The following is a 61,694-nucleotide window of genomic DNA, read 5'->3' on the forward strand; positions in this document are numbered from 1 at the left end:
CATTGGTGCTATTATATAGCAAACCAATTGAAGAATACAAAGAGACACACTCAATGTGGGACTTCTACACTCTTAACACTCCCCCTCAAGCTGTAGCATATAGATCATATGCTACAAGCTTGATACATAAATAATACTCCCATTAGGAACCAAAAACAACAATGCTACATCAACGTGGAAGATGCCGGAATGATCATCGGCAAAGACAATTGTGCTGGAATGACCATCAGCAACATGGACAGTGCTCCCCCTCAAGAGGAACTTCTAAAGAGTACCGGAATTATCATCGGCAAAGGCAATTGTGCTGGAATGACCATCAGCAACATGGACAGTGCTCCCCTCCAAGAGGAACTTCGGTGTCGGAATTAACATCAACGGAGACAACATCAGCAACTTGGACCCCTCAAGATGGATGATGAATAGTATAAATACTCCATCTTGGGAAGAAAGAAGATTAAAGAAAAACAAAGCTTCGCGGAATCGGAAAAGTCGCCGGAGACGGCGGTGGGTCGTCGAAAAAGTCGTTGGAGACGGTGGTGGATCGCCGAAAAAGTCGCTGGAAGTCATCGGAAAAGTCACCGGAAAAGTCGCCGGAGACGGCTATCAACGGTGGTCGGTCAACGACAACGGTGGTCAACCCAACAACTTCCCAAGGATCATTCTTTTCTGATGTGACAGATCAGTCTAAGCTGCAGTCACAGAGCATACTAAAAAAAACCCGAAAAAGAAATAGCAACGGGAATCCCTCAAGGAGGGTGATATCTCTCTATAACCATATCGAAATTATGGAAAATAGAATTAAGTTAAACGGATTAAGATTCCTCTTGTTAGGCTCTAGATACCATGTTGAATATCATAGATACAAGAGGAAATGATAGTAATCCTTGTTGTATTAAACTACACAACATTGGTGCTATTATATAGCAAACCAATTGAAGAATACAAAGAGACACACTCAATGTGGGACTTCTACACTCTTAACAGGGATAAATGTGATGTTGATGTTGGTGATGTTAACGTTGTTTAATTATTTACTTTGATTTAGAAGATAAAAATCACGAACTTATACCAAAAGAACCGGATTCATAAGTTGAAAATAGGATACAAGACTCCAAAAGCATTTAAAATTGTTCACTCTTTACTTTTAGGTTGGGGTTTTGTACTATTCTGATCGGGTAAATTATGCAGTGAAGGATGCCAATATGTTAGTCTTTGTGACTCCACATCAATTTATGGAAGGAATATGCAAAAGGCTTTCTGGGAAAATAAGGGCAGATGCTGAGGCTATTTCTCTTGTCAAAGGGATGGAGGTCAAAATGGAAGGCCCATGCATGATTTCTAGTCTCATCTCCCAGTTACTGGGAATCAATTGTTGTGTTTTAATGGGAGCCAACATAGCAAATGAGGTAGTTAGAACTTAGAAGATATTATTACTATTATTATTATTATTATTATGATGATGATGTTTATGTTTATGTTTATGTATATTTGGTTGTTCTAATTAGTACTGTTTGTACAGATAGCTGTAGAGAAGTTTAGTGAAGCAACTGTTGGATACAGGCATAATAGAGAAGTTTCTGAGAGATGGGTTCAGTTATTTTATACTCCCTATTTCATTGTGACAGCTGTGAGTGCATCACATTTTTTAATAAATGAGTAGCAAAATGTTGAAAAAATTATTACAAGTAATTCTGAATGAAACTCAGGAATTTGCTTAAAGTAATCAGTAATAATGAAATATTGTCAGGACAGAATCATTTGATCATTAGTTTTTTTAAATTTGTAGAACTTTGAGATATTTTACTTTGTGGTTATGATTTTTGAATTCTATAATAAATAGGTTCAGGATGTTGAAGGAGTTGAACTCTGTGGAACTCTGAAAAATATTGTGGCCTTAGCAGCAGGTTTGTTGTACTGTATCTGCAATTTGTTCTCTCCCTTTTTTTCAAATTTTGTGAAGGTTCAAGGAATGACACATAAATGGGACAGGTTTTGTTGATGGCCTGGAGATGGGAAATAATACGAAAGTAAGTTTAAAGGATTTTATGATCAAAAGATTTATATTTATATATGCCAAGTTATTCTTACATGGTGTAAATATAAGAAGTCTTACACTTATTATCTATTTGTATCTAATGGTTCATATAAGAGCAGGATTGAGAGTATAACTTGCAGGAAAAATGATCCTTACTTGGTATATATATATATATAAGAAAGTGTGTGTCATTTTAAAGTATGTAAAGTTATGTTATTTTAAGAGAGAGAAAGAGATAAATAAAGGGGGGGAGTGGACAAAAAAATAAAATAAAGATGTGGGTCTCATTTCTCTGTGAGAGTGAAATGACATAGGTTGTATCATTTAAAAGGACAAACACTTTTTCCTAAATATATATATATATATATAGTATCTTATTTTTTGTTCTCTAAATATGTGTAGGCTGCAATCATGAGACTTGGTCTTAGAGAGATGAAAGCATTTTCAAAGTTGTTGTTTCCATCAGTTAAGGACAGCACCTTTTTTGAGAGTTGTGGTGTAGCTGACCTTATCACAACATGCTGTAAGGAAGCTAATTAATTTCACCCCAATTTTTATTGCTTATCTTTGTTTCATTAAAACCATATTATCTGTGGCAGTGGGTGGAAGAAACAGGAAAGTTGCTGAGGCTTATGCAAAGAATGGGGGAAAGAGGTTGCTTTGTATTTCTTTCTCTCTGGTCCATATTTCTAGGGTGACAAAAGGAAAATGGTTGATTTAGTTATATCTGATTTTAGTTCTTTTATGCAGGTCTTTTGATGAGCTTGAAGCAGAGATGCTTCAAGGCCAGAAATTACAGGTACATTCATGAAACTTAATATAGCAAACAATATAATATTTACTCTGGAAAATAGTACTAGATAATCTTGCACACATTATATAGTGATAACTTGTTAAATATAAGTGCAGCAAAGTGAAAAAATGGAAAACACCATGCTTATTTGTGCATAGATTATGAGCTTCATAATATCTTTATCCATAACTCAAGACTAAAAAAACAATCAAACCCAGTTTGAAATTTCATATTCATGGAAATTTCTTCCAACCACAAATTAAAGCATAAAATTCTTTTTACTAAAAAGAATCATTACCAATTGATCAAAGAATCATACCAAGTAGTGTGGTTTTTGTGTTCTTGATTTTGATGTCCTTTATATTCTAACTTTCTTGCAATAAGGGTGTCTCAACTGCGAGTGAGGTTTATGAGGTTCTAAGCCATCGTGGGTGGCTAGAGTTGTTTCCTCTCTTCTCAACAGTGCATGAGATAAGCACTGGTCTCCTTCCACCATCAGCCATAGTTGAATACAGTGAGAAGCTACCCAGATCGTTCTAACTCAAGGCCCTGGGAGATACTATTTGTTGTTTAAGATATATTACTTACAGTGACAGTTCCAAAATCTTATGCCAACAAGGAGCTTGTTTCCATGGTTAAGGTTCTTTGAAGGCTTAAAAAAGTTTTATATGATGTTCTTATCTAGTTATATTATTTCCCCTGCAAGCAATACATGAATCATACTTACATAGTTACTTACAATAAAGAAGTCATTCAAATTTCTCTATTTTTCCATTTTCCAGAAGCTATTAACTGAACTATTTATTTTCAATCCCCAATTCAGATAAGGAAAATGCTTTAGGATTTAACACTTCAGGTTGTACATATTGTAGGACTATTGCTTCACTTTTTGCTCTCTCTTTTATTCCCCTTTTTTGTGACTGAACTACACAGCATGGTAACCTATCTTCCTTCTATAAATTTCTCCCTTTCTATTCCTAATGGGATTTTTATGCTGCACATCCAAATATTAGTAAGCATAAGATAATGACCACATTATTTGTCTACATCACCTGTTGTATTCTTTCAATATCTGCATAGAATTGAGATAAAATGAGGTAGCCTTTGCACAGTATATGGGTCCTGCACAAAGACCAATCCAAAAATGTGTGTAATCACAGTTATATACATACAGACACATGATATATCTCCTGGGAGGGTTATTTGCAAGTTATCTTAGTATGCAAATGTAGCCGTTAGCTATTGTAAGTTGTAACCATACTAAAGAATTATCAAGTGCAATGTTGATTGAAGAGTTTGAAGTATTTAATTGATGACAATTACCCTTGAAACTACGTTTGATTGGACATGTTTGGGAGGAGGGTGAGGGAAATGATATGGCATAATGGGACATTATTGCAATTCTATGTTGATGAGCAATCAATTCCAATTTTACCACTCTTCAAATCATTTTATTTAGGGAAATTATACTTTGCATAAGATTACTCTCTCATTTTACACTCACATCAAAAGACGTGCATCTCTTTTCTTTTCTTTTTCTTTTTTTTAAAATTGGTGGGCTCCACTTAGAGCCTGTTTGGATCCTCTTATTTTTAAGCTAGAAGCTACTTATAAGCTAAAGCTAAAAAAAAAGAGCTTAAAAAAATAAGCTAAAAGCTGTTTGGAAATTACATAAAAGTTTTAGCTTAAAAATTACTTAAAATCACATATTTCAAGAAAATTATCTTTCTCTCTATCTTTATCACTCTTCATTTAAAAAAAAAGCACACAATTCAAGAAAAATAGATAAGAGCTTAAAAAAAAGCTCCTCCTAGGAGCTTTTAGTTTTCAGCTTTTTTCTTCATTATAAAAAAAAGAGCTTTTCGTTATAAGAGCTTTTCCCAAAACCTGTTTGGCCTAGCTTATGCTTATAAGTAGCTTCTAGCTTAAAAATAAGAGGATCCAAACAGGCACTTAATTTATCTCACAATATGAGATAACTTCTCTCCTACAACGTAGAAAAGTAAAACCTTTTATTTATGTAAATTGTTTATCTCATTTAACGCGAGATAAACTTATTTTTCTACACTCACATATAAAGGAGAGAGGAGAGAGAATAGAAGAAAGAAAAAAAGTATAAAAATATCACTTCTCGTATTTGGAGCCCCTAAATCCGCCTCTGGTTCACTCCACCGTAATGTTAAAGAAAAAGAAAGCCGACTAAATTTCACAGAAAAATGAATGATTACATAAAATAACTTGTAATAAAGAAAAATAAGCATGCATAGATGTTCCATTACAGTATTGCATGCATTTACTAAAATAATCATCACGAAATTCCTTCTCTTGTATTTTCCCAATCAAAACATAACAAAAAGAAGCTCAAATAACGCACAAGAATGGAGCCATAGTCATTGAAATTCACCTTTGATGGTGCCTAGAAACCAAAGGCCAATGAAAAAAAAGGAAGAAAGCAGACAAAGCTCCACAATGAAGCCCAAAATCCCTTAGGAGGTTCCATTGCTCACCAAACCCAGATCTTTGAAAACCACCGCTACAAACTCTTGTTGCTTTCAGCCCCACAGTCACTGCCCTCAAGTAGTAAAAATCCAAACTTTATCCCCTTTAACCTTCGTTGAGAAAAGATAAAGATTGAAAACTATATACCCAGAAGCTGAAAACCAGTTTTTCTGCAAGCACAACTAGTTAACTTAACACAAAAACTCAAATTGCTCTTCATTCAGCACCTAACAACAGCTGGGTCAATCTTAAACCCCATTTTCTTCCCTTTTTTTTCAAAAAAAAAAAAAAGATTGAATTGGAGACTCCGAATAGTTGAAATTCTGGAAAAAGGATACTGTTGGATTTACATAAGTGGTAACAAAAGTTCAACACAATAAAATTTACAAGTGCATATTAACATAAGATCTAACTTCTCTAACAAGTTGAAGTATAAAGATATGTTTGATTTGTATTTTTTAATAATAAAGAAGATATTTGTTTTTGAAAATGCAGTAAGTTCATATGGTGCACTTTCTAGATAGAAAACTTGGACATTTTATGAGTCTATATTTTACTGTCATTGTGGTGGCTTAGTTACCACATTTCTTGTATAACTAGCTATAGTGCTATTTGAAATGACATGGATAAGACAACCTCCCTTCTAGCTAGTTTAAGGGGACTGAAAAGGAAAAGGAAATGGGATGGAAGATAGGAACTCAATGTTTGACATAATCAGAAAAGTTTGTTGTTCTGGTCCTATATCTCCTTTACTTTTGATAACACTGGTTAGACAGTTATGATCTACATAATTTGATTTTTCCAAGTCCAATGCAACCTCAACAACATTCACCAATGCAACCTCATTGCATCTTAACAACATTTTTCATTTGATAACAAACTCAAACTCATTGCATCAGTCCAACATATGGTCTTTCTGGCAGTAACATGTTAACAAACTCAAACACAAGAGCTGGACAGTATAACCAACAACAGTATTGAAGTATAACATATAAAAATCAGCACAATGGCTGCAGATAACCAACAGCAGCAGAAGCATGATTACAGAAACTCAATGTTAACAAATTGCTTATGGTCTTTCTGGCAGTAACATGTTAACAAAATTTTTCAACTCAGATTGAAATAAGTAATACATATCAGATCGAAATCAGTACAATAACCAACAACAAAATATATTTCAACTCAATATGCGAGCCAAACCAACAGTTCCCGTTTAAAAATTATAATTAAATGACTTGTCCTCATTTCTGAGTTACTAAAAAAAAGGGCTTGTAATACAAAAAATGACCTGTAATACATCAAGTCCTAGTTACACTGTATAATGACCCTAAATGGTAAATCTTAATTAGAGATTTAATTTAAGGATTTAAATGCCATAATTAGATTTAGTGAGTGATTCCGAGTATTTTGACTGTAATCATGACTATGTTATGAACAGTGCGTTCTGCCGGAGAATTTACAGTTTTGTGAATTAACCGGTAGAGCTTAAAAATAGCAAAATAATTTTAGAGACATAATTTGATAATTCTGACGACAAATATGAGTTCAGAACGAAAAATTGTATAGTCTGGCACTTTCCGTGAAAATCTCGTGAATAGTGTTTCTACCGGGTATTTTGTACTGCTGTTTAAGCAACCGGTAGAGTCCAGAAATAAATACTTGATGAAATAAGAATAAGAAAGTCCAATATATGCCAAGCAAGTCAATATAAGCCCAAGAAAATAATAAGTTTATAAGTTCTAAGTTCAGAAGTGAGCGAAGTACAGTTAGTGATTCACAGTGCATTTCGTCAAAAACGGTGCAGAAACCATACTGTGAATTATGAATATTGTTTTGTAACAAATAAAAATTAATGTAAATGATTTTAGAAAAATAAAAATATGTTCGTAGCTTTAAGTTAGTTCCGGGTCAATTTAAGTTAAAATACGCGATAGAAAAATATCTGTTAAAAAAGGCCACATGTGCTAGCCTTATAAGTGACTTAGTCTCATTATCCCAAATCAGTTTCTCTCTCCTCTCACCCTCTCAAAACCGAGCTGCACCATTGGAGAAGGGGGGTAGGGTTTTGAATTTCTTCTCCTTGATTCTCCATCATTTCTACTCCAAATTCAAAGACCCACCACATGAAATTGCTTGTAAAACACCCAATGAACCCATTCCAACCATCAATTTGAGGTTTTGTTGAGTGTGTGAAGAGTTATCCTCTCCTTCAAATTCGTGCACTATTCATCAAGAGGGCAAAAATGAAGTTTTTGGTGGAGATCCTTTTGGTAAAGGACTTCTAGGCTTTGGGGTAGTTGTTGGAGGTAACAAACCTCTATTCTCATGATGTTGTCTTGATTATTTTAAGTTACAAATTGATAGATATGTTTTGATGGGAGAGTATTATGAGTTAAAAATTGATTTGTTGATGAATCCTTGGTACCTTGGATGTAAGTAATGAAAAGGAGCATTTTAATGCATGTTAAAAGTAGAGAAAAATCATATGTTTTCCCTCCTTATGTTCGGCCTTGATAGGGTAATAAGAGTTATTGTGCAAATTATAATTGATGTATTTGAGAGGGGTTTTATGTGTGCAAGTAGGTGAAAATTATGATGGATTGTTGTTGGTTAGGAAGGATAGTGTTAGTAAGCATCAACTTGTGATAAAAAAAATTGAAAAGCCCTTGTGCACCTTTCCCCTAGGTTTCGGCCTTCATGGGTTATGTAGGGTTCATCATGCAAAATTTTATTATATGTTTGAAAAGGTAAAATATGTTGGAATGTAGTGTAAATGGATGAATTGGTGGAAATGCCAAAGTTGGAAAAAAATCCTACAAATACTTGCTCTATGTTTCGAACTATAGGATGTTTAGGGGTGTATATATATTGGTTACATTTTATTCTAATAAAATGTGTTGCATTTTAATATACCAATGGATGAGCTAAGAAGTGAAATGCTTTGACAAATGGTTGAAAAATACCTTGAGTCCCTAAGGATATGCCCGCGACTTTTAAAGAAAAATAGCATGATTTATGTGAAAAATTCTTAAGTAAATGCTTGATTAAATTTAAGAACGCCAACGGGTGTATAGAGGTCTAGACTTGTGTATTGGCATAGAATTGGCAAAAATATAAAGAAAGGAAAATAAGCGATAAAATGTATGCTTATGAAATAATCATGGTATTGCATCATTTTATTGATGCATTGTAAATTATTCTCTAGGTGTGCCTAGGGATTAAGAAGGATCGGAAATCTCTTGAAGCGATAAAAGTAACTTGTTCCCCAAGTAAGCGTATTGGTAAAGCTTCAAGAGGTAAGCTCTATGTTTAAGGAGTCTTTTCCTGCTTGAGTGCTCCACCATGGTTAGTGAACTATGGTTGGACTGTATGACTGTTATTTAGATGCTTTGTATAGATGCATTCATATAGAGTTATTTGATAACATGATATGTTTTGCTCTGATATGACTTCTGTAATATGATTTCTGTAACAATCTCTGGCCATTGATTGTATAATACCCGGATGTCCGCTTTGGGGTCCTCCCTCGGGAACACGTGCGTTGATTTCCGCTTGGGGTCCTCCCTTGGGAATGACGGCGCACATCTCTGATATGATATGGATATATGCTCTGTTCTGTTATGATATCTGTTATATGTTGTATTTGTATACTCTGTATCTGACTTTCATGCAGGAGTGAGCCAGGGATATGGAGAATTCTCTACAAACCTGGAGCTTATTGAGATTTGTAATCTCACCCCTCTTTGGGGACATATTTTCAGGTGCCCAGATTCCCGGTGAGTCCTCACTAGGCAGGGACACGACACGTGGCTGAGGCAGTTGACAGATCGGATTTTGAGTGGCTGTAGGCTACTACCTTTTGGAGTGTTTGATGTCTTTTAGTATTTCCGCATTCGATGGATCACGATATTGATCCTTTATTTTGTATATGGCCTGTATATGTTTTGTACATGTCTGTCACTTGGATGCATGTACATTTGGGTATTCAGGCACGTTATATGATGATGTATTATTCAGTTTATGATTTCGTATTGGATTGCATGTTGATTAGGATAGTGGCACGGAGCCATATTTTGCATGCGCCCATGGATGGGTATCTGATGGTATCTGCATGACTGGTACTTCTGGATTACTATGCTGTATAAACTGTTTATCAGGAAATGCTTCTGAGTGGGATTGGAAAATCCCCAGTTGTCCGATTTATAGAGGAAACTCTGCCCGATTTTCGTTTACCCCGAGTAAGAATTAAAGTAGAAAAAGAAAAAGTTAACTCGTATTTTCGTAAGTTAAGTCTTCTGCTGTTTTCTGTTTTATCATATGTATGTTAATTGAACCGGCTCGAGACGGGGATGTTACACACTGACTAAGATTGCCAACACTAAAGTTCTCCAAAAAAAAAGGCTAATTACATTTACATATAATCAGTTGGCAATACAAAAATATATAAAAACCACTTTGCATAAACTCCAACTACTTATTTTCGTGCAGCTAGGCTTGGTGGCATAAAATTAAGTGTGGACATGAAGGTCATAAATCTATTCCGTGTGCCACTGTTAGCTGCATTGATAGTCTCATTGGAGACAACTTCAGTTGTTTATGGTGGGATTGACGGAGCTGGACTTCTACCTCTAACATTAAATTCAGCTGGCTGAGAGTAGCCTTCAGCTGCAGGGCCTCCTTTGCTGCCACCTCTAACATTAAATTCAACATACATTACACAATCATTGTGAGGGGGGACCACAGACAACGAATTTTATTGGGATAATAAACAAAGTCTCAGAACACATAACTTCTTTGAAGGAATTAAAATGCTAAGCGTCTTCTCGTATTACCACCAGAAAACACCCCGATTCCAAGTACTAGCAAGTGGAGACGCGATCTCGATGCAGAAAGCACCCCAAGTCACAAGGTTCACCAGTAATGTTGCTCACGAGTAAGGTTGGGGTTTTTCGCTAGTAAGCAAAGTCAAAGGAGTGTGTCACAAGATGAATGCAAGGTTGTTGATGAGTAAGGCTGGGGTTCAAACCCCAAACGATGTTGTCTGCTTGTAATACACAAAACAATGTTGTATTCTTTCCAAGGTGGATTGTGACTCAACAACTTGACGTTCCATATGTGCAGCGTTACAAACGACGTTGGACGCCCACTAACGGAAAGACTAATGAGGACCTGATTTTAAAATAACAAGGACCATGAATGCCCTGTTTTTTACTTAGGGACTAATGAGGGCATCGTGAAATTTGCTGAGGACCGAAAAAAGTATTTACTCTTAAAAATAATTCTAAATTCAGGAAAAATTAATTTAGACCATAGCCAAAAAAAAATATATGGCTTTCAAATTCAAGAAATAAGAAAGAACTATTCCATATATTCTAAATTTGCAATGGTAACAATAATATTGAAGCAAAATAGGGGACTCTAAAATAAGAAAACATAATCATAAAAGATAAGAAAATAAGGAAACTAATCTTAAGACATCGATATTCTAAAGTACATCAAGATATAATTTTAATATTACACGATATCAATTAAATATTGTAGATATTCTAACATCCTCACATGGAGTGAATACTGTTGGAGCTTTGAAGCTAAAAATAATAAATGTAAATAACTAGTATATAACTTATGCAAGCCTTGGCTTTCCATCCATCCTAAGGGCCTAAATCAGCATTTCATAAGTAATCTCATTGGGAGAAATGGAAACCACTCACATGCTGACTACTCAAGCCACACCATGCAGAACCACTAATTCTTGCATTATATGACATTATTGTTAGTTAAATTCCTAATTTTACCATCTCCAGAATGATGGTTTCAACTCTATCAACCCCACCCAGAGCATATGGTCCCACACATGGAGGACCACATCATAGAGTTTTCCGTTTTGAAGAGCACTCAATAAGACCCCATAGGGAATCAAAGGATGTTGTTTTACCATTTTCCATCATTCTCTTAAATATTTGCATTGTTGCGGTAGTTAAAGAAGCCTTAGAGTAGGCCACAACAACAACATTCAAATCCTTGCTTCCAGGTTTTACGCCTTTTTCTTCCATCCGTTTAGCAACCTGACAACCCATCTTAACGTTCCTCTTTTCTTGGCTGCACTAAGAAAAGATTTGAAGTGAGACACTGTTAGTTCATATTGCAAGTTATTTGGATTTGGCTTTGGCTTTTTGTCCAATAAATCTTCATATATCTCCAAAGCTTCCTACCACTTCTAGAGCTTCCCCATTAACCAAATTACATGGTTACAGAGAGACAAATATTTATTATCACATTATGTTAATTAGCATCATATCTGTCAGCTACTATAAATAGCATTATATAAAATGCTTTTAGAAGAAAAGAAAAAAAAGAATGAAAAGCAATACTTACATCAGCAATCAGCAGACTCATTACCTTGTTTAAGATGTGTTTGTCGAGTTTAAAAGTAGCACCACCTAGACAACCAAGCAAACAACTTAGAAAGATGTTGGTAGGATTAAAGTGACAAACAGGGGAAAAAAATATTTTTAACTTCAGAAAAGATGCTGAACTAAAATTAATAAAAGGTAGAACAGTCCAAAAAATTAATATGATTGAAAGAATTGTCAAGTCCACCACAGAGACCTGGAAAAATGAAAAAGTATTGAAAGGAAGGTGCAATTTTATAAGGAATGTCAAGTTTAAAATAGAGAACAAGATTTCCATATAGTTCTCAAACAGATGGTCAGCATATTTGCCTCTACCAGCATTGTTGTCAATACTTACTCATTATAGTTACAAAATATGCTTTTGCCCAAATGACTCAACAAATAAGTCAATAGCATAACATAATTAAAAAATATAATTGAATCCTAACTACCTTGTTCTGCTAGATAACAATCTCGACTTTTTCCCTCCTCTTGGAATATATAACCTTCATCCAACAAATCAGAAAATCTTTAGCAAAGATATTCATTTTCATGTCCTAGCACGAGGGCAATCGCCAATCGTACATGTACAGCCACTTCAGGGATATAATAAACTATATCATAATCTCATTCTGTTACTTTTAGTCCCTCTTTTTGTTAACACGGAGGAGACTGTTTGGCTGGGGGGCTTGACAATGCCCTTCCTTTCACTAAATACTGCCAGGTATCATTTCTCCAATCCCTCATATGACACCAAGGGGGATTACTTGACAAAAATATGCTATTCAAGGAACCGATCTTTCAGCTACCAGTAATCTTTACAAGAACGGCAACCTTCTTTGAAATGATGGAAACGAATAGTATCTCGAAGAATTATTTCTCTCTTCTCCACCTTGGAGATGAGCTTCATTGTTGTATGGCAATCAGAGCAAACTCTCAAATTCTTCATCACCCTCACTGGTGCTGATTTTGGTAAAGAAATAATTCCAAAAGTTACAACTAACTTTTCACTATGGTGGTTCGTGCTTATGGTGCTGCTGAGTTCAGCTTCAGAGATGCCCAAAGGAAGCTTGTCATTATCGAAGCTAATGTTCTTTATTTTCGCCAACATTTCTTCCAACCGTGAATAAATCAATTGACTCATTGGATGAGAACAATCGTCCACCAAAAATGTATGAACCTTATTTCCTACCTCAACCCAACTTATACCAGGTTACTTTTTAACTCCTAGGTCCCTCGGTCTTGCATGAGCTTCCTAACCTCTAAAGCAGGCTTCTCTTTCCCCGCATCATTGTAGATGTTGTAAAGAAGCACATAAGATGCAGCTGCATGAGGTTCAAGCTCTATTACTCTGTCAGTAACACGTTTTCCCATGTCAGTGTCCTTATGAAGCCTGCAAGCAAACTGGGTCATCCTCAAGACCTGAATCAAAAATAAAGCTCTGGGCATCCTCTAGCCTTCCCGCACGCCCTAAGAGATCAACAATGCAAGCACTGTGCTTTACATTAGCTGCTATGCCATAATCTTTCTTCATGATTTCAAAGTATCCTAATCCTTCTTCAACGAGACCTCCATGGGCTACAAGCAGTTAGGACCCCAAGTAATGTGATCTGGTTGGGTTCAATTCCAGAAACAGTCATCAATTCAAAAAGTCTTAGAGCTTCCTTAGGAAAACCATGTTGTGCGTAGCTACAAATCATTACAGACCAGGATACCACATCAGGGTTCTCTGTCTCTTGAAAGGTCCGCTGAGCGGAATCTATGTCTCCAGACTTTGCATACATGCAAATCTGCGAGTTTTGAATAATTGTAAAGCTTGCAATACCATATTTTAATGCATAACCCCGGATCTGCTCTCCAAGTCTTGCTGCAGCCATATCAGCACAAGCACCCATCACACTTGATATAATGAACTCATCTGGTTTCCTTCCATAAGCCAAAAAATGATGGAACAAAGACAATGCATTTTCGAACTTTCCATTTTGAACATAACCTGCAATCATGGACGTCCATGAGACAACATATAATTTAGGAGTTGAATTAAAGCACCTTAGCCCATCTTCCACTAAACCCAAAAAGGAGTACAAGTCCACTAATGACGACTTTTCAGTCTTGTATATGAGGAATATGTTAGAATCAAATCTAACCAGGACAACTTTTCCAAAAAGCTCCTCCCTAGGAAATTCTCTAAGATTTTGTATATGAGGAATATCATTCAACTCTCCTCCATTGCTAACCTAAATCTAACAGCAAAACCATAATCTTTAGAGCCACAATGAAATATACAGCCAGTAACACATTCTTTCAAGTAAGATTACAACAACCATTATTTGATATACAGCCAATAACATATATTCTAACTGGTTATACTATATGATATTAATGGTCTCTGATTTTATCTCATTGATATTTGACTTTAAGAATTTAAGACAAAAAGAATCACAACACTCAAACAACACATAACGGAAAACTTGATATCCAAACAACCAAAGCATATGTATTTCTACATTAGTGCCAATAACCATTAGGCACAACTTTTTTTTTGAAATAGTATATTAGAGATATAAAATCATTCTTGGGCATGCACCTAACAACCTACAGTTTTAGAACAGCTGGTCCTTCATGTGGTATCAAAACCTTCGCGACCAAGTGATTAGGACTCAAGAGTTCATTCCTAGCTCCTTTGTTGTTAATAATTAAAGTGAGTTTCAGCACAAGTAATGTACTTTGTCCACACTTTGAGTCCAAACTCCAAAGGGCTTTTGCATAAGGGGTCATCTGAATTTTACTGGCTCCAGAAGCATACTTATTGTATTAAATTTCAAAAAATGTAAAATCAAGTTCAAGCACATATTATAAGGAACTGAATTTTACAATGGTGAATTATCAAAACATAAGACTGTAGCACAAAAGGGACATAGACAACATAGTATGTTAGAGGAGTAATCTTTACCCTTGCATTTTTGCAAAGAGATTGTTTCCCATACTCGAACTAGTAACCTTCTGGTTACAAGGAGTAATCTTCCCGCTGCTCCAAGGCTCGCCCTCCAACTTTTGTGTTTCTATGATTTCAAAATTACTAAAGATGAAACAAACAAAAGAAAAAGAGAGTACATACTATTTACGCAACCTAGCACATTGGCTTGCATAAATTATGTGAACCAAGTCAGGCTTAGATTGTCATGTAATCAGGCTAAGATTGCCATGTAAAGATCTTCGCATGGACTACAATATCACTATAAGATTGGAATTTCAGTTGGCAATCCACCCCGGCACATAATCTTAAACCATAGACACTCATTATGAGGTAATCTATCCATCCCTTCGCATTTTTGTGAAATTACTTTATCACAAAAGCTTATTCTTAAGCTGTGAATTAGCAGTAACTAGATAGTTATATTGTACCTAATGTTAGCTGTATGGTCAATTTGAAAATAAAGATAATTCATAATTATCAATATCATTATCATTATTTTGTACCACTAAGAAATGGTCCAAAATGCAGCATTTTTGTTCTTTTTACAAATAGCTAGTGGATAGAAAGATTTAACATGCAGATATTCCATGACGCATCGATGCATTGTATGAGTATACAATACTATTTTTCAAAATAAAGGTGAATAATCCCCGTTATTGTATCACTCTTCCAATTGGCAAGAAGTCTTCCCTATGTAATTCCTCTAACCACAAATTAAGGTGAACCTTTACATATATTGTCTGAGCAAGAGAATAAATAGAAGGTTCAGAAATATCCTCGGTTAAACTCAGATAAACAGATGGCATGACAACATTGGCCACCATATCTGCATACCAGAAATGAAATCTAAATGACTTCTGCTAATAGTTGGGCTGATACATAATTACATATTAGTAAATATATCAAACAAGTAAATCTGGAAAACACCTTATCTCAGTCACATTAACAGGTGGAACTGATTAAGTTTACAATGCACTGCAATACTGTCAAATAAAAGTTGAATTCCTCAACAAACTGTCACTCTGCCTTTAGGACCTCATATATGGCATAATTGTTATTAGGAGGTTAGGCCTTTATCATTTTACAAAAGGCTATTGATTAAATAGAATTTTATTCATAGTATACAAGTATAACTATACAAGAATCTATATATATATATATATAGTTAGCTAGAAGCTTCTTATTTTCTGGATCTCCAATGCTGCAGAATTTTATTGCAATTACAACCAAACCAATGAACAGAACTTATTAACGTGTACACAACTAGAAAAAATATTTTGAGGACTAATATGGTAACATTTTACTCTATAAGAAACTAATTTGGTGACAAAACTTTTTGTAGGACTGGTGTGGCGACACTCTAATCTTCGGAGGACCAAATTGAGGGTCTACTCTAATTTTAAAAGACAATCAAAACTCTGCCTTTTTCTTCAACAGGGCAAGACTTACTTTGTCAATTCTCCTTCAGGATTTGCTTGCGTTTATCACTAATCCTGAGAGGGACTTGATTTATTTTCCCTTAATATTGTTGGAAATGTAATATAAAACCATTCAAGTACTTTCACCTAATATTTTAAACTTTTGGGAGAGTTGGTTTATGACATGGTATTAAGATCTCTATGAACAAGTGGCCTAGAATTCAGTCATTTCTGCCCCTATTCTTCTGATAAACAAGTTGAATTTCAGCCTAAGGTTGTGCATTATTCATGTTCAAGCCTAAATGGTTCTTGGATGAGGGAGTATGTTAGATATGTAATATAAACCATTTATATGCTTTTGCCTAACAACTTAAATTTTTGGGAGAGTTGATTCATGACAAACATAAACTAAAACTGATAAACCCTACTGAAACACTTTACAAATTTAAATTCACAACTATTATATAAAAAATTCTGAGCAACACCTTAAGATGCACAGGCAATACAAGGAGAATGTGATGAACAGCCAATGGTTATCACCAGTGGGAAATGATGATACATATATTAGTACAAACAGATGCATTTAACTTGTCTAGAAATCAAATCTCATTTTTCTTGTTTTCCTTAAAACAATCCAATAATTGAATCAAAGGAATCAATGATTAATCTCATAACATAGCTTTAGCTTACAATTGATGAAGACAATCATTCAATTTTTTAGCTTGTTCGCGACAATGCCAAACAACTGACAGTGTTCTCCCCGAAGCACATTGAGCATATTTTGCTGTGAATTGATCACACTCTTTTAGTGCCTTCTGCTTCATTTTGCTGCGTAAAGCTGCAAAATTGATGAAACACCACCACATTAATCTCACTATAAAAAAAAATTAAATTTTTTTTTGCTTGATCTTAATTTTAACACCATTTGGGATTCATATAAGAAACACCGATTTGAACTTAATAATAATAATAAATCTTATTATTATTTTTATAGAAAAGTTTCAAATAATCCTTACGGTTTTAATTTGAATCACTTATCCCCTTTTTTTTTTTAAACAAAAAAATACTTATTTTTATCCATCCAAACCCATTTCGTTATAAATTTAATTAATTTATCTATTTTACCTTTCTCAGAAAAACAAAATCGAGGACAAAAAGAGAAACAAAAAATGAGATGAAAACTTAAAATGTTTACATAAAAGACTAAAAGTAAAAAAAAAATATATATATATATATAAGAAGAAAAAAAACCAAATATGTTGGAATAAAAAAAGAAAATAAATTGAGAAAAAAAAATCAAATATATTATAAACTTAAAACGAAACTAAAAATAAAAAAAAATAAAAAAAGTTTAAATAAAAAAAAATAAAATAAACCGAAGACAAAAAAAGAAATAAAAAACTTAATAACACTTCAAAGCTACAACTAAAATTAAAAAGTGTATCTGTGAATCTGTCCACTTCACTTCACTTGGGAAACAAAGATAGCATTCTCTTCTTAGTGTCAGATACAATTTTCATCTATGAAAAAATTGGGCGGGATGAAATTTAATAACACTCACTCTTTCTTTCATTCCTCTCTCTTGTCTTCTATTCTCCACGAAAGAAAAACCCTAGTTCCTAGCCCCCTTTTCTTCTCTTCTCAGTTCTCACCCTTCAATCAAATCACAAAAATGTTTACCTTTTCGTTATCATCCCTTCCTTCTGAACGATTCATTGAATCTGACTTGAATGTTTTCTTCAAGCTTTCTTTCTTTCTTTCTTACCTTTGGCCGATGCTCTGCTCAGCTCAACTCACAATAGCAATACTGTTGAAGATCGATCTTGTTCAACAAGCTAAGCTGCCAACTACATACAAGCAGCAGCTCAACTCAAAAAGGGTGTTGAGCTGATGGATGAAGGTATTTTTATCACTACTCTCTTTCGCCTCCTCTGCTCTTATTTCATTTCATTGGTTCTACCATTTCAAAATAGTTTTATTGCGTTTTTTTGTTTTTGTTTCAGCGACCAACACACTCAACAGAGGCATTTCTGAGCTAGTCCTCTTGATGGCACCCGACACTGAGATATTCTTCTCAATAATACTTGCTGCTGAGTGCTGAGGAAATAAAGGTAACTTCCCATACTCCATACCTTTATTTTTTCTTAAATCCTCATTAATAAATTTGTACTCTATGGTTCATTGTATCTGCTGGACTCTCTTGTGTTTGTAGTGTTAAGTTTTTTGTAGCTTCATTAATCTTTGAAGCTCAGTTTCAGTTCACTCAGTGTATTATTACTTTGCCCCTGCTTTTAAAAAGTATATAAGAGGAGCTTAATTAATAGTTGTTTAAGTTTAGTGTGTGATTAATTTAAAGAGAAGAAAATAAAATAAATAAATGAATTTGAAAAATTTCTTAATAAGATGAAAGTTTAATTGCTCTGTTTGTTTGTGTTACTTTATTTGGGGAATAGGAGAGATGCTAGACTACTGTTCTGTTGATCAGAGATCAGATCCTCCTCAGAGCACCTAATGTTGTGATTTGGTTCCTTGCTTCTCTCCTGTCCTCCTGAGCTTTTCCACTTCCCCTACCTTTCTATCTCTTAACCTACGTGTCTCTCTCTTTCACCTTTCTCAAAAACTTGGCTTCTTATGGAATTTTGAAGCTTTTTTTCTTTCCAAAAATGATTAAGTTATTAATAAAGATTGAAAGATGAAGAATATTAATATATTTTTTTAAAATTCTAAACATATTAAATAGTATATCATTTTTTTTTAATTTTAAACAATTATAGTTCAGTTCATCGAACCACCATCACCACCTACCCCATTACACAGAACCCTCTGTTACATTATTTTATTGAAAGCTAGCTTATTCTTTCTTGCCCCTTGGGGTAATGCGCTCCTCAGAAGTCAGAGCAGCCGATGGGAAAGACAAGACCTGATCATTAATTGCTGCGCTCTGTCCATTCTCTCTCATTTTACATTTTCTTTGGACTCTCATTTCACCTCCATAGATCCATTGTGGTCCGTGCTTAAATTGAGAAAAATATATAAACTTAAATTGAGAAATAAATTTGAGGTCCGTGCTTTTGCACTGACAACATCCTAAGCTGAAGCTAGGACTTCAATGTGTTGAGTTGCTGTATTCAGTATTAGTGTCACTTTAATTGATGGCCTTTGTTTGTTACCTGCAAAGTGCTGACAAAAGAAGAAACTATAATTAATGAGAATATTAATAAGATTTTTTTACTCATGAATAATATTACTCGTACATATATGTTTTCATTGTTTAATTTTAACTTTCACTGGCATCTAGCTTAAACGTAAAAAATGTAATTTAATTGGGCGGGATTTAATTTAATTACACTCACTCATTCCTCTCTTTCTTCTCCCTCTCTCTCTTCTCCACCAAAGAAAAACCCTAAGCCCCCTCTTCTCTTCTCTTCTCTTCTCACCCTTCAATCAAATCACAAAAATGGTTGGTTACTTTTTCTTTTCGTTATCTTCTCTTCCTTCTAAACAAACGATTCATTGAATCTGACTTGAATGAATGTTCTTCTTCAAGTTTTCTTTCTTTCTTTCAATCAAATCACAAAAATGGTGGTTACCTTTGGTCGATGCTCAGCTCAACTCACAATAACAATACTGTTGAAGATCTTGTTCAACAAGATAAGCTACCAACTACAAGCAGCAGCTCAACTCACAGGAAAGGAACTTTCTTTCGCCTCTGCTTTCATTTCATTTCATTGGTTCTTCCATTTATTTTAAGTGTGTTATTGCGTTTTCTTTCTTTCTTTCTTTTTTTGTTTCAGCGACCATAAAACATGTATTTCTTTTTGTATTTGTAGCTCAGCTCAAAAAAGACACTGAACAGAGGCATTTCTGAGCTAGTCCTCTTGATGGCCCCCGACACTGAGCCTCTTGAGTTGAGATTCTTCTCAATAATCTTCCTTTACTTGCTGCTGAATGTTGAGGATAAGGTAATTTCCCCTCCATACCATGCCATACCTTTATTTTTTCTTAAATCCTCATTATTAATACGGTACGTGTCATGTATGTATATTTGTTTGTGCTCTGTGATGGTTCATTCATTGTATCTGTCTGTATTATTACTTTTGTTTGTAGTGTTAAGTTTCTTATATATAACTGAATGAATCTTAGAAGCTCTGTTTCGGTTCACTCAGTATTATTACTTTTTGCCTCTGCTTTTAAAAACATGCATGTATATAAGAGGAGGTTAATTAATAGTTGTTTAAGTTTAATGTGTGATTAATTTAAAGAGAAGAAAATAAATAAATAAATGAATTTGAAAAATTTCTTAATAAGATTGAAGTTTAATTGCGCTGTTTGTGTTACTTTATTTGGGGAATAGGAGAGATGCTAGACTACTGTTCTGTTGATCAGAGAGAGATCAGAGTCAGAGTCAGATCCTCAGAGCACCTAATTTGTGATTTGACAAGAGAGCTTTATTTGGTTCCTTGCATCTCTCCTGAGCTTTTCCACTTCCTACCTTTCTATCTCTTAACCTACGTGTCTCTCTCTTTCACCTTTCTCAAAAACTTGGCTTCTTATGGAATTTTGAATCTTTTTTCTTTCCAAAAATGATAGTGTGATATTATCAAATTATTAATAAAGATTGAAGATGAAGAATATTATTATTTTTTTTTTAAATTCTAAACATATTAAATAGTATATCATTTTTTTTTAATTTTAAACAATTGTAGTTAAAATCCCTGCTGCTATGACTCCATTGATTATTATATTAAAACTATCTAGCTGTGCTGTGTAGCCCTGTATCATTCATTCACCTATTCTGTAGTTTATAATCTCTGGTGTCATGCATAGTCTTTCGCTTTTTCCCTACAGAGAGAGTCCCTTGCTCCTGATATCGATGTATTCTCTTGTTTATAAGGATGGTAGTATGAGATTAAAGTTTATTTGGGGAATAGGAGAGAGATACTACTGTTCTGTTGATCAGAGATCAGAGCCATTAATTGCTTTTGTCAGTCCTCATTTCACCTAATGTGAAAGTTGTGATTTGACAAGAGAGCTTGCTTTTATTTTTTTGCGTCCACCCTTCTCTCTTGAGCTTTTCCGCTTCCTACCTTTCTAATCTCTACGTGTCTCTCTCTTTCACCTTTCTCAAAATCTTATTGCTGCGATCTGTCCATTCTCTCTCACTTTACATTATCTTTGGACTCTCATTTCACTTCCATAGATCCATTGTCTTCAGTTCACCGAAACCGCCACCACCTACCCCATTATATTACAGATCTGAACCACTCTCTTCTTTGCATGTGCACCCAACAAACAACTAGTGTTTTTTTACATGATAATGATGAGGCGTTTCAAAATAGTGTTCATGTTATTGTTTTCTCAAAACATTTCCAGAGAAAATAGTAAACGCTATTTTCTCTGGAAATGTTTTAAGGAGGTAATAATGGAGCGGAGCAGAACCAAATATACCAAGGTCCTGCCAGTGTTCTGTGGTGTAGATCCCTCAGAAGTATTTCATCAAACAACTGAAGTAGTCACCTCTCTGGTAAGTAAGTACCTCTTCTTCATTCTGTATTATGTTGTGATTGTGGGGACACAACCAATAGAACTCTAAGATTGTCTTCTCTCAATCTTCTTTGCATTTCTGTTTTTTTTTGGGGGGGGGGAGGGGTAAATAATGTTCATTGCATTTTAATCCTTGTTTAAGCGTCTGTTGAATTTTTTCTAAATGGTGGTATCAATAACCAAAGTTTCTTTGAAGTCTTCTAGATTAAGGTCTTTGTAAATGCTTCTTCTCAAGCTTTCTTCTGTTACTCTTGTTTAAAAGATGTTAGCATGTAGTAAATCCAATTTTTTAATAAATATTATTATGATTATATTTATTTTAATGTGAATCGCTGGTTTTTTTATTAAATTAATCAAAGTAATTAGTCAAACTATAATGAATTATATATATATATATATATTGTGATCAATTTTTTCTCAACCCAATCATGTCTCATATTTTTAATAATTAAAATGAATTTTATTTCCTTATAATAGAATATATATTTCTCAGCTGTCCATCCACATATATTTTTTAATATGTATATACATTAGCTAATATAAATTAGTAAATATAATAAATTTTAAGAGTAGCTAAATCAGAACTTCAGAGGGACGGAAATAACTTACGAGTTAAGAGTTAAGAAAATACAACGGTCATCATAGTTTTGCCGCCAAAAAATATAAATTAAAGGGTTTATTTCTCTCTTTTCACTCCTTCTTAAGGTTTTCTTAGGGTTTCTTTCTCTGTTTTCACTCCTTAAAGTTTTCTTGGTTTCTTTGGGTTTCCTAGTTTCTTTCTCTTGTTCTTGCTTGTTTCTTTCTCTTGTTCTTGGAATTGGTGAATATGGGAGATGGGATGCAAGTAGATGATTACCCAACCAGTCTGTATTGTTTGGCAACACTCCTACAAAGGTGTCAATACCTAGGTATGTTACTTCTGCCCTTTCTTTTCTTCTCTTTTCTTTTCTTTTTTTCAAGAAAATGTTTGATTATGTGCTGATATTTCTTGCTTGAAAAGGTTGAGTACGTGGGTTTCTTGCTGATATTCGACTGTGTTCTTTTTTCTTTTCTTGAAATTACAGTATGTTTCTTTTTTTTTCTTGAAAATAGAAGATTGAGGGTGTGGCTTGTCAACAGTTGCTTGTCAATACCATATGAAATATATGTTTCTTTCTTTCTTTTTCTTTATTATTCTGGCAATATTGAGGGTGTGGCATTTCCATTATGTTCTTGCTTTTCTTTTCTTTTGATTTCGTTTCTTTTTTTTTCTTGATAACTGTGGATGTTCGATTGTATGCTTTTGTTTCTGTCTGCCCAGACATCATATTCTTGCTGATATTTCTTGCTGATATTCGACTGTGTTCTTTTTTCTTTTCTTTTTTCTTTTCTTGAAAATACAATATGTTTCTTTTTTTTTCTTGAAAATAGAAGATTGAGGGTGTGGCTTGTCAACAGTTGCTTGTCAATACCATATGAAATATATGTTTCTTTCTTTCTTTTTCTTTATTATTCTGGCAATATTGAGGGTGTGGCTTTTCCATTATGTTCATGCTTTTCTTTTCTTTTGATTTCGTTTTTCTTTTCTTGAAAATACAATATGTTTCTTTCTTTTTCTTGAAAATAGAAGATTGAGGGTGTGGCTTGTCAACAGTTGCTTGTCAATACCATATGAAATATATGTTTCTTTCTTTCTTTTTCTTTATTATTCTGGCAATATTGAGGGTGTGGCTTTTCCATTATTTTCTTGCTTTTCTTTTCTTTTGATTTCGTTTCTTTTTTTTTCTTGATAACTGTGGATGTTCGATTGTATGCTTTTGTTTCAGTCTGCCCAGACATCATATTACTGGACTATTAACTGGTTTTTTTTTAATTTTGTAAATTTGATTTTGTCTAGTTGAGTTTGTTAATTTTTCAGTAGGTGTTTTATTTAACAAAACTAACATTGGATATATTTAGATATGTGGGTTTTCTATTTTATTTATTTTTTAAATATTTATGGTTTCGATTGGAATGATAACATGTTGGTTTTTCATCATGTTGAAGATGATGAAAAAGCTGAGAAGATGGAAGAAGATGAGGATGAAGCTGAGAAGATGGAAGAGGATGAAGATGAGGATGAAGCTGAGATGATGGAAGAAGATGATGATGAATATGGGAGACGGGATGCAATGGGAGATGGGATGCAAGTAGAAGAGGATGAAGATGAGGATGAAGCTGAGAAGATGGAAGAGGATGAAGATGAGGATGAATATGGGAGATGGGATGCAATGGGAGATGGGATGCAAGTGGAAGAGGATGAAGATGAGGATGAAGCTGAGATGATGGAAGAAGATGAGGATGAATATGGGAGATGGGATGCAATGGGAGATGGGATGCAAGAAGAAGAGGATGAAGCTGAGAAGATGGAAGAGGATGAAGATGAGGATGAAGCTGAGATGATGGAAGAAGATGAGGATGAATATGGGAGATGGGATGCAATGGGAGATGGATGCAAGTAGAAGAGGATGAAGCTGAGAAGATGGAAGAGGATGAAGATGAGGATGAAGCTGAGAAGATGGAAAAAGATGAGGATGAATATGGGAGATGGGATGCAAGTAGATGATGACCTAACCAGCCTGTATTGTTTGGTAACACTCCTACAAAGGTGTCAATACCTAGGTATGGTACTTCTGCCCTTTCTTTTCTTTTCTTTTCTTTTCTTTTCTTTTCTTTTCTTTTTTTCTTGAAAATGTTTGATTATGTGCTGATATTGCAAAAGTATATGTCTGCTGTATTTTTCCAATTGCTGTATTTTTTTGTTCAACATTATTTTGAAAGCTTTCTCAAATACTCTTCCTAATCTGAAGTGCACTGGAGTAGATGTCATGGCATTATTGTTAATGAAGTCTGACACATTTGTATGTTCTTTTGATTGCAGAGGCTGTGCCTAGAAAAATTCTTCAAATGATGAAGGCTGAGAAGCATCTTACTAGGGCACATGTGGCCAGCCATCTGCAGGTATTTTTTTCTTTTCCTTTCTCCTTAAATTTCATAAAACCAAATCTTTTCATTCATAGAACTTTATTTGTTTTTGCAATTGCTGCAGAAATATAGACTCCGTCTGAAAAGAATCAGCTCTAAGGCAACCCAGCAAGTTAATAATGTCAGTCCTTTTAGATCCTCTTCACCTGGTGGGATGATTAATAAATTGGACACTCTTGCTGCTCTGAATGTGCCAGAGATGCCTTCTTCGGAAACTCTTCAATTGGGTCATGCACAGAACATAAACAACTCAACCAATGGTCAACTTCAATTCCAAGCAGCCATAGTTTATGGGGTTGGCCATTTCCAAGCAGCAAGGAGTTACAAATAGTCCTAGGCAAACAAGTAGTATTGTGCCATTTCAGGGGTTGGCTGACCAAAGCCAGGATGGCAGTTATGCTTTCAGCTCAATAGACTCAATCTTAAATGAAGACTTGGACTTGGACTTTGATCCTCATGATCCTACTCAAAGGACTGACTTGGATTATTTGTTGTCTATGTAATTGATAACACCAATTATTTGTTGTCTATGTATTGTATTGTGTAGTTGTAAATGGGTTTCAAATTCAATTCTGTTTGTAACTGCCTGTATTTTACAGCACAATGATTAGTCTGATCAACATCAACACTTTTTGTGAATGATTGAACAAGGGTTATTTGAAAAGAATGATGAGTCTAATGTGGATGGAAAATTTAGCTTTCTAAATTTTTTGTGAATGATAACGAAGTGTCAATTACTAGCATAATTGTCCATATATTATTCAATATGTTATTGTTTGTGAATACCTTTTCCTAAAGTTCAAGAAAACTTGGGGGTAGAAACTGAAGGACCAAACAACAAAAAAAGGTCCATCCTAACACTATGTAACTTCAAGCGTGTGAGAGTTCCATATTGTTCCCATGTTCTGATGATATTCACTCACATAAAGATAGAGATCAAGGCAGAGGGGAATAAGAACTCGTTATATAACAAAGATGAACACAAACTGGCACCGAAGTGCAAAGAGAGCATCAGAAACTGTCATTATATAACGAGAATAATGCAACCCTTGTTCTTTTTTTTTTTTTCATACATGACTTTTTTTTTAGTGTTATTATATTTTTGTTGGTGATAGGATATGAAAAAGAGTATTTATTCTACCTAATTGGTAAAAATATATATGAAGTAAGAATATGACAATATATCATACGTGGACTTGTATAGAGATGACACTAGCTCATTACCATTTTTCGAAACAGAAATGTCTTAATAATGATATATATATATATATATATATATATATATATATATATATATATATATATATATATGGAAAGTAGAGAAAATGTATATGGAAAGTGGAGAAAATGTTAAGCCCTATATATATATATATATATATATATATATATATATATATATATATATATATATATATATATATTGAAAGTGGTGAAAATTTTTGCTCGCTTATAGATCTAGATTATTGAACAATTGTTGTTTCAAATACTTGGCTTGTTTGATAGAAAGAGAGGAAATTTATTTATTTAATCATAAGCATTTCTTCAAAATTATAAGGTTGTCTATTTGTTTTTTTAGTCACTTTTTTTTTAATTTTAAAGGGAAAATGTTTATTATTTTAAAGGACATAATTTTATATTATTTTAAATAAAATTATGTCATTTTAATATATATTTAATGATTTTTAATATTTTCTTTCCTCCGTATAAATAAGGGCATAGAGACCTAAAATAAAAGTTATATAATTTAAAATGACAATTAATTGTTTTAAAAAAGTGACAATCAATTTTTCCAATTTTAAATTTGTGTAAATTTTATAAAAAGATATATTCTCAAAATCACTAGCATTGGTAAAAGTGTTTTCTAATCACACTTTATGGTTTTTATGGAGATAAAAAATCAAATCAAATCTAAAATAATATTTATTATAAAACATGATACGCTAAATAACCTATTTTGTTCAAACTCACCATTTAGATATGGGAAAATTCCTGTACATACATTTTGTATTATAATTATGCACTAAATTAATCAGAATTCATTATAATATTTTAAATTTTGGATCCTTTCTTTAGTAATGGTTAAACAAAGGAATACTAGCATTTTTTTTGTTAACACATTATTGATATTGCCCTTGTAAAAGTTGTGTTTTAACTTTGAGTAATTTATTGTCTTTATTTTTTTTTGGATATATCAGCCAATTTTATTCAAAAAGACAGTTCTATATATCCTCGAAACAGAAGACCTTGTTCCAAATTTTGTCGCCTTAAAAGCAAGAATCTAAATCGGTTTTTATAGAAATACAACGAGTAAATTGATGCAATTCATTAGTCACATCGAAAAATCGTTACATTTTTCGTAACGAGGGAAAACCTATCGCTTAATTCAAACCCAAGAAATTGCTTCGCTGAAAACATTTTAATATTGATATCCAATTACAAAGTTCATTGGTAACGAATTAGTATATATGAGCCATTTTTTTTATAACATGAAATTATATAAGCATAAGCAAAAATTGAAGTTAAAAACAAACACTATTAATCCATAAAAGGATGAAAATGTCTAATACAACATAATAGAAATGAATACTACCATGCAAATAATAATCCAAGCTCATTCTATGACCTTAACAAAAGCAATAAAAAGAAGAAGAATAGTCTTTACAAAGAACAAAATGCACTATTCCTAACACACCCAAATTTAACATCATAAGAAGTACTCAAATTACATAGGAAGCAACACATGCAAAAAACAAACTGAAGGAAGAGGATTTGAGACACCCCAATTGGCAAAACAGGATCATGGTACCCAGAAGACTTTGCATGCTGAGAAAGAGACTTATCTGGAACCATCACCCTCACAATCATCTTCTGTCATTATTAAGCATTTCAATGGACAGAAAATGAGACCTGAAGTAATGGTGCAGTTTGAGTGAGTAAGTTTGACAGTCACTCTCCTCATGCAGAAACATTCACTTTAGTCTTTTCTAGTATGGTAAGCACAACAAATACAGCAGCTATTACATATTCTGTAGTGGAAAAGTAAACAAGCATTTTAATATGTCAAAGTTGGCTCAAAACTACTATATACTTCTTTCTCATTCATACAGTTTTTCTTTTTCTAAGTTTCAAAATCTTGTTTTTACATAAATCTTATATGTTGTGCGTAATGAACAAATATACGAGATTGATCACTAACAAAACATTCGAAATCTAATTGTTTTCCCTTATTAATAAAATCCAATCATGGAAGCATCATTGAACGCATATTAGATTGTCATTAATTAAAATGAGTAAATCTTCAACAAATATATTTCAAAATGGAACAAATGTGAGGAACACAAAAGTTCACTCCAGTGGCGGATGCAAGAATTTTATTGAGAGGGGGCGAAATATAAAAATGCATCTTCATAAATAAAAGTACTTCAAATACAATACAGATCTAATATGCAAAAAATTGAAAGAAATCTATTACAGAAATTAAGTTCACTTCACTTGACTCTTACTCTACGTGTTTTCATATTGTTAAATCCATCTACAATAAAAACAGATCCAGAAAATGTTTAAATAAATTATAGATTAATAAAAAAATTAAAAAAATGTATGTTGCAATGCATCGTACCTAGAAGATGCTTGGACAAGCTGTTGAATCCAGTAAAATTATTCAAATATAATCATCAAGATATATTATAGAACAATACTCCAGCAAGCTAACAAACATTGAAAAGTAAACACTTCTAGATCTCTGAGTCCAAAAAATAAAAAAATACAGACTAAAAAAATACACTAACATATCAGTAAATGAAGCATTTGAAATATTATAAGTCCCCAATAAATATGTTGTTATGCTCTATTATATTTCACCTTGAGTTTTGATTTTTTTTAATTTATTGGCCATGTTTTGAATTTTTTTTAATTTATTTGTCCAACACAATTTATTCTTTCAATTTGAAAAGTAATCCTTAATGAAATATTAAAGCATTAAAAAATATTAACGCACCGAATGTCGGTATAAAAAAAATGTTAATCAATGGAAGATAATGAGTCGAAACAAAACATTCAAAATATGGGAATGATATGAACGAATTTCGAAACAAAACAATCAAATAATAGCATATTTGTTAATTTCATATAAAAAAAATAGAGATAGTGAGAGTGAGAAGATTTGTTAAAATTGATAAAGAGAGAGGGGTTCTTTCATGGGGATGCAGAGGGAGCCATGATTGAGTGTAGTGTGATATCTTACAGTGTCATGGAGAATAATTTTATATTATACAATTTTTAAAACAAATAATTTAATAATATTACTAAAATTTTATTATATATATATATATATATATATATATATATAGGGAGGATATTCTTACTACCAAAATTTTATACTACTAACTTACTACCTATCTAATCACCATTGAATCAAAGAGATAAAAAGTTTTTGAAAAATGAAAAAATGTTGATCCAAATGTTGATATTTTACTGTGTATCATTGTTGTCTGAAAATTAGTTGGAAGAAACAGGGATTATATGCAATGTTATATCTTATCATCTCAGCTTGTTTATGCTACCTTAATTATACGTTCATTTTTGTAATTTAGAATTGAAGTTCTCTTTTCAATTCGTTTTTGTTTAGTCAATTCAGTATCCTGATTATAGATTCATTTCTTTGATTTCCGTGTTCGATTTACCTTCACCTTTTCGTTCGTGATTTAATTTTAGGTACTATTTATTTTTTACGCAAAATATATACTAACTTGCTGCATATAATTGTTTTTTCGATGTAATTTTAAATAAGAGAAAATTATCATTTATCGCTTGTCTTTTGTGGCATAACATAAAAATTGGTGATTTGCTTGAACAATTTAAGCCTCTGATTGTTTAAGTTTAGAAAATAATTTGCACTTAAAAGTGATCTCAAAAGGATTGCTTTCTTGAGTAACGTAACGTAATGAACTTTATACGGCATGCATGTATTTCTATCACCTTCCTCAATGGTTGGATGACAAAGGAAAGAAGCTAAACGAAAATTGCTAATGAAATCAACATGGCTAGATAAAATAAAGGCAAGAATGGCGAATCTCACACCATTGAAAAGAAGCCGAAAGCAATTTTGTTGGTTATTACTCCTAAAGTAGCAAATACATAATTAATGTAACGAATTTATGTTAAAGTGAGGAATGACAAAATGGCAATGGTTTTCCTAGTTTCTCCTGTTGCATAAGAAGTTATTCCTCTCTTGCAGACCCATTAAATATGTGGGACTCACTGCATTAAAGAGAAAAAAAATGGATGGGACGTTTTTATGAGTTTGTAATATGGGAATAGTTTATCCCAAGAAACTAATTCTCATTCAATTATATGGCAACATGGTTTATTTTGTCTCTTTATTCTCTTGTTTATAAGGATGGTAGTATGAGATTAAAGTTTATTTGGGGAATAGGAGAGAGATACTACTATTCTGTTGATCAGAGATCAGAGCCATTAATTGCTTTTGTCAGTCCTCATTTCACCTAATGTGAAAGTTGTGATTTGACAAGAGAGCTTGCTTTTATTTTTTTGCGTCCACTCTTCTCTCTTGAGCTTTTCCGCTTCCTACCTTTCTATCTCTACGTGTCTCTCTCTTTCACCTTTCTCAAAAACTTATTGCTGCGATCTGTCCATTCTCTCTCACTTTACATTATCTTTGGACTCTCATTTCACTTCCATAGATCCATTGTCTTCAGTTCACCGAAACCGCCACCACCTACCCCATTATATTACAGATCAGAACCACTCTCTTCTTTGCATGTGCACCAACAAACAACTAGTGTTTTTTTACATGATAATGATGAGGCGTTTCAAAATAGTGTTTATGTTATTGTTTTCTCAAAACATTTCCAGAGAAAATAGTATACACTATTTTCTGTGGAAATGTTTTAAGGAGGTAATAATGGAGCGGAGCAGAACCAAATATACCAAGGTCCTGCCAGTGTTCTGTGGTGTAGATCCCTCAGAAGTATTTCATCAAACAACTGAAGTAGTCACCTCTCTGGTAAGTAAGTACCTCTTCTTCATTATGTATTATGTTGTGATTGTGGGGACACAACCAATAGAACTCTAAGATTGTCTTCTCTCAATCTTCTTTGCATTTCTGTTTTTTTTTTGGGGGGGGAGGGGTAAATAATGTTCATTGCATTTTAATCCTTGTTTAAGCGTCTGTTGAATTTTTTCTAAATGGTGGTATCAATAACCAAAGTTTCTTTAAAGTCATCTAGATTAAGGTATTTGTAAATGCTTCTTCTCAAGCTTTCTTCTGTTACTCTTGTTTAAAAGATGTTAGCATTTAGTAAAGCCAATTTTTTAATAAATATTATTATGATTATATTTATTTTAGTGTGAATCGCGGGTTTTTTTATTAAATTAATCAAAGTAATTAGTCAAACTATAATGAATTATATATATTTATATATTGTGATCAATTTTTTCTCAACCCAATCATGTCTCATATTTTTAATAATTAAAATGAATTTTATTTCCTTAAAAATAGAATATATATTTCTCAGCTGTCCATCCACATATATATTTTTTAATATGTATATACATTAGCTAATATAAATTAGTAAATATAATAAATTTTAAGAGTAGCTAAATTAGAACTTCAGAGGGACGAAAATAACTTACGAGTTAAGAGTTAAGAGAATACAACGGTCATAATAGTTTTGCCGCCAAAAAATATAAATTAAAAAAAAAAATTCTCTCTTTTCACTCCTTCTTAAGGTTTTCTTAGGGTTTCTTTCTCTGTTTTCTTAAGGTTTTCTTAGGGTTTCTTTCTCTGTTTTCACTCCTTCTTAAAGTTTTCTTGGTTTCTTTGGGTTTCCTAGTTTCTTTCTCTTGTTCTTGCTTGTTTCTTTCTCTTGTTCTTGGATTGTTTTATCAAGACAATGGAATTGGTGAATATGGGAGATGGGATGCAAGTAGATGATGACCCAACCAGCCTGTATTGTTTGGCAACACTCCTGCAAAGGTGTCAATACCTAGGTATGTTACTTCTGCCCTTTCTTTTCTTCTCTTTTCTTTTCTTTTTTTCTTGAAAATGTTTGATTATGTGCTGATATTTCTTGCTTGAAAAGATTGAGTACGTGGGTTTCTTGCTGATATTTCTTGCTGATATTCGACTGTGTTTTTTTTTCTTTTCTTTTTTCTTTTCTTGAAAATACAGTATGTTTCTTTTTTTTTCTTGAAAATAGAAGATTGAGGGTGTGGCTTGTCAACAGTTGCTTGTCAATACCATATGAAATATATGTTTCTTTCTTTCTTTTTCTTTATTATTCTGGCAATATTGAGGGCGTGGCTTTTCCATTATGTTCTTGCTTTTCTTTTCTTTTGATTTCGTTTTTCTTTTCTTTTTTCTTTTCTTGAAAATACAGTATGTTTCTTTTTTTTTCTTGAAAATAGAAGATTGAGGGTGTGGCTTGTCAACAGTTGCTTGTCAATAACATATGAAATATATGTTTCTTTCTTTCTTTTTCTTTATTATTCTGGCAATATTGCGGGTGTGGCTTTTCCATTATGTTCTTGCTTTTCTTTTCTTTTGATTTTGTTTCTTTTTTTTCTTGATAACTGTGGATGTTCGATTGTATGCTTTTGTTTCTGTCTGCCCAGACATCATATTCTTGCTGATATTCGACTGTGTTCTTTTTTCTTTTCTTGAAAATACAGTATGTTTCTTTTTTTTTTCTTGAAAATAGAAGATTGAGGGTGTGGCTTGTCAACAGTCGCTTGTCAATTCCATACGAAATATATGTTTCTTTTTTTCTTTTTCTTTATTATTCTGGCAATATTGAGGGTGTGGCTTTTCCATTATGTTCTTGCTTTTCTTTTCTTTTGATTTTGTTTTTCTTTTCTTTTTTCTTTTCTTGAAAATACAGTATGTTTCTTTTTTTTTCTTGAAAATAGAAGATTGAGGGTGTGGCTTGTCAACAGTTGCTTGTCAATTCCATACGAAATATATGTTTCTTTCTTTCTTTTTCTTTATTATTCTGGCAATATTGAGGGTGTGGCTTTTCCATTATGTTCTTGCTTTTCTTTTCTTTTCTTTTGATTTCGTTTTTCTTTTCTTTTTTCTTTTCTTGAAAATACAGTATGTTTCTTTTTTTTTCTTGAAAATAGAAGATTGAGGGTGTGGCTTGTCAACAGTTGCTTGTCAATACCATATGAAATATATGTTTCTTTCTTTCTTTCTTTTTCTTTATTATTCTGGCAATATTGAGGGTGTGGCTTTTCCAATATGTTCTTGCTTTTCTTTTCTTTTCTTTTGATTTCGTTTCTTTTTTTTCTTAATAACTGTGGATGTTCGATTGTATGCTTTTGTTTCTGTCTGCCCAGACATCATATTAATGGACTATTAACTGGTTTTTTTATTTTTTAATTTTGTAAATTTGATTTTGTCTAGTTGAGTTTGTTAATTTTTTCAGTTGGTGTTTTATTTAACAAAACTAACATTGGATATATTTAGATATGTGGGTTTTCTATTTTATTTATTTTTTAAATATCTATGGTTTCGATTGGAATGATAACATGTTGGTTTTTCATCATGTTGAAGATGATGAAAAAGCTGAGAAGATGGAAGAGGATGAGGATGAAGCTGAGAAGATGAAAGAGGATGAAGATGAGGATGAAGTTGAGATGATGGAAGAAGATGAGGATGAATATGGGAGATGGGATGCAATGGGAGATGGGATGCAAGTAGAAGAGGATGAAGATGAAGATGAAGCTGAGAAGATGGAAGAGGATGAAGATGAGGATGAAGCTGAGATGATGGAAGAAGATGAGGATGAATATAGGAGATGGGATGCAATGGGAGATGGGATGCAAGTAGATGAGGATGAAGATGAGAAGATGGAAGAGGATGAAGATGAGGATGAAGCTGAGATGATGGAAGAAGATGAAGATGAATATGGGAGATGGGATGCAAGTAGATGATGACCCAACCAGCCTGTATTGTGTGGCAACATTCCTACAAAGGTGTCAATCAATACCTAGGTATGGTACTTCTGCCCTTTCTTTTCTTTTCTTTTTTTCTTGAAAATGTTTGATTATGTGCTGATATTTCTTGCTTGAAAAGATTGAGTATGTGGGTTTCTTTATGTGGGTTTCTTGCTGATATTCGACTGTGTTCTTTTTTCTTTTCTTGAAAATGCAGTATGTTTCTTTTTTTTTCTTGAAAATAGAAGATTGAGGGTGTTGCTTGTCAACAGTTGCTTGTCAATACCATATGAAATATATGTTTCTTTCTTTCTTTTTCTTTATTATTCTGGCAATATTTAGGGTGTGGCTTTTCCATTATGTTCTTGCTTTTCTTTTCTTTTGATTTCGTTTCTTTTTTTTTCTTGATAACTGTGGATGTTCGATTGTACGCTTTTGTTTCTGTCTGCCCAGACATCATATTACTGGACTATTAACTGGTTTTTTTGTTTTTTAATTTTGTCAATTTGATTTTGTCTAGTTGAGTTTGTTAATTTTTTCAGTTGGTGTTTTATTTAACAAAACTAACATTGGATATTTTTAGATATGTGGGTTTTCTATTTTATTTATTTTTTAAATATCTATGGTTTCGATTGGAATGATAACATGTTGGTTTTTCATCATGTTGAAGATGATGAAAAAGCTGAGAAGATGGAAGAGGATGAGGATGAAGCTGAGAAGATGGAAGAGGATGAAGATGAGGATGAAGCTGAGATGATGGAAGATGGGATGCAATGGGAGATGGGATGCAAGTACAAGAGGATGAGGATGAAGCTGAGAAGATGGAAGAGGATGAAGATGAGGATGAAGCTGAGATGATGGAAGAAGATGAGGATGAAGCTGAGATGATGGAAGAAGATGAGGATGAATATGGGAGATGGGATGCAATGGGAGATGGGATGCAAGTAGATGAGGATGAAGATGAGAAGATGGAAGAGGATGAAGATGAGGATGAAGCTGAGATGATGGAAGAAGATGAGGATGAATATGGGAGATGGGATGCAATGGGAGATGGGATGCAAGTAGATGATGACCCAACCAGCCTGTATTGTTTGGCAACACTCCTACAAAGGTGTCAATCAATACCTAGGTATGGTACTTCTGCCCTTTCTTTTCTTTTCTTTTCTTTTCTTTTTTTCTTGAAAATGTTTGATTATGTGCTGATATTTCTTGCTTGAAAAGATTGAGTATGTGGGTTTCTTTATGTGGGTTTCTTGCTGATATTTCTTGCTGATATTCGACTGTGTTCTTTTTTCTTTTCTTGAAAATGCAGTATGTTTCTTTTTTTTCTTGAAAATAGAAGATTGAGAGTGTCGCTTGTCAACAGTTGCTTGTCAATACCATATGAAATATATGTTTCTTTCTTTCTTTTTCTTTATTATTCTGGCAATATTTAGGGTGTGGCTTTTCCATTATGTTCTTGCTTTTCTTTTCTTTTGATTTCGTTTCTTTTTTTCTTCTTGGTAACTGTGGATGTTCGATTGTACGCTTTTGTTTCTGTCTGCCCAGAAATTATATTACTGGACTATTAACTGGTTTTTTTGTTTTTTAATTTTGTCAATTTGATTTTGTGTAGTTGAGTTTGTTAATTTTTTCAGTTGGTGTTTTATTTATCAAAACTAACATTGGATATTTTTACATATGTGGGTTTTCTATTTTATTTATTTTTTATATATCTATGGTTTCGATTGGAATGATAACATGTTGGTTTTTCATCACGTTGAAGATGATGAAAAAGCTGAGAAGATGGAAGAAGATGAGGATGAAGCTGAGAAGATGGAAGAGGATGAAGATGATGATGAAGCTGAGAAGATGGATGAGGATGATGAAGCTGAGAAGATGGAAGAGGATGAAGATGAGGATGAAGCTGAGAAGATGGATGAGGATGATGAAGCTGAGAAGATGGATGAGGATGATGAAGCTGAGAAGATGGATGAGGATGATGAAGCTGAGAAGATGGAAGAAGATGAAGATGACGTTTATGAAGAACTTAAAATAGGTCTTAACCAAGAGGACCTATCAACCCAAAAGCAGTCTCGAGTTGTTTGGACCGAAGAGCTACATCGGTGTTTTGTGGCCGTTGTTAATGACTTGGGTGTTGACAGTAAGTTATTCACTTTCTCTACAATGCAAAGTAGTTGTTATCTTAGTTGTTATTAATTGCTACAATTGGTCAATCGATTGATGTTTCTGCTTTATTTTAGCAATACTTTTATTATATATTTGTGTAGAAATAGCAATCAAATCCTAATAATATTACAATGTGAAAACTAGTTCCATCACCTCTCTTTGCAAACTTTATTTCCACATGTGTCTTCACATCCACTGCCCAGAATCCAACCAGTGTGCATTTCCAAATAACAAACAAATCCACTGCCTATGTATTCCTCTATTTCAGTAATCCTTTCCTTGGAGTAAGCTAATATACTTATTTGGTATCTCTCGAAAACTGAACAAATCAAAATTCAAATTTTCCTTAATTCGATCATGATTAATTTGGTCTCATGAGAGCTGGAAGCTGCCCAATTGGTTCCATTTGTCATGAAGTCCCAACTGTGTCTTCCATTCCCTGCCAAAAATTGAAGAATGATGCCTTTTTCCTTTCCTGTGTAAACTCTGGTTTTTTTTTTTTGTATTGCAAAAGTATATGTTTGCTGTATTTTTCCAATTGCTGTATTTTTTTTGTCAACATTATTTTGAATGCTTTCTCAAATACTCTTCCTAATCTGTAGTGCACTGGAGTAGATGTCATGGCATTATTGTTAATGAAGTCTGACACATTTGTATGTTCTTTTGATTGCAGAGGCTATGCCTAGAAAAATTCTTCAATTGATGAAGGCTGAGAAGCATCTTACTAGGGCGCATGTGGCCAGCCATCTGCAGGTATTTTTTTCTTTTCCTTTCTCCTTAAATTTCTTAAAACCAAATCTTTTCATTCATAGAACTTTATTTGTTTAACTTTATTTGTTTTTGCAATTGCTGCAGAGATATAGACTCCGTCTGAAAAGAATCAGCTCTAAGGCAACCCAGCAAGTTAATAATGTCAGTCCTTTTAGATCCTCTTCACCTGGTGGGATGATAGATTGGACACTCTTGCTGCTCTGAATGTGCCAGAGTTGCCTTCTTCGGCAACTCTTCAATTGGGTCATGCACAGAACATAAACAACTAAACCAATGGTCAACTTCAATTCCAAGCAGCCATAGTTTATGGGGTTGGCCATTTCCAAGCAGCAAGGAGTTACAAATAGTCCTAGGCAAACAAGTAATATTGTGCCATTTCAAGGGTTGGCTGACCAAAGCCAAGGATGGCAGTTATGCTTCACATCGTACCAATTTCAGCTCAACAATCTTAAATGAAGACTTGGACTTGGACTTTGATCCTCATGATCCTACTCAAATGATTGACTTGGATTATTTGTTGTCTATGTAGTTGATAACACCAATTATTTGTTGTCTATGTAGTTGTATTGTGTAGTTGTAAATGGGATTCAAATTCAATTCTGTTTGTAACTGCCTGTATTTTACAGCACAATGATGTGTCTGATCAACATCAACACTTTTTGTGAATGATTGAACAAGGGTTATTTGAAAAGAATGATGAGTCTAATGTGAATGGAAAAATTAGCTTTCTAAAATTTTTGTGAATGATAACGAAGTGTCAATACTAGCATAATTGTCCATATATTATTCAATATGTTAATGTTTGTGAATACCTTTTCCTAAAGTTCAAGAAAACTTGGGGGTAGAAACTGAAGGATCAAACAACAAAAAGAGGTCCATCCTAACACTATGTAACTTCAAGCGTACGAGAGTTCCATGTTGTTTCCATGTTCTGATGAGATATTCACTCACATAAAGATAGAGATCAAGGCAAAGGGGAATAAGAACTCGTTATATAACAAAGATGAACACAAACTGGCACCGAAGTGCAAAGAGAGCATCAGAAACTGTCATTATATAACGAGAATAATGCAACCCTCATTCTGTTTTGTTTTGTTTTTTCATATATGACTTTTTTTTTAGTGTTATTATATTTTTGTTGGTGATAGGATATGAAAAAGAGTAATTATTCTACCTAATTGGTAAAAATATATATGAAGTAAGAATATGACAAAATATATCATACGTGGACTTATATAGAGATGATACTAGCTCATTACTATTTTCGAAAGAGAAATGTCTTAATAATAATATATATATATGAAAAGTGGAGAAAATTCTAGATATTTTATAAAGTGGATCATTTTAGTCTTTTTTTATTTATTAATGGATAAAACGGTATCGTAAAATTTTACTGAGTAGTGAAAAAATATTTACTCTATTTTTTATTTTCCTTCGAGCTCTTTCTATCACACTCACACCCACCTTTTTATGTATCTGACGAGACAGACGTGAGAAACAATATGCTATTGAAATACTAATCACTCACTCTCAATGTCAAGTGGCTGCTGCTTCTAACATTTCTGTGTCATGGATTTCAATTCACCCATCATTGCTTGGTCTTTCACTATCTTTCTTCTTCTTTTTCTTCTTCTTCTTCTTCTTCTTCTCACTCACTATCATCACCATGGTGGTTGTTTGCAGTAACAACAAAGATTGATTGGGTGGTTGTTTTTTTTGTTTGCAGGGGTTCAGGTGAAGATGGTCAATTAGGAATTGGGGACAACGAAGAGAAAGAATGGGTCTGTGTTGTCAAAGCTCTTCAGTCTCGACGAGTTCGTTCAGTGGTAGCTGGTAGCAGAAACTCCCTCGCCATTTGTGATGATGGCAAGGTTCTCTTCTCTTCTCTTCTCTTCTGCAATTCATTCATTCATTCATCTTATAATTATGTCAATTTTCTCTCTTATTATTATTATTATTGTTAATTGGTGATGTAGTTGTTCACATGGGGTTGGAATCAAAGGGGAACACTTGGACACCCACCTGAGACCAAGACTGAAAACATCCCCAGCCAGGTCAAGAACCTTTCCCATGTTAAAATTGTTCAGGTATTCGCTTCTTACCCCTTACCCCTCATTTCATTTTTCATTTCACATATTGCTCTTTTGTTTTCTTCTGCTTTCCTAGTATATGTTTTTATGTTCTTGTGTTAAATTAATTTTTCAAATTTTCTATTTTTCTATGCTTTTATTCATTTAATTTATATATGATTATTGTTTTCTTAGTTACTATTTATTTTTCCTTAATTCGTTGTTGATCTTGTATGGATTTATACCCCAATTAGTTTGAGATAAAGGTGATGTTTTGCTGGTATATGAATTGATGATTATGTAATTGTGGGTTTTTTTTATTTTTTTTATTTGTTAGGCGGCAATTGGTGGGTGGCACTGTTTGGCTGTTGATGACCAGGGCAGAGCTTATGCCTGGGGTATGAATTTCACACCATACTATCATATACATATAAAAGTTTATATCTTTTGCTTCTCTCATTATCTGTGACAATACAGAGGGCTATTGTTCTCTTGATTCTTAGAATTGGCATAATAATAGAAAGTGGCAATGTGATTAAAAATATAATGTGTCTTCTCATTTTCTACTTCAAAGATAGCATACCCTCTTTTCATTCTTTTTCCATGTAGTTTCTTGTGTTTGCTGTTTTGTCCCCTCTCTCGAGTTGAATGACTTTTTCAAGACAAAATTGATTGCATACATAATTTGAAGAATGAGATAAGTGTAATATAACTTGTATATACATGTTTCTTTGCCTTTTGAAAAGTCGGAAAGTGTATTGGTGAACTTCTATTGATCTATATTAAGACAAAAAATTGAAGAATGGTTAAATACTATATAAATTTTTGTTTCTTTTAGCTCTCCAAAAATCAGAGTGTTGATACAATTTTATTGATGCATGTATTATAAGACTTCTAAGAGCAAACATAATTGATGTTAGGTGGAAATGAATATGGACAATGTGGTGAAGAACCTGAGCGTAAGGATGACACTGGTAGACCTTTGAGGAGAGATATAGTGATTCCTCAGCGTTGTGCTCCTAAGCTTGTCGTTCGCCAGGTAGCTTACATATTCCAATGCCATGCTGTGGTGGAACCAAAAATGATTTGCCTTTGTTATGTTTCTAAGCTAATCTTTGGTGATGTGCATTTCTTTATTTGAACATTAATTTTTTATGTAACTATAATTGCTATTTAAGTCTTCATCTACCTGTAATTCTTGTTCTATCCTGCTTTTGATCAACTTTAAGGGAAACCATTAAAAAGGACTTAGATCTAAATGGTCTCCTAGGAGACTTGGTTCTTGACGGAAATGGAGTTGTTTAATCCATGTAGCTGAACGCACATGGTTGAAAAATGCTTTTGTTGAGCTATAGGCTCGTGGAGTCGTCTAATCCCAACATCTGTGTGGCATGTGATCATAATTGGGCTTACCACCCTCACTCCTATAGGTTGGCTCAATAAATTGAATTTGATTCTTTTCTGTTGAGCTATTCTGCAATAAATATAGTTCTATGTGTTTGGGTTTGTATAGAAACTTCCACATCTCTATCGTAATGAACAATCATCTGCATACTCGATACCATGGCTTTTGCTAGATTGCTGTTTGATATTTTCCTAATTGCTTGAGGTGCAGGTTGCTGCAGGAGGAACTCACTCAGTGGTACTTACCCGTGAAGGCCAAGTTTGGACATGGGGTCAGCCATGGCCTCCTGGTGACATGTAAGTTTTCCTTTTTGGCAAAAGAATAAATTTATTGAGATAAAAAGAATGAATTACAAAGAGAAAGGAGGATAAAGAATCCTCCTAGACAAAAGAACAAAACTGAAAACAACCAAGGAAGAAAAAGGAAATCAATGTAATGAAGCTTCCTAATCCCTAAACAAATCTGTTATTGAAACCCTATTTAAAAATTCATGTGCTTTACACCAAATAGATGCCAAACGCCTAAACTTGTCCTACATCAAGTGACATGCCAAAGAAACCCCCTTAAAAATATGGGAGTTCTGCTGCAATTAATTGCACCAAATTGTAGCATATATTGCGCATTGCCACGAAAACTTGGCCACTTTCCTTTTGCCAAAAAATTAGTTTACAGTATTTTTATTTTTTTGCCATTTTTACATTATTGCTATTTTCTAAGTATGAATTTAATTTACAAATTAAATGCTTTTCTGTATTCAGGTAACTAAATAGTTTCTACTTTCTACTTTATGCTAACTTTGAAATTTGTTTCTTCAACTTATAGAAAACAGATTTCAGTTCCTGTTCGGGTACAAGGTCTTGAAAATGTAAGGCTCATTGCAGTTGGGGCATTTCATAATTTAGCTCTTCAAGAGGATGGAACTTTATGGGCATGGGGTAATAATGAATATGGACAACTTGGAACTGGAGATACCCAGCCAAGATCACAACCTATTTCTGTTCAAGGGCTTTCTGGGCTTACTCTGGTTTGTATCTCATTCTCCAAAATCATCTTGTTAATTTCCAGTTCTCTTTGTGTCAGCAGACAGAATAATATATTTTGACATGTACAAACTGATGCAAATTTGTGCTTGAACCAAGAATATGAAATTCCAAGATGGCATGCGGAAGTCTACTCTTAAGATTTGCTGTAGCATGGCCTATGCATTATGAAAAGGTCTATTCCTTTTCTAGTGCTACAAGAAGCACAATTGGCCAAGAGGCAACGTTATGTATAGGACATACCATATGTTGCTAAGATGGCTAGCCCAGTTTGTCTTGTAGCTGTTTAGATGTTGCTTGTATAATGTATGCTCAGTAATGTAAACTTATCCTTCTACAAAGAATTGTGGTGTCAGGTTTATTTTTAGCCTCTATCTAGTTTCACATTGTTCCCGGAGAGAGAGCAATATAAATAATGTTTATTAGTTATTAAGATATAAATTCTACAGAGATAGCTGAATATTCCGCTATATAAACTTATGTGCTTCAGAATCAGATTTGTGCTTCAGAATGTAGGCATATATCATTGTTATGATGTGTGTGGTTCAGCAGGTGTATTTGTGGTGTGTAGGCAAATATATATAATCTTTGCATGTAGGTAGAATCCCAGATAAATTCAAAATACCTACCTTTCCATCTAACGTCTATGATAATACTAGACTTGAAAATCACAAATCATTGAAATGTTAATATGGTTAGATGTACGGCCATTGTTGTTCATTCATATGTAAAATAGCTTATCTAATTTCTTTTCTCAATCTGTTTGGAACTCTAGGTAGATATTGCAGCTGGTGGATGGCATTCTACTGCATTGACAGATGATGGAGAGGTGCTCTGTTTCTGTTTGTCTGAATCTGTTAGGTTTAAATTTTAATTTCAAGAAATCTGTGTAAAATATTTTGAGTCGTTGCATTTAACACTTTATATGTTTAAAGTTTTTATTTTCCGGTTTCTTCTTCCAGAAATAGTTATTATAGCAGAAAGCTATATATACATTACTCTATTGTTCTTGGAAACAGATTTTGCATTCAAGTATTAGGTAGCTGCCTAGTACATAATTCAATTTTTAGAATTGGTTTTTATTTGTTTTCAATGGAGATGCAATTTTGATGATTTATGCATGAGTTTATAGTTGTCATAAAGTGAATACCAAATAATAATATTTTGATCTCCTGTTGCTAGATTTAATTATTTCACTCCCATTTTCTGTGGTGGTTAAGCATGTAGCATGTTACTGGAACACCACCATTCAATTGAAGTGGAGAAAATAAATATAAAACTAAAAGTGAAAGATGTTTACAATGAAGCCAGATGATTAGTTTGCAAATAATAGTAACTGTGACGACTATAATTAATCTAAAGGAGACAGGGTTGTTAGCAGTGAATGGAGATAAGAAAGTTGCTCAAGAAACTTCTTTGGGATATGCATGGAATCAGAAAATTGAAGTGCGAATTTTTTTTTTTGAGCAAGTTTTTCCAGTGAGACTATGTATAATGGTATCTTTGCTGTTATTTTTATTTCAGGTATATGGCTGGGGAAGGGGGGAACATGGCAGGCTTGGATTTGGTGATAGTGACAAGAGCAGTAAAATGGTACCCCAGAGGGTTCAACTCTTAGCTGGGGAAGATATTGTTCAGGTACTCTCTTTGTAATTATCTACTCTCTTTGATCAGTTTAACCGAAGTATGGAGCATCAGGTTAAGATGCTTGAAAATTGGAGAACCCAAATATCCAAAACTCAAAAGAAATGCACTTGGGGAGAATATACTTTGACATATTTCTCTATCTATTTTAGTTCTGAAACTGTAAATTTACCTTCTCACATATGATCCTTCTTGACATCCATATTGTTTGCTTCAATCTCCCACTAAGCATGAATTCTTACAAAAAAATAGGAAAAAATGGAATAAGAGAGAAACTTTTAAAGTTAGGGTTATTTAAAGTTAATAATTTTTTGTTTGAGATGATTTTTTTTGGTTTGTGGTCAGGTGTCCTGTGGAGGTACTCATTCAGTTGCATTAACCCGGGATGGGCGCATGTTTTCTGTGAGTACTTTTTAAACCATCTTAACTATCTTTTCCGTGATTTGGCCAAATGATGGGATACCGCTAATGCAGCTTTATTATATTGATTATTAGCAGTATTAATTCTGCAAATTTATTGGCTAATGTTATACTGGCCTTTCTAGCGGTAATGTTGCTCTTTGTGACTGGAAGGTCACGGGTTTAAGTATGGGGAATAACCTCTTTGCAATAATGTTTTATTGGCCTTTCTCTGAATTGATCATATAGAGGCATTTTATCAAATTTCACTGGAAGCTATTTATGCTATGTTTGAAAGCCTTAATTCTAATGATAATGGACTTAACTGTTGGCAGTTTGGTAGAGGTGACCACGGACGTCTTGGATATGGAAGGAAAGTTACTACTGGTCAACCAATGGAGGTACCTATAAACCTTCCTCCTCCGCAGACTATCAGTGACAGTGCAGCTGAGGGACATTGGATAGCCAAACTCGTTGCTTGTGGTGGCCGCCATACCTTGGCTATAGTAGAATGGAAAGAAGATGAATCTAAAGATTGACTCGTAAATCATAAATAAAATGGAATCTGGATAGTAGATGAGGCAAATGACTGAGCTGGAACTCAGTTCAGGTGCTTGAATTCCTGTGTTGTGTCCAGTTTGATATATTTTCTTTGTACAATAATATATATGGCACAAACACATTATTTATCAATATAGAAATGGCACTTGGCGTTGCATTGTCTTTGCTTAATTATTTACCGCACAAACACATTATATAGTAAGCTTTCCAATAAAGTAATTGACTATATGGAATTGCTCCTTGCCAGTTATTCTTATCTCAGTCTCACGATCTGTTTATTATTACTCATGCATACTTTGGTGCAAAATCGTTAGCTCACAGTTGTGATCCTTTCACCTTATAATCTTGCAAATACAATGCACAAAACAATGCCGAGTTTTGCTGAATGTTCTAAGGGTTTTATAAGAGTTATGTCGTAGGAAAAGTGATTGTGTAATGTTATAGAGATTCGTTTTGCGTGCCTTAATTTTGTTTTTATTTTTTCTTTAAAAAGTGCAGGTCCCACAAAATGTTGTGTGTGTAGAAATTTTTTTTACGTCATGTGACATATAGATGCAAATCTCATGTTCTAATTGATAAATACATGGGTTATAAGTTTCTCTTGTTAAAGGAGAAATTTATAATTTTTTTGAAAACTCATGAAATTGTGGGATCCACTAAATTTGAAGAAAAAGCTGAAGGGATGTTTTTTTGTTTGTGCAGGAGGGGTTGAAACTCACTCCTCTAAATATATAGGGTTTTATAAGAGTTATGTTGTAGGAAAAGTGATTGTGTAATGTCATACAGATTCGTTTTGTGTGTTTTAGTTTTTTTTTTTTTTTTCTTCAAAAAATGCGAGTCCCACAAAATGTTGTGTGTGTGTGTAGGAAATTTTTTTGTATCATGTTGTATGATGAATACAAACCTCAAATATATATATATATATATATATATATATATATATATATATATGGGTTATGTTTATCTCATTTTACATGAGATAAACATCTCTCCTACACACACAAAAAGGGTTGGGTCCCACCACTTTTTTTTTCTCTCTCCTCTTACATGTGGGTTCTACTTATACTTTTATTTCTACAACATGAGGTAATTCTTTTCCTACAACATAAGAAAAATATATCCCTATATATATATATATATATATATATAAACAACAGTGAGGGTGCAGGAGATAATTGTTGGACATGTTGACTCGGAATAGGTTTTAGGTTTAGGGCTAAGACCATTTGCCATTATTTAATAGAAAAGTTGATGTTGTTTTTAGCAATTGCAGGTGACAACTAAGTGCAGTTTAAAGAGTAGTTGTAGAGATTTAGGTATAAAAGGTAGTTTGACCTGTCATATGTGGAGAGTGCGCTCACGTGAGGCTTGAAGAATGGAGTTTTTGTTATTAAGAATGTTGTGAGGTGGAGATAATTTACTTTGTTTGAGAGAAAAACGTTGCTCTTTGAGATTGGCTGTATTAGTGTTTCAAAAGATATTTCAAGATTGGTGATTGTAATTGTTGATTGAAATTAGTGGACTGATTTGTTGATGGAAGTTATTTGTAGTAATTTTAAAATGACGTTGTTTTGGAGTTTAGGAAAAAAAAAATGAAGGGTATTTTAGAAATTTTACTTTTCTTTATATCATGAATTTTATTAAAATACTTTGCCGAATATTTTGGAGTTGCCGGAGATGCATTTATCTCTTATTGCATGAGAGAAATATTAATTCCTTTGTTAATTGTCTGGTGGTTTAACTTGTGTATTCTTGTTTACTTTATTTTCTTGTTCAAATCCTTTTTTTGATATTTTTTGTGTTTAATATTTTTCAGTAAGAGATAAAATTATTTTATATAAACATAAAGAACGAGTGAGGCCTTTTATCTCTCTCTTCTCTTGGAATGTCGCATCCACTCCCATGTCTATATGGAATAACTTTATCTCTAATTTATAGGAAAAATATTGAAACCCTGTTTGGTGATGAAAGCAGTTAATAAGATTTGAGTTTGGCTGGGTAAAATACAAATATTTTGAATGAAACTCCTGTTATCGATCTATGGAAGAAATTAAACAATATGCATGTATTTGTCTAAGTCTACCACAAACTCATTTTCGAAAAGAATAATTATATCAATTAAGTGAGATGATGGTGTAGACATTAAAGATCACTTAAATTATTTTACTAAATTAATTACACAATTATATAACATTATTGAAAGTTGAGGACTAGGATAAAGCATTATTATTCTTGTTGTCTCTTCAAAACTCCTATAAGTACATTGTTGGTTGGAGAGAAATACTTGTAGAAGATGATGTGAATGTTGTATTATTGGAGAATAAAATATTCAAGAAGCTAAATGTTTAGTTTGAGTTAGGTATTTTCCTTCCTAAATGTGTAAATTTTTTAATATGTTCCAGGGCTACTATAATCTTTTCGTTTTAATGTGCTCACCATGGTCTTTCTATTTAAAAATTAACACCCACACAAAATATATTTTTTTCTCTTTTTTTTTCATCTCTCTTCAACTTTTTATCGTTTTCTCTCTCTTCCGTCCCACCAAATCTTTTTTTTTTTGGCTCCCCACCATATCGCTCCTAGATCTGATCATGGAAGGTGTATGTCAATTGTGGCAGCAATTCTGGCTAGGAGAGTTCAAGATCAATATGGAGCCCCACAATAACATGGCACCATTATGCAAAAGTCGTCTCATTGATCAAGGTACCAGCCAACGAGACGAGTGGACCATCATTCCAAGCTTGTCAGTTGTCACGAATAGATTCTCCCAAAAACTTAACTTAGTATGCCGAAATTTAATTCTCTATTAAAAGAATGAGAAATATTTTTCTCAAGTTACATAAAATTTTTTATCTCATGTCACAGACACATCGCAATCTGAGTCAGCATTTCTTTTTCTTTTTTCTTTTTTTTTTCTTTTAACTGCGGGGGACCCACCCAATTATATCTCTACATGAGATAATACTATCTCATGTAGCATGAGAAAAACATTACCCTAAAAGAATAAGGAATAACGAAAGATCAAACTCCAGATTACTTGATTATAGTTTTTGTGAAATTAAATCTCTCACAAACTTAAAACAAATTGGGTAAATACACACGGATGATTATTATTAATTTTGATAAAGGTACCCAAATTTAATTTTTTATCATTGAAAGGTCACATGTTTTTTTTTTTTTTTGGTACATGAAAAGTTTAAGTGGGGTTAGACACCGGTATTCCACTAAGGTTAGGGAAAATCCCAACCTCTTTAAGAATTTCTGGAAGGGATTACATATCACCCACCAACAAAGTTCTCACATCGGCCAGTGGAGTTTGAACTCACGCCCTTGAGGGGTATGGACCAAATTCTTAGCCAACTGCCCACCTTTATTGGCAAAAGGTCACATGTTTGAATCCTACAAAAAATTTCTTTACAAATATGTGAGGATAACATTGTATATATTCGAGCTAATTGTTTGGTAGGTCTAAGGGGAGCCAGTGGCAGGGAATTACCACCAATGAATTAAGTTAGACCAATCACACAAAGTGGATCCAACACCATATTTCAACGCACAATTTTAAGGTTTTGAGTTTATGGGTCCATCCACTTATATTCATTTCACTTAGCTCATTACTAACCAATGTGAGATTCATCACAATTGAATAACCTAATACTATTGAGAGTGGGTGAGGTATTGAAAGTAATCCTTTGGTTTATATTCGAGCTAAATACTATGTAATCTCAATTTTATAATGGAGATTTTTCTTGGACCAATAGTCCCATGATTTTTACTCTTTAAATTAAAGAAGGGTTTTTCATGTTAAAAATTTGGTGTATACTTTACTTTATTCCTTTAACTTACAAGTTCCAACTTGTTCAAATAAAAGACTTCAAATAATTCTTATCTCGTTTCCGCGCTAATTAACCACACTCCTTACCCAACAAATATCAATATAAATAAGAAGAATGTTATATTTACAAATTTTTTGTTTACAAACTATACTATATCTTACTGGTAAGACATTCTTGAGTGAAGTTTTACTGATAAGACATAATATAATTTGAAGAAAAAAAATTGTCAATATAACTCTCCTCTATACTACATTAACACCATAAGATGCACCAAGTTATAAAAACAAATTCACAAATTTAAATTTGTGATTTAAAATTGAAATCACAAATTTAATTTTGCAAAGCCAATTCTCCTTTTATATATTAATTGGAGTGCCAAACCAATATGAATAGCATATACTCTTTAGAAAATGGTTTGACTTAAATAGTTTCCTTAATTTCTTAGTGGATGTAACTTTACAGTTCCAGTTCCATAAATATACATCTCACATAAAAGAAACTATTACAGAATATTTATATCATATTTCAATAAAAAAAATTAAATATCAACAAGAATAATGTAGTGGAACTGCATATATATATCTTCATCTTCCTTTGATTTTATGCTGAAATCTTTTTTGCTGCCATAATTATCATCTCAAGTGAATTCTCCATACAAGACTTAAATTTTTGCTTGTCGATGAAATCTTTCTCCAATCCAAACGCAATCCTTAATTTTCCCATGTAGCTCATGATCGTTATGGTGAGACTCTGCAACTCCATGTGGTACCAAAATCACGTTAACAAATTTTCACTATTTTTCTATTTTCCTTTAGGAAGAAAAAAAAGAAAGAATATAATCTTATGCTACAGACACAAACCAATTATGGGTCCGACCACTAACTAAAAAAAGGAAAAGAAAAAAAAGGAAGGGTGGTGTTTTCATGGGTCAATAGGAAGGAAAATTATTCTACTTCAATAGGACAGTTGTTTTTCCCTTTAAAAAACCTAAGGGAAAAAGAAGTATCATATTAAATAACAGAAACTTGTGTCCTTTTAAGTGATTTATACAAAATATGACCGGTTATACTTTATGTAAATTTGATAAGTTACTTTTTTTCTCTCTACTCAGTCACATCGCTGACGTGTAAAGTGAAAAAAAAAAAACAATTTTTCAGATTTACACAAAGTATAACCGGTTATACTTTGTGTAAGTTATTAAAAGGGTTATAATTTGTGTAAGTCACTAAAAGGAAAGAACTTGTGTCTTTTTAAATGATACACACTAAACCCAAAAACTAAATATCTAAGTCATACTTTAAATAAAACATATAAGTTCTCTCTTTTAACACAAGATAAATATTAATTATTTAATTAAAAACTGCTGGATATTAGATTTTTTTGGTATGTTGACATTGATGAATGACAACAACTCACACAATTGGGCAACAACCAAATTAATGGTTCATTAATTATGAAGAACTTTTAAGATAAAATCTAATGGAAAACATTCTGATGGTCTGTGTGATAGACATGGATGCTTTTTTCCAGGGTGGAGGAAAAAGAAAGATATTTGTAATAGAATCAATGTCATACCTCTGGTGGACCAACAACCATAAAGTATAAACCTTTGACTGGATGATTAACCAAAGCCATTTGTTCCACTGGCCCAATAATGTTTGAGATTGTTGTGCTTGAGTTTCTTAAAGTACTGTATACATATCTTGCTGCAGCCTGAAATCCCACAAGAAAATAATTTACTTTGACTACATACAATTAATTTGGCATCAACTTCTTCTTTAGTTTTAAAATTTCAACCACTAAAAATATTACCTTAAGGTAAAAAATTAAAAAATTGAAAGCATGCATGATTTAATGAATACCCTCCAAAGAGGACCCAAATTCTTAATCTGTAGTTGAAAGTCAACTATAGAATTCAAGGCTGAATGTGCTTTAGAACAGTTTTGAAGAACACGTACTAAATAAAAATTCAGTTCTTGAGTTTCACAGTTATTTTCAATTCATCCCTACCTTTTGTATAATAATTGTTTGATTCAAGAGGATCATGATTAATGTGAGATCTATGAACTAATGGTGTCTATGAAGAAAATAATCGCAGATAGTAATAGATCATTGTGCACAATGAGAAGGCTAAGAGTCAATGAAGGAGGTGTGTATGCATCGTGATAATAAGGATATTAGGGTTTGAGAAGAATTACCTATGAGATTAAATCCTTTATTTATAAAGAGGTTTAGCTTATAATGAATAAAATCTATAATCTCCAAAAGCTTGTGGGGCTCATTATGTGGGTCCAGAATAATAATTATTTATATATACTTAGAATGTTTGTGCTACATGTTTGTTTACTTTAACCAAGTAACTGATAAAAACATAAGTATTTGAAATAAAATGTTTATTAACAATAATTCAAATACAAAAAGTTGAAATGATAAAAGGAATGAAATTGAAGCCAAAAAAGAAATCAAAGATCAAATTCAATTCCAGAAATTGAAAATTAAGACATGAAAAAGAATGCATTTATAAAACGTGAACATTAATTCAATTGCAATAAATGTTTTATAAGAAAGTTATACTAGGAACTAAATATGGATCAATACTTAAAAGATTAATATATGTACTGATGATTAGTTATGCTTTCTAGACATATTTAATAATGAAGAGTAATGACATTTAATCAAGTGTAGCTACCCACCTCAGGGCCTCTGAGTTTCTTCACCATATCTAAAAGCATGCCAGTAAGAGGTGTAGCCAGAGAATTTTTCTTCCTTGTGATCTCTTTATGAGCTTCCCATATAAACTCTAATGGGTTTGCAAATTTGGCATCACTTAGCTCTGGAATTGGTACATGCAAAAATGCAAATCGATTCCCCCATGCAGCAACATTATTGGTCTTGTCAACCATCTCCTTAACAGACTTATAACCTCCAATGTTTCTGGTATTCAGCAACACCAATGCTGTGGAATGAGCTTTGCTTGACTCCATGTTAATTTCTTGCATATATAACCGAATGCCAAAGAAAATTAAGCCAGAAATCACATCATTTATCCCCTGTAATTTGGTTCAAAAACAAATAAAAAAAAAAACTAGTGTTAAAATTATGGAAAAAAAGAGTATCCTTTTAAAAAACTCAAGCTTTTGTCCTTTTAGCATTTTTTACCTATGTATTTTCACGGATGCATAGTTATAATATTAAAGTTGTATTTTTTTCACTTTCCACGTCAGCACAGACAGCTTCTGAAAAGAGATAAAGAAATACAACTTTTTTTTTTTTGATAACTATGCATTCCCACGAATACGTAGTTAAAATTGTTAAAAGAACATAACTTGTGTCATTTAAAAGAACACTCACTAAACCTTAAAATTATATATAAATGAACGTCATTATTATAATATGTGACTAGTTATACTTACCATCAATTTACAATTACCATTTCTATTACAGTGGGATCAAATTTAGATACAGCACATGTAGTTTCTCATTCACCTCTTTTATTAATCTAACGATAATAGAGATGGTAATAAAATATGTTAAGCGTTAGATATATTAATATAAAACCATCAATGTGGACATCATTCATCATTTTAAGTTTTTGGGTTGAACTCTAGTTTAATATGGCTATGATGCCGTACAATATAACCAATTCAATTCAACAACTTAAACTTATAAATAATGTCCATATTAATGATTTTATATTAATATATCTAACGTATGAATCGGTAATAAGTATACCAGACTCTTATAGTATAGTGCTATAATTTGAGAGATTTCACCTACCACTCCAAGTTTAGATTTCACTTCTTTGATGTGATCCATAGAGAATGAGACATTTGAGATGGTAACATGCCTAAGCTTGATGTCTTCAGCTCTAGACCTTATTGGTGTTTGATCATCTTCAAGCAAGCTACTCTTCAATGTACTCCATCCAAAATCTGATATAGTGTGGAATGCTGAGGAGAAAATGGAGGGCAATCTCTTGAAACTTAAAGCTTTAGTTTTGAAAATTGATTTGAGTCTTTGGCTTGATGGGAGTGTGAAGGGAAGAGAAGGGTCATCAGCTCTTTGCAAACATGAAAGAAGAGCACCCATGAGAGAGTAACCATCCCCAAGTGCATGGTGAAGTTTGAATATCAAGGTACCAGCTGCATTAGTTGTTGGATATTTAATAATGTGAATTTCCCAAAGTGGTCTATGTTGTGGTAAATGTTCCATTGCTATTGTGGACATATACTCATCGAGATATTCATCATAGAATGAGTTGCAAGTGGGGAATATAGGAACGTTTATATGTTCCTCCAGCTTAACTTCAACTTTCTTCCATTTTCTCTCTCCATTTTTGTCCCTAATCTATTCAAGTAAGTACTCCATGATCAGAGGCAATAATAGAAAAAGAGTACATGTATATATAGTATATGCTTAATTAATGATAGATAGATGATGGATCTCAAATTTATGAATAGTTTTAATTTATTTGGCTGGATGAATTGAGTACTACTAAAAGAATAAACATATGCAATACATTATATAGTTTATTTCATTTCATCAAATCATACCCTTTTGACTAAATTATAAGAAAAATTCGCATTTTCTGTATGTTCTATATGCACGTACTATTTATAAAAAAAAAGTATTTAAAATAGGGAAAATCATTGTTGGATAGATTTTCTTTAACATGTCATTTTCAAAAAAAAAAATTGTTTAAAAAAAAGCCTCTATTTATAGCAGAACAATCACAGTCACAGCAAAAAAAAAAAAAAACAGTTAATATTTTGGAAAGAATAATTCGTCTGGTAAAAATATCTAACATATAATTTTCTTTAAATCAATATCAACATTTCGCAACAATACAGAAAAAAATTTCTCATAGCTATTCAATTTTCAGAAGGAAAATTTTAAATATAAATAAAGGATAAAAGATTTCTCCAGTTAACGGAGATAAATTATCTCCGATCAGCCCAAAACGACATCATTTTGGGACGAAAATTAAGATATTTTTATAATTCTAATATATTACAGGGTTATATTAGTCTTTATTATTATAATTTTTTAATCTTATAATCCTAAAACGATATCGTTTTGAGTTCACTGAAAATAATTTTATCTTCGATCACTGAAAAATTCCCATAAATAAATACAATTGGTTCAAAGTACATGGAATGACATCTATATATCAAAAGCTCTCCCTAAAAATACATTACTTTCATCTAAAAATATCATTTATGATATGATATGAGAATGTATTAAAAAATGCAGATTTGACCCTTTCCTCTCTTCACACTCTAATTAATGAAAAACTACACATAAAAAAAAAAAAAAAAAAAAAAAAAAAACTACATAAACCAATATCCTATCTCATTAATCCTTACATTCCCCTAATTAATAACTTATATTCAAACCCAACATTTTCATTAAGACCAAGATTCGGCTCATATTCCAAACATCATGAGTAGTACAGATCTTAAGACAGCCACTACTCCACACGCTTCTCATTTTACAAAACAAAATAAAATAAGTATATATACATAAACAAATAAGAGAGAAAAAGAGAATATATATAAAATTAGAGGAATAAGTCAATGAAGTTAAGATAATAATTACCATGATGGAGGAGAAGCGTGTGTTGATTGGAAGAAAAACATCATGAAGCAGTGACAGGGTTTGGCAGTCATCAAATGGAATCTCAAATTCTAAGACACCAAGAATATACACACACAATGCAGAACTGTTCAAGTATTGCCCTGTGGGACTCACTGGCTCTTCAACTTCTTCATCAAAGTTTTCCATTCTTTTCAGTGTTAACTAGCCACCTAATAAGTTGAATGGTAGATTAAGGGTTTCTTTTCTTTTCTTTTCTTTTTTAGTTTTTGTTGCTGTTGAGTTTCAGTTCTTGAGTTGGGGTAAATATATATAATGGGGAAAAAGAGAGAGAAAGATAAAAGAGGTTTTGTTAACATTTATTATATATCTATGTTTGTTTGGTCCTCTTTAATGGTCACACAACTAGCACCCCCCTAACCTTGACGGCTCCATAACTTACTGCAATGAAACTCTAGATTTACTGATAGCTTCAGCATTGAATACTACTTTAATTTCCCACCTAATCCAAGTATATTAGCTCCATAACGGTTGAGATAATTAAAGTGTAGGCTGTGTATAAACAACTACTTGCAAAACAAATAAATTAGTGACTTATTCCTTGAAATTATTAGCCACTTCATATTAGTTTTGTATTTAATTCAGGAAAAATATACTCTTATATTGTTGGAGAGTATTTTTCTCTCTTACATATACATCGATTTTCGTATTATTTCTTCTTCTTTTTTTATAGGTTGATGGATCCCACATATGATTATAATTATAGCATGAGAAAATTTCTCTCCTGCTACATGATATTAGGGATGTAAATAGGCTAGATTTTGGCTTAAATAGGCTATATCTGTGTAAAAGACATTGGGTTTGGCCTGGCCTGTTAGCCAGTGTAGGCCCCAAATTACAAGTTTGACCTGACCTATATTTAAAAAATAAAAATCCTGGCCTAAGCCTATTAGCTTGTTTAAGCCTATTAAACATTCAACAATTAAAAGAATAACTAAAATAATATTACTTTATCATTCAAAATTATTAAAATGATAATTTTATTTATTTTATTTAAAATAAATAATATGATATAGGTCAGCCTGTATGCCTATAGGCCCGACATATACAAAAAAAGCCTATGGCCTATTTTCTAAATAGATTTTTTTAAAAGTCTAAGCTTGTTCTATTTTACTATTTGTAATAGGTTAAGCATGGCCTAATATAGGCTAGGCCATAGACCTCTGTAGGCCGGCCTAGCCCATTTACACCCCTACATGAGATTAATAAAACCATTTAACTAATTATTTGTATGAGTTAACTTTGAATTTACAAAACTCGTATTAAACTTAGTTTTTCTTAGAGAACAAAATGAGAAGCAAAAAAGATGGGTTAACAAAAGTTGTATAAATTCAACCACAAATTAACCTATGTACATAATTAAATCTTGGAATTCAATTGTTGATGAAGAATGATTCCAAGAACTAGTTATTAATTTACTTTCAGAGAAATGAGCAATTTGTTATCAATAGGAAAAATGTACGGCTAACAACAATCCACCACCATAAATAAGTTTGATACGATACCTTAACCCAAAAACTCAAAGTGTTGACTTTATAATTCTCTTTTTTAGTTATATATATTTTTTTCTTTATCACTTCTTATCCGATGCGGGGCTTTATCACTTCTTCCTTGAATTCTCTACAATTTCTCTTTCAAATATGATTTCTAAAGTCTGTCAAGTGTAGACAAATCATTGCTTCCGTTATCACTGTTATGCGGCTAGGGGAATCCAAAATCAGGGGATACAAATCATGATAAAGGAGCTTCATAATTTCTTTCAACCCAAAACTTTAAAGTATTATACATATTTTTCTTAATTCATTCCTACCTGATACATAATTAACTTCATCACTCATATTTTAATTCCCTAGGTTCATTGTTTAGTAATGAATTAATTAGTTGAGCAGCCTAGATCTCTTATAAGAGATTTATACAACAATAATGATGCTTTGGTTTTGCTTCTTTCCTCTTTTCCATTTCTAAGAGAGCATTGGTTTGATATCAAGGATGACTTTCTAGCTCGTTTCCAGTAGTAGAGTAGGGTAAATAGAGTTCTGCTAAACTTTTGATTGAATTTATAAGAGAGCATTGGTTTGATATGTGTCAAACTAAAAAGTTTAACACCAAATATTAATAATTGATTTTCATCAATTTAATGGTTATAATTTATTGATAATGAATAATTAATTAATAAATACGACTCAATAAATTATAATCATTATATTCATGAAAATCAACAGTTAAGGTTTGATGTTAAAATTTATAATTTGATACGGTGTCAAACGATCCTGTCATATATATATACTGAAATTATGCTTTCATGTTATAGGAGAGCAAAAAATTTTCATGCACAAATTCGTTTTCCGTGCCAATTAATTTTTTTTTTCTTTTTTAATATAAAATGTGGGACCCACATTTAATTTGTCTCTACTTTTGTTCTCTCATGCTATCATGTAACATAAGAAAACATGAACCGATATATATATATATATATAGGGAAAATATTATCTTATGCTGTAGGAGAGTATTTTTCTCTCCTACACATACATCGACTTCCGTGTTGCTTTTTTTTCTTTTTTTCTTTTTCTTTAAGTGAGTGAGTCTCACTCATAACTATCTCTATGACATAAGAGAGCTTCTCTTATGTCACATGAAATTAATAAAGCCCATATATATATATATATATATATATATATATATATATATATATGGGAAAAACTATTCTCATGTCACATAAGGTAAGTTTTTTTCCTACACACCCTTCGATAACCGTGCAATATTTTTCTTTTCTTTCTTTTTTATTTTTTAGATGATGGATCCCACCACTATGTGTCTATAACATGAGATTTCTTCTCTCATACAACATGAGACTAGATAAGCCATATATATATATATATATATATATATATATATATATATATATATATATATATGAAAGCCATAGTGCTGATACCTAATGTGGTAAACCAGATACCTAAGAAGAAATGTTGGAATCTCGTCGATCTCATAAGTATCATACCAAATCCCATCAATCGAATCGTTTTTTCGAGAAATACGAGACATCTAAGTTATACAAGTCAAGCCGCTGTCACCCCAGAATGAAAGGGGCGATCAAGTAGTTCTTGGCAGTTTAGTCTCCCCATCTTTTGTTCTGTTCTCAAGTCCAATCTTTATTGTTTTCTTTTTTGTTACCTGCTTATATTATTTTGGCAGAATACCAATTCCTTGGTACTTTTTACATTTTCCATTTTCCATTGCACTCGTAGCTTGGGGAGCATGATTCCATTCTTGTCTTGTTAGATTGTGAGAATATGACACTGAAATCATTGAACAGAAGATGCTTATTGTTTAATGCTGATTTAAGTTTCCATTTATGGTTTTGATTTTTATTTTTTTGGTGAATTATGTTTTGAATTATTTAATGATATGTACATTATATGAGCTTGAAAATATGTGATGAATCGATGTGTAATAACTGAATTAAGTTAATAATTATTTGATCAATATAAATAAGGCTGGGTCCATTAATAGTATCCAAAAACATTTCGGTCCAAGTTTTAATAACTGCACATGCATTGAAGATAAAATTAAGAGTGAATCATCTACTCACTCATAAATAGACATTATCATATCAATTATTTAAATATTTTTATTATTAATTTAATTTTTTTTAAACTAGATATTACCACATTATTTTTTAAGAACATTTATTATTAAATTAATATATAAAACATATAAATTAATTATCAAATTTATCTTTTTCTGTTACTATTTACTTTAATAAATTAATTTAGTGACAAAAATATGACACCCAAATCTTTATAAAACTAAATAATAAGTTTATAAATTAAAAAGTTTACTTGAAAATTAACCATTCTGTCCTATTACACGCACGGAGCGCATGAGTGCATGAGTTTATATCTGATATGAATTTTCTGTTAGAGTATATAAATTTAATAGACGCTTATGATTGTTCATGTCGCATGTGAGTGCGCATGCGGTTATTAATTTCGCCGCATAAACAGACAGAGAGGCACAACAATTGCAAAAGTATGTGTCCGTATTTAAATTTTATAATCTTAAATTTTGATATAATTTTAGATTAATATTTGATATTTATATATATATTTCACTTATAACTCGAGTGATAATACTATTTCATTTACTGTTTATATTATAAATTTTGATATAATTATTCATCAATGAAAACAATGTAATTAAAATAAAATATATGGCATTGACTCAAGAAAAAAAATCTACTTTTTAAAATTTGGTGACTGTGTATCCAAAAATAAAATAAAATTGGCAACTGTGTCAATAAATAAAGTTTAAGTTCATTTCTATCGTAAATATAAATAAGTTATCTATATTTAATTCCAAACTGATGTCGTTTTGGATTAAAAAATTAAAAAATTATAATGAGAAAGACTATTATAACTCTGAAATAAATTTAATTACAAAAATATCTTAATTTTTATTCTAAAATAACGTTATTTTGGGCTCAATATAAATAACTTATTTACATTGAACGCAGAAAAAACAAACCCTTTATTAAGTCACGTATTTAATTGTACGATTTATCCCTTTCAAAGTAACAGTAAACTTGGGGGGAAATGTTGGCCGCAGTATATTTTCTTGCTAACACACGTTACATTTTACATTATCAATAATTAATTATTTTTCATTATACTTTATTTTTATGCCCCTGTTTCAATCAAACAATCTCTGATTAATATTTTATTTACTTCGATTTTTTTTTGTACTAGTCCTTGCTGCATTTTATCATTTCTTACTTATATAGATAGATACGTGAATACATTTAAAATTAAAAAAAAAAGTGCAAAGAAATAGAAAATCAACAATAATTATTAAATAGGAATTTTGGCCTACCTAACGGTAAGCATTTCGAAAGTTATAGGACAAAACATATTAGGTGAGTATGAACTAAAAGTAGAACAAGGTCATTTAAAAAGTTGTAGGGCAAAGGAAGTGATGTCCTATCAATATTTTTTTTAGTACATTTATGTCCTATCACTTTGTGCTTGATTGAACATTGCTTTCCTTTTTGTGTTGATATTTTAATTAGGTGTCATGGAAAAAATGATTCCTTATTTGTTTCAAGATAATGATGGGTCCAGTGACCTAAAAATCTGATTTAGATTTACGGGCTGATGGGCCACACAATGAATTGAAGTGCTATATCTAATCTTATGACACTCGACCCGAATATTAAACCGATCGATGTACGAACAAATCTTTTTGGTAAATCTTTCAAGCTATCTCTCGAAGGGAAAGGGGAAGTGTGTGAGAACCAATATTATTAAACTCGGCTCGGTTATCGAATCGGTCGAGGTACTGGGTCACTGGTTTAACCGCATGACCTGGTAAATATACGTAAATTTATAATTTATATTAAAAAATTATAAATATACTTAAATACCTGTAAAAAATACACCAATTTTAAATATTTTAATATGAAAAATAAGGGAAAAGGTATATTTGCTACCTCTTTTTCTTACTACCTCTTACTATTAAATCTTAACCGTTGATTCCTGTCAATCCAATGGTTATAATTTATTGGAAATTAATAATTAATTAATAAGTATGACTTAATAAATTATAACCGTTAGATTAACGGAAATCAATGGTTAAGATTTGATAGTAAGAGGTAGTAAGAAAAAAAAATAGTAACTATAACATCTCCCGAAAAATAATAAATTACATATCATTGTCCAACAAAAAAGTAATCAAACATATAATATTTGTTATACTAATGTTTCAGGTTCAGTAAACGACATTTCTAACTATAAATCAAATCAAAATTTCCTACATATTGCATAACCAAAATAATATTAGTGTTGTAACTTGTAAGTACATAATCTATATAAATTAATAAGCTACAAATCGCTCAAATATTTCAAAAGAAAATAAATCATTTGTGTTTGAGAGTTAAAAAAAGAAAGAAATCAATTGATGAGAATAAATTAGTTTTTTTTTTTTTTTTTTGCAAACCAGGCCGGGTCACTGATTGAACCGACCAGGTCACCGGTTTTTGCGAAAACCGGCCGGGTTGTACCGGGTCACACCGGTTCTGTAACGTGACCGGTCCAATATGAAAACCAGACCGGTTACATGACCGGTTCACCGGTTTTCGGGTCGACCCGGCCGGGTCGGTCCGATTTTTATAACATTGGTGAGAACTTTTCAAATCTGAGCTTACTTCTTCTGTTTAATATCCGTAAGATTGATGACTTAAGTAGTAGTATATATATAGGTGCCAAAAAAACTCTAGCTCTAAGCTTTATATAAGCTCTAAGCTTCTTGGACTCTTCTTATATTCTTAGCCCAATTAGACTTAAGTAAAAGAAAACAAACTTAATAACTCCTCCCCACATCTTCTAAGTGGCTCCATTTCTTTTTGACAAAATCGTGATAGGAATAATGAGTAGTCCAACCCAATTCAAACCTGAAGGGTCTATCAATATATTAGATTGACTTTGACACCCTGGAGCATAATTAGAATGGATGGTGATCGGGGAATTACACTCTAGAAAGAGTCATATCGATGGCTTATTTAAACATTAACCTCCAATTTAGCAATTGCCAAGGCTCTGTCAATTCTTAAAAAAAATCTTTCATTCTCATTGTTGTTAGGACCATTCTTTTCAGATATGTCCTTTACAGTATTGAAATCTCCAGCAACAAGCACCCATCCTAAAGTTGGACAAGTTCTTAATTTTATGCCAAAGAGGATTCTTATTTTCTTCTATGAGACTAGCATAGGTGGGAGTGAACCACCACTCTTTCCCTTTCTTGTAGTGAATTATCAGAAGATGGAATTAAGCATATAATTCCTTGATAAAGACCTTAAGGCCCGTGTAAATCCGCGGAGTTGGGTCAGTTTTTAACTTTAATAGGTTAGACATGTAGAAACTACTTTTAAACTTTATATGAGTCTGAATTGTAAGTCTGACTTATATTTAAAAAATGAAAGGCTTGACCTAAGCCTGTCAGTCTATTAGAAATTTAATAATTAAAATAATATTATTTATTTATTTTACTATTTAAAATTATTAAAATAATTATTTTATTTAAAATAAATAATATGATATAAGTTAACTTGTAGGTTTATAGGCCTAGCCTTGTAAAAGAGAGCCTATTACCTAGTTTCTAAATTTTTTTTAAAGGCTTAAGCTTGTTTTATTTCACTAAATATAATAAGAGTTTTATAAGAGTTATGTTGTAGAAAAAATGATTGTGTTATGTTATAGAGATTCGTTTTGCGTGCCGAAGTTTTTTTTTTTTTTACTGCGGGCCCCACAAAATGTTGTGTGTGTAGGAAACTTTTTATGGTCATGTTAAATGATAGATGATAAACCCATATAATAAGCCAAGCCGGGCTTGATATAAGTCGGGCCATAATTCCATAATAGGTCATCTAGCCTATTTACACCCTTACGAGTCAAGGGTATTTGTTTTCATGTTACAACAATTCCCCTTCAAAAGCCTCTCGATCACTATAGACATAATCATCAAAGATCAACAATTTCATGGTGTATATAGTACTTAGTCTATTAGGATTGATTCTAATTTCTTCATTTACCACTTCTTTTGACTAACTTATTAAACAAATAATTATCCATATTTTATGTAAAATAGGGAGACTATTGTTGGGTTTGCTCTTTTACTAAAGCCCAAATGGGTTATTCGTATGAGAAGAGCCCAAGGAACCTAGAGCCCAATGAGCTAGGGTTTCTTGGAACCCATCTAAATAGTACCTCTTAAGTCATCAGCCTCCAAGGGTCTTTTTTGTGAGAAAGAGACAAGCTCAGAATCTAATCAGTGCCCACACACTTCCCCTTCCTCCTCGAGAGATAGTTTGGAAGATCTGCCACAGTCCAGCTTCAAGGAGGTTGTTCGTGTTGCGGCGCTGAGGTGAGCTGTTCGTGAAGAGGAATCCTACAAGGGAAGATTCTACACGAGACCTGCGCACCGAGAGGTAATTGTGAAACAAGGATGATTCGGTAAGCATACCAATGTACTAGGTCCTAAAATGCTTCCGCATAAATCTAAGATTTCCTACAATTGGTATCAGAGCCTTGGTTGTACATTGGTATGTGAATCTAGTTTCACTATTCATGTAATTAGTTTTGCTTCTTGAAATGTGGCACCTAGGGTTCTAGGATTATGGTATGAATCTAGCATGTGTATTTTATAATTCATTTTCATAAAAGTTTAAATTTTAATCGGTAAAAATGCTTTAATCCATGGTTAGGGTCTCTCGTGTATTTCTCGATCTGTAACAAGGAGGCTAATCCCATATGATTAGGTTTCCTCCTTGCTGTTTTTATTTATTTTCGGAATTTCTGTGTATTTTTCCAATATTTTGTAAAAGTTCAAGATCGAGAAACCGCGAGTAAGATGCGCAGTCAGTACTGTCTTCGAGGACTTACTGATCTCGGAATGGGGCGATCTATATATGGTTGGTAAGAGGACGGAAAAACGAACACAACGGTGGGTGGATCACCGCCATCGGAGACTCCA

At 32.6% G+C, this 61,694-nt stretch overlaps 3 protein-coding genes and 1 pseudogene across 3 annotated transcripts in view; 2 read left to right on the forward strand and 2 right to left on the reverse strand.

The window, feature by feature from the left end:
• LOC133307805 (glycerol-3-phosphate dehydrogenase [NAD(+)]) overlaps nt 1–3,368 on the forward strand; it is a 4,081-nt gene extending 713 nt beyond the window's left edge. The window contains exons 4-11 of the mRNA XM_061508366.1: nt 1,189–1,406; nt 1,520–1,627; nt 1,841–1,904; nt 1,990–2,027; nt 2,438–2,558; nt 2,635–2,689; nt 2,786–2,834; nt 3,213–3,368. Coding sequence (XP_061364350.1) covers nt 1,189–1,406; nt 1,520–1,627; nt 1,841–1,904; nt 1,990–2,027; nt 2,438–2,558; nt 2,635–2,689; nt 2,786–2,834; nt 3,213–3,368 — 809 coding nt within the window. The remainder of the gene's footprint in view (nt 1–1,188; nt 1,407–1,519; nt 1,628–1,840; nt 1,905–1,989; nt 2,028–2,437; nt 2,559–2,634; nt 2,690–2,785; nt 2,835–3,212) is intronic.
• A 9,156-nt stretch (nt 3,369–12,524) lies between these two features.
• LOC133307806 (pentatricopeptide repeat-containing protein At3g24000, mitochondrial-like) lies at nt 12,525–15,520 on the reverse strand (annotated as a pseudogene).
• Nucleotides 15,521–38,034: 22,514 nt separating this feature from the next.
• On the forward strand, nt 38,035–43,883 carry LOC133307813 (ultraviolet-B receptor UVR8-like). The gene is made up of 11 exons (XM_061508374.1): nt 38,035–38,157; nt 38,286–38,430; nt 38,536–38,646; nt 38,966–39,026; nt 39,549–39,667; nt 40,244–40,329; nt 40,856–41,057; nt 41,849–41,902; nt 42,598–42,711; nt 43,063–43,119; nt 43,452–43,883. The coding sequence occupies exons 1-11, from the start codon at nt 38,129–38,131 to the stop codon at nt 43,653–43,655; spliced, it is 1,182 nt and encodes a 393-aa protein (XP_061364358.1). The 5' UTR covers nt 38,035–38,128; the 3' UTR covers nt 43,656–43,883.
• Nucleotides 43,884–48,113: 4,230 nt separating this feature from the next.
• On the reverse strand, nt 48,114–53,312 carry LOC133307822 (wax ester synthase/diacylglycerol acyltransferase 4-like). Its single transcript, XM_061508385.1, has 5 exons — nt 53,112–53,312; nt 51,291–51,860; nt 50,207–50,563; nt 49,089–49,226; nt 48,114–48,263 (listed from the first exon to the last, which is right to left on the reverse strand). The coding sequence occupies exons 1-5, from the start codon at nt 53,295–53,297 to the stop codon at nt 48,114–48,116; spliced, it is 1,401 nt and encodes a 466-aa protein (XP_061364369.1). The 5' UTR covers nt 53,298–53,312.
• Between the last annotated feature and the right edge of the window lie 8,382 nt (nt 53,313–61,694).

Source organism: Gastrolobium bilobum, unplaced genomic scaffold (genome assembly GCF_033153095.1).
Source record: "Gastrolobium bilobum isolate Gb01-03AN ecotype WA unplaced genomic scaffold, APGP_CSIRO_Gbil_v1 utg16143, whole genome shotgun sequence".
In the NCBI taxonomy this organism is placed as follows: domain Eukaryota; kingdom Viridiplantae; phylum Streptophyta; class Magnoliopsida; order Fabales; family Fabaceae; genus Gastrolobium; species Gastrolobium bilobum.

Bases quoted from the DNA above. Each gene is read 5' to 3' on its own strand.
- LOC133307813 (XM_061508374.1), top strand. From the start codon at position 38,129: ATGGATTTCAATTCACCCATCATTGCTTG. The intron at 39,027-39,548 runs GTATGAATTTCA...AATTGATGTTAG, and splicing joins GGGCAGAGCTTATGCCTGGG to GTGGAAATGAATATGGACAA. The intron at 41,903-42,597 runs GTGCTCTGTTTC...TTTTTATTTCAG, and splicing joins CATTGACAGATGATGGAGAG to GTATATGGCTGGGGAAGGGG.
- LOC133307822 (XM_061508385.1), bottom strand. From the start codon at position 53,297: ATGGAAAACTTTGATGAAGAAGTTGAAGAGCCAGTGAGTCCCACAGGG. The intron at 50,564-51,290 runs GTAGGTGAAATC...ACCAAATTACAG, and splicing joins TGAAATCTAAACTTGGAGTG to GGGATAAATGATGTGATTTC. The intron at 49,227-50,206 runs GTGGGTAGCTAC...GTGGGATTTCAG, and splicing joins AGAAACTCAGAGGCCCTGAG to GCTGCAGCAAGATATGTATA.